The 68,987-nt window shown below is 35.9% G+C and overlaps 3 protein-coding genes and 2 pseudogenes across 5 annotated transcripts; 2 read left to right on the top strand and 3 right to left on the bottom strand.

Annotated features, from left to right (window-relative positions):
- Positions 1–9,460: 9,460 nt before the first annotated feature.
- Positions 9,461–24,888, bottom strand: LOC120010550 (sirohydrochlorin ferrochelatase, chloroplastic). The gene is made up of 7 exons (XM_038861333.1): positions 24,797–24,888; positions 12,606–12,863; positions 12,284–12,513; positions 12,104–12,165; positions 10,607–10,717; positions 10,389–10,481; positions 9,461–10,040 (listed from the first exon to the last, which is right to left on the bottom strand). Exons 1-7 carry the CDS (start codon positions 24,886–24,888, stop codon positions 9,939–9,941), a joined length of 948 nt encoding a protein of 315 aa, XP_038717261.1. The 3' UTR covers positions 9,461–9,938.
- On the top strand, positions 24,695–30,692 carry LOC120010304 (glycosyltransferase BC10). Of its 3 annotated transcripts, XM_038861069.1 has the most exons (11): positions 24,695–25,167; positions 25,699–25,812; positions 26,468–26,568; positions 26,818–26,889; positions 27,630–27,711; positions 27,851–27,931; positions 28,172–28,210; positions 28,434–28,499; positions 29,249–29,398; positions 30,106–30,234; positions 30,410–30,692. In XM_038861069.1, exons 1-11 carry the CDS (start codon positions 24,934–24,936, stop codon positions 30,449–30,451), a joined length of 1,110 nt encoding a protein of 369 aa, XP_038716997.1. In that variant the 5' UTR covers positions 24,695–24,933; the 3' UTR covers positions 30,452–30,692. The 3 variants fall into 3 exon arrangements, with proteins under 3 accessions (XP_038716997.1, XP_038716998.1, XP_038716999.1); XM_038861070.1 differs by lacking the exon at positions 25,699–25,812; XM_038861071.1 differs by lacking the exons at positions 30,106–30,234; positions 30,410–30,692 and adding an exon at positions 29,589–30,074.
- Positions 30,693–31,381: 689 nt separating this feature from the next.
- LOC120011415 lies at positions 31,382–32,268 on the bottom strand. Its single transcript, XM_038862522.1, has 2 exons — positions 31,613–32,268; positions 31,382–31,494 (listed from the first exon to the last, which is right to left on the bottom strand). Exons 1-2 carry the CDS (start codon positions 32,152–32,154, stop codon positions 31,425–31,427), a joined length of 612 nt encoding a protein of 203 aa, XP_038718450.1. The 5' UTR covers positions 32,155–32,268; the 3' UTR covers positions 31,382–31,424.
- A 21,268-nt stretch (positions 32,269–53,536) lies between these two features.
- LOC120010548 lies at positions 53,537–54,542 on the top strand (annotated as a pseudogene).
- A 1,554-nt stretch (positions 54,543–56,096) lies between these two features.
- Positions 56,097–63,307, bottom strand: LOC120010190 (annotated as a pseudogene).
- Positions 63,308–68,987: the final 5,680 nt, after the last annotated feature.

Below are 68,987 nucleotides of genomic sequence, written 5' to 3'. Positions count from 1 at the left end.
ATTTAAATATAGAAGTATTACTTAATACCTAAAAGCTCCTAGGAAAGTGCTTACACTTCTTATTCGTTAATATCAATAGGGCTCTAGTATGGTATTACTGATGTGGATTGATTATTTTTGTATGGAGGTATAATTGTATTTTTTGGTACCTAGGTAGTTGATATATAAGGGTTAAAACCCTAGCCGAATATACTATAGAAATTCCTATATTGAAAACAACCATAGCTCCCTTAGACGTAAGCAAATTGCAGAACCACGTAAATCCTGTGTTCTTCTTCTCTTCTTTTTATTTTTCAATTGCTTCATTATATTGTTCTATTATCTGTGATTGTTTGTGAAAGACCTATTTTGCAACAATAGCAAGTCCTGGCACACCTGAACACACACATTATTATCATATCAAAACACTCTTATGGAAGCATATATACCAATGCCTAGAAGACTACTTGAGGCTATATATCGATTTTAGTAATAAACATATTTTATTTTCTTGGTATTCTTTTATGAAACCAATTGGTTGTTCCATATCTAGTTCCTCTTTGAATTCTCCATTGAGCAAAATAGTTTTTTACATCCATTTGATGTAATTCAAGATCCATACTTGCTCTTATAGTCAGAATTAGGTGAATCGAAGTATATCTCACCACAGGAGAAAAAATTTACTCATAACCAATTCCTTCCTATTGAGTACACCCTTTCCCCACTAGACGAGTCTTATATCTTTTGATTGAGCCATCAACCTTTTTCTTAATTTTGAGAACCCATTTGTTCTCAATAGCTTTGTGTCCCTTTGGTAGATCAACAAACTCCCAAACTTGATTTGATCTCATGGAATCCATCTCCTTTTTCATTACTTGTATCCATTTTTCATTTGTAGGACATGAGAAAGCCTCATTTACATTTCTTGGCTCATAGTCTTCTTGTGAAGTAACCATAAAAGCTTCCATTCGATTTCAAAATGTCGACGAGGAATGACTTTGCGACAATGAAGATTGTTCATCATTATCTTCGTTACTCCCACCCAGATCAAGATGCATTCCCCATTGACTCATCAAGATGCAATTGAGGCTTATTTATGATTTTCCCATAAATATTTTTTCACTTCTCATATTGCTTCTATTCATATGCGATTATGATGGTTGATCTTGCAATGCATAACCAACCATATCATTTTGATCATGAGTTTCAAATAGAGATAAATTTTGATCTATCTCACTATTTTTAGGAAAGTTATTTTCCAAGAATGTAAAGTGTTTATTCAAATTCGTTTATAGACCCACGTAACAATTTAAACCTTTTTTTGTTCCTTTTTGGTATCTAAACTAAAGTTGACTCTCTTTTGATACCTATACTTAGCATATCAAAACCACACAAAATCTTATTCTGTAAACGGGAAACTCTAACAGCAAATGTCACCCTTGACTTGTGAGTACTAGCCAAAGAAAATAAGTTAACAATAAGTTAAATTCTTGTCCTAATTAACTAGTAATATCTGAGTTAATGTTTGTGACCACAACATGACTTTTCACTACATGTTTACCTCCAACTTCTTCCCACCTAAGAAAACCAAAAACCTGCTTGTGTTTCATCAATTTTGGGCCTTTAATGCTCAACTTATAACTCTGCTTCTCCTTCCTCCTTGAAAACCAACTTGTTTGGTGTGACACTGACCTTAAGTCCCTTCAAGGCCGGGACCTTCGCAATGTAGGTAGGCATTCCCTTACCAACATTCGTCACTGTTCTTCGAACTTCTTGCAAAATTGTCATGCCTGATTTGGATTCATTCACATTAAAAAATGCAATGAATGAAGGATAGTTAAGGTCCAATGATGAAGCAGAACAATTGGTTGTAGATGACCCTGTGATGGCTTGGATTTGCTTGGATGTGATGTTGGAAGTAAGGCTAACAAATAATGAGAAAACTTAGTCTCTGCCAGTGAGAACAGAGTATGCACAAGAGTTTGAATATGTGAAGAGAACTTGGATATTTCTTATTGGAAATAACAGAACCAAACGTGCCTATATATAGGCTTACAGACTCAAAAAACTCCTATTAACTCTCAACTAAGGTGAGAGATATCTGTCACTACTAAAAAATGAGAAATACTGGGCATTATTAACAAAGACAACAACTAACAATTTTGACCATAATCAAATAACAACGTGTAGTAGTTTAAGACTTAATCCACCACTATGACTCAATAATAAATAAATTAATAAAACCCAACTTTGGATCATATTTTACATCCAGGCTCCTTAGAACTATTGCGTGCATTCCCGCATGTGTTACTAATGGATGCTACATATAAAACTAACAGGTTCAGGATGCCTCTATTTGAGATTGTGGGCGTGACTTCAACGAATCTGACATTTTGCGTAGGATTTGTTTTCTTACAATCAAAGAAAGAGGACAATTATACTTGGGCACTGAATTATTTGCGGTCAACAATGGATGAATCCACTTTTCCAAGAGTTATTGTTACTGATAGAGATTTGGCATTGATAAGGTTTGTGCCCAAGTATTTCCCGAGGCAATGAAACTGCTTTGTAGATGGCACATCGACAAAGCTGTTATAGCCCACTGTAAAAGACAAGGAATCTTGGGATTCATTCTACTCCATATGACACACATTACTGGAATCAGAAATCAAGAATGCGTATGTGTACAATTTATCTGCTTTTGAGATAATTTTACAAAACTACTCCAAAGTCATGAATTATATAAAGATGTATGGTTGACGCCATATATGAAGATGTTCATATCCGCTTGGACAGACACCTATATGCATTTTGGAAACCTAACCACTAACAGAGTCGAGAGTCAGCATTCTAAGTTGAAACGATACTTGGGCACATCATAATCTGACTTGGAGTCAACAGTATCGTCTATTCATCAGCTCATCCAAGGTCAGTTCACAGCAATAAAAGCCACTTTGGAGAAAAGCAAAAATATTGTCCAACATCGATTCAAAATAGGTCAATTCTGAGAATTACGGGGTTTTGTCTCAGTTGATGCATTGAATCTGATTTGGTTGGAATTTGAACGGTTTAAAGTTGTTGGAGAAGACATCTACTCTTGCAGATATAAACTTCGTACGAGTAATGGACTGTCATATGCACACGAACTTGCAATATATACCAATGAAGATTGTCCTATACCACTTGCTTGCATTGATAAGTTTTGGAAAAAACTTGACTTATTGCCAAGTGTTTTCCCTGTCAATGATGATATCGATTGTATTGTCAGCTACAAATGTTCACAGAACAGTTTAAGCATCAATCAAGGCCTGGTAAAGTTAGTCTACTAAGGAAGTTGAGGGAGATAATTAATCCATCAATAACTCCACTTCTTCAACCAGTTCTTAAGACCAATATTCGTGGACGCCCCTCTTCGAAGAAGAAAGTAGACAAATCAACTAGTTATAATCCATCTGCATTCGAGGTCGCTTAGCATGATTTTCCTCATTCTCAGGAATCAGGTAGACACAATTGTTCATTAGTACGCCCCTCTTCAAAGAAAAAAGTAGACAGATCTACTCGAGGTAATCTGTCTACATTTGAGGTCGTTCAACATGATTTTCTTAATTCTGAAGAATCAGGTAGACACAATTGTTCATCTCTCTACAATACTCCACCACTCCCTATACAAAGGATTTCAAGATTGAGTTCAGCTAACTATGAGCATGTATATCTTAGTTAGTTCGCACCTACAATGCATCCTTACATTATGTTCGTAAAAGATGTAAAAGGTGATGGAAATTGTGGCTTTCATGCTATTGCTAGGTTGCTTGGTTTTGGCAAGGATTCGCGGATTAACATCTGAAAAAATTTGATTGAGGAGTTGAGGACATTCTGGGTAGAGTATGTTGATCTATTTGGTGGTTTTGATCGAACATGTTCCATTTACAACTCACTGAACTTCTGAGAATCCGATAGACCAGCACCACTTCAGAATTGGATGACAATGTCAGATATGGGTCACTTGATTGCTTCAAGGTACAATGTCATATTACATCTCCTTAGTTCTGAACAGTGGTTGACATATTTGCCACTGCGATCAATGCCTCCACCGTCGCATGACTTTGTCCATATTACCTTGACAGAGGGTTACCCAATGCCTCCCATTATGATTCAATAGTTTAGATACAGGTATGATTGCGCAGCTGCATGAGAGATTACATTGAATATCTAAGTCATCACATGAATCATCTATTTTTTAGAAATTAAGACAAAAATGTCCCTCTATCTCTTATGTTATCACATCAATAATCATTTTATTATTGAAATTAAAAAGACAAAAAAAAAGTCCTCTTTTTTTTGAATTTCAAACAAAAAAGGACAAAAAATATAGTCCCTAAAACGTCCCCCCTCTCTTATTTTGTCACATCAATAAGAGAGGGGGACGTTACAGGGACTATCATTTCTTATTTTTTTTGTCTGAAATTCAAAAAAAATTAGGACGTTTTTGTATAAACTCACGTCATAAGAGATAAAAATCTTAAACTTCATATGATAATGCTTGCCTTAAAAAATGTTTGAATAAATGATAACCAATCTTGAAAAGCACATCAAACAGTCAGGATGTGTTAGAATATTCAATGCTCATCTAAATGTCAAGAAATCGAGAAACGACATGTCTAGTACTGGATTCTTTTTGGATTTCATACAAAAAGGAAAAACAAAGATAGTCATTTCATAGAATAGGGGAGTAGGGGATGAAATAAGTAAAATTGTGGGTGACAATAGCCCCGCCGCAAAATAAATTATCGGGAGTATGGTGGGGAGTGGTTTCCAAGAATTTGTGGTAGAATGTGCTTAGGGTTAGTTATACATTACATCATTGAAAGATAGGGATTGTTACGATTTGATTACCGGATTTGTATTTGTTACAAAGTCATCATTCAAAGTGAAAAAATGAGACAAAATTGTCACTCATGTAGGTTTCACTCAAATCTGGTCAGATGAACTGCTGATGTGGCATTAAATTAACAAATATTGTTAAAAATATGCTTACGTGGAAAAAAAATATTTGCCTTGTAATTGAATTTAGCGCCAAGAATACCCCTGATTTGACAGCCATTCCACAATCCATATTAAAGTTGTTACAAAGTAGTCACTCAAAGTTGAAAAAATATACAAATTTGTCATTCATTGAAACTTATATAATTTAACATTCAGACTATTAATATAACAAAGTACCAGGAATGGTGATTATTCCTCAAAAACCTATCATCCAATCTAACACATATCAAAATAAGTTATTAAATGGAATAACACAGCCAAATTTCCTAATAGGCAGAATAAGACATGCATGGCTTCTTCCAAGTAATAAAACAAGAAAGAATAATAAAATGTGAAGTTAGACAAAAGATTATGGTAGAGTACAAAAAACCTGACTATTCTTTAATTAAAGTAGTTATATATTGTTTCTTGCTCTAACGGATCACATGAATAATACCCTATACATAATATTTTACTATGCATGCATGCATGCATCTACAAATACGTGTCTTGTCACTAAGATTAAACGGTTCCACTAGTCATACATTACACAAACATTCCTAAGAGTACATATGCCTAGGTGACATGCCACATGGGACTCGACATGGCAAATTCAAAACAAAAAAAGCCAAACAAAAAAGGAGGGCTATTAACGTGTAATTGGGACAAAATTTGCAGCAGCTGTCAGATCCCGACTCATACCAAAAAAGAATCTTCTCTCTCTTTCTTCCTAAAAACCCATTCTCTGCCTCGATCGATTCTCTCCGTCTTTCATCGACCGAAAATTATATCATTCCAATTCCGAATTACACATTCATAATTTCTAATTATATTACAAATTGATTTAGGCATTGTCATGAATCTCATGGATGAGATAGAAAAAAATTATATTATTCCAATTCCGAATTACACATTCATAATTTCTAATTATATTACAAATTGATTTAGGCATTGTCATGAATCTCATGGATGAGATAGAAAAAAGTAAATTTGAGTGGAAGATAAATATGAGTGAGAAAAAAAAATCTAAAAAGCAGGAGATAGAACAATAATGAGAGAGAAAAAACTTGGATGAATTTTGCGATGAAGAAGACAGAGGAGAGAGAACCTCCTCTATATGCTCAAAATGTGACACACTATCCTATGTTGTTGTCCAATACATACCTAAGTGAATATGATACAATTTATTAAACAACTAAATATCTATATGGTAGGTATATGTACACCTATGGACAAAAAATCTAGGGACGTTTAGTATTTTCGAAGATTAAATATCTACAAATGTTGCCCCAAATAGAGCACAGCTACATGTGAATTTAAATATTAAATAATAATTTTTTTCGTTAAAAATAAATTGTTGTGAGTATTGTGGGGAGCGGTTTTCAAGAAATTGAGGTAGAATGTGCTTACGATTATGTTGGAGGAGCAGTTTCCAAGAAATGGAGGTAGAAATGTGACTCTTCTATCATCAATATTGATGCCGTTAATTCTAAAAATTACTCAACTAACAGAGTTTGATCATTTTATTAATGTAATAAAGAACTTGCGTCTTATTTGGGGTCTGTTGGTTTCAGTTATGTCTAGAATGGTGCAATCTCTCTTTCGAATGTCTAAAAATTTTGATAGCTTACGAGTTTGGTTGGAAAATTTTGGTATTTGTATTTTTTACTTAGTTGTTCATGAGCTTGTATACCCTTTTTGTTTTTAATTTTCTGGCATAAAAAATAATTATGAAAGATCTTGTTTATTTGTACTGAAAATGGCGAGAGTTACGTGTCCACACATGACGACGAGACATGGGACTCTTACATTATGTATTTACGAAATATTTACATGTCTGGATCCTAACTCGGATTGAATTTGGGACATACTTAATTGACCAGACCTGGATATGTTTAAATTCAGATAAGTAATCGGACAATAACCTAATCCGAATTAGGGTTCGAACAAGTAAACTGAACAAGATTTCTGTATTTGGACCCAGACTTGGTTTTAAACTGGACAAATTTTTTTTGTTTGGACTTGGTTTTGAACATATAATTTATATCCAAACTTGATTTAATCCGGGTAGAGAAAATTCGATCATCCGCAACAAACATAATTATGGGATGTGAGGGGCTCCAATCCTGACTTCAATTCTCCCCCAAAAATCATGTTAAAATTTTTTTTTTTTTTGAATATGACATATTAGAGTTTAGAAGTTAGAAATTAGTGTTTAGGGTTTATGTTCAATTTTTAACCCTATTGACATATGATAGTATGAGTGGTCAGGATGACTGTGTTGAATGTGTTATATATACGTGGATGGATTACTTATTTATGTGCAAGTTTATATGATTTTTGTGCAGGAATGCATTCTGAGGTAGCCTACACTACTGAGCTGTTTAGTGTAACCTGAAGTAGGCTACTCTAGTCGGTTTTTAGGATCAAATCCAAACAAGCTCTACGTATTTCTAATTAGCTATGACATTTTAGGATCAAATCCAAACAAGCTCTACGTATTTCTACTTAGCTATGACGTGGATTAATGTGACGTATTTATTTCATAACTGAGATTTTGTATTAGGACTCTAGTTTAGAGATGTATTTAAATAGAAACTCCTTATCTAGGGCTTTATGCAAAAGGAAATACTTTTTAATTAGGTTTCCTAGTTTCATACAAAAAGTTCTTGAAAATTAGGTTTTCTAATTGTAGTCAAACTAGAAAACTCGAATCTGAGAATATTTGTAGTTTACGACTCCTAGGATTTTTGCTCCACAAGTTGAAGACTATATATAGATCGTTCAAGTTATGCTGTTGAGATATTGAAGCTTGAGCACAAATATGGAACCAATCTCCTTTGGTGCTCCGAAGTTATTATTCTTATGTTTTCTTGGTAGAGAAGAGTGTTGGCGTGATACAACTCTCAGTGGAGTGGATCACTTGTTGGTGGACGATCATACAATATCTTCTCGGTTGAAGCCTTTGAAGATGAATCCCTTGAAGTGTGCCTTTTTAGTTTCAACAGAAAATTTCTTAGGATTTATGGTTCATCAGAGAGACATTTAGGTTGATAAGAACAAAGTCAGAGCAATTCTTGAATCTCAACCTCCTAGCAACAAGAAGGAACTCAAAATATTCCTGAGGCATATCAATTTTCTCAGAAGATTCATCTCCAATCTTACTGAAAAAGTCCAGGTATTTTCTAAACTCTTGAAATTGAAGCAAAAAGAAGGATTCATCCTGGAAGAGAGACATCAACAAGCTTTCTAGAAGATCAAGAAGTATCTAGCAAGACCTCCTATACTTACCCCTCCTGCACCCATGAGAATCCTGAAGTTAAGCATCTCGGTGGCAGAAGTATCTATTGGTTGTCTCTTAGCTCAAGACAACAAGAAGGGCAAAGAACATGAGATTTACTATCTCAATAGGCTTCTATCTTCTACAAAACAGAGATATCCTCCCATCAAAAAGCTCTATTTGAGTCTTATTTATTGCTACCAAGCTCAGACATTACATGCTGCCACTCACAATTTTCCTCCTGTGCAAAATAGATCTCATCAAATAGTTGTTGTCCAAATCATCAAAAGCAAAATAGGTAAATGGTCCATCGTCTTGATGGAGTTTACTTTTCAATGCATACCTTTGAAGGTGGTTAAGGGACAAGCGCTCGCGGATTTCCTTGTTGATCACCTTTGCCAAGACATTGAAGAAGTGGAACCCCCATAGTTGAGGACATTCTCTGTATCCTTTACTCCTTGGACGTTTTTGTTTGACGGCTCCAGAATAGACTTTTTGTAAGGATGTGATATCATTATCATTTATCCTTATGGTCAAAAAACTCTTTTGTCCTTTTAATTTAATTTTAAGTGTACTAACAACCAAGTAGTGTATGAGGCTATCATCATTGGTTTGAAGATTGTCAGAGAAATAAAAGCATTATCTGTTAAAATCATTGGAGATTCTCAATTGGTGATTAATCAATTGGAAGGTACCTACAAATGTTATAGTCCAGATCTTGCATCTTACTATATGACGACCAAGCAATTGTTAGAATATTTTAACGATGCAACAATGTTTCATTTTCCAAGGTGATTCAACACAGAAGCTAATGAGCTTGGTCAAATGACTATAGATTTTATGATAGCACAAGGTACCTATGATAGAACCATCACAGTGCAATGGAGAGGTCCTTCTGTAAAAAAGGGAGCTTTTGAAGTATCCAATTTTCACTAAGCCAATTTGTACTTTCTAATTATCCAATACCTTACTAATCACAACCATTGAATGATAGCCTAGTAGTAAATCTCTTTGGGATCAGTATGAACTCAAAGAAGTACAGATCATGTCATATGAAATTGAAAAATACATAGTTCGATCCCCACTGAGAACAATATCCTTGTAGCTACTTGTTGGGTTTCGGCTCAAATTTCTATGTGCATCGAATTTAGAAAGAACAAACCTATCCCCTCAAAATAGTTCACCTAAAAGAAACACACATTCATTTGATCATTTCACAGCTCAACTTGACTTTTGGTTTGGAAGTTCTGATCTTACTTTTAAAAAAGCGAAGCTCAAGACACATTCCCACTATTCATATAGCACCCTTCCACTTCCACATGCGCTAAATTTATCTTATCCACTCCTTACTTCTTAAGCAACAGAAAACAAGCCACACTTCTGAAGATAGAGATTGATAAGAGACATTCAGCAAGACTAGCACGTCAAAGCTTCAATTTCAGCTGACCTTGGTACTGCTGGTTTTCACTTATTTCCTTCTGTTAATTCTTAAAGCAAAAAACAGAGAAAAAATAGACACTAGCATCCTCCTTTGAGGTTGACAACATCTGCATTTTGACCTTCTGTGTCGGGTGATAAAAACAGCCAAGTGCAAAACGCATCAATCCAGGCAACCTCACTGAATATCAATTTGCACTTGTGTAAATCAATAGATAAATCAATAGAGCCTACATTTTCCCGTTCCAGCACACACTGCACACTCATCTGCATCGCCTTGTGCATGGCGTAAGCAATGCTCTATCCTGTCATTCATGACATCCTGAAACATGAATTATTCAGTTAGAATGGAAGACCCGTGGCCTTGTCAAAAGAATAACATAATTTAAGCACTTGGGCAGCGGTTTGGGCTTGCAATTAATTCAAGTCTTGGGTCAAAATGAAGGCGAAATTAGAGCAAGATTTTTATCAACGGAAACAAGAATCGGTTCTCATGGAGGGTACTTTGTGAGTAAGTCACTAACCAGGTAGGCACTATAAAAACAGCTTACCTTTTTTTATACAAGGACAAAATCAGCTGACTTGACTTCTTATTAAGCACAATTTGAAGAAATAATGAAACATCTTCGGCTTATAATAATGAATAAAGAGAAAGAAAGGAATTTAATACCACAAGGAGCTCATGAAGGCCAAGAGGTGCCGTTACGATATATGCCACATCAGGATGCTCCTTTGCAGCTTCAGCCGTTAATGAAGGTATATCCTGTCAATTAAACATGAATCTCAAACATCCCCATTTTAGTCTTTACTAGATAGTCAATAGAGAACTCCTAGATGGTTAAGCTAAATTTATCTGCAAAGTTACAAGACAAAATCAAATTAAGCTACCTGGTTCCAGTGTCGTCCAGGAAAAAGAAAGAATGGGCTTACAATCACACGTTGCGCCCCTTGTTGAACACACAAACCAAAAGCATCTTTTATTGATGGTTCTGCCAACTCCTGGTTATACAAAAAACATTCAGACAGAAAATTTTTCTTCTTGGATGGCAAAACAGAGAAGTTAAATTTTGGTTTGACAGATACAGAAACATCATCAAAATAAAGAGTAATGACAATAGATTGAAAAGCCAAATATACATGCATAGTGTGGCTAAAAAACTAACTGATAAAGACCAGTAAATCCTGTGTTTATGTGCGGAAATCACTTCATACCTATATAAGGGTACAGGAACATCAAATATTATTAAGACCATAATATATAAAGATAGATAGAAATTAACATCCAAGAATGCTATTTGTGGCACGACCAGTTAAGAATGTTGAAATTCAAAACCTATATCCAGGCAAAGATCTAGGAATTCATATGCATATCTTATCTACCAAACTTAAAAAATATGAAGGAAAAGACAACAAATGAGGCGAAAAGTCTACTTGCTAGAAACTTGTGTACCAAAATTTTATGAACTTTTGCCTTCTTGCTTTACAAAATACAGTTTAGCATTCAGGAGTAAAAATGAATAAAGGTACTTTGGAGAAGAATTCAGAACAAGTCCTGTTAATCTTATATTGGAACACAGAACGAACATAACTCCACAAGGAAGCTCCCTAAGGACTGCAGACAATCATTTGATAAAAAATATGCCAATTTTAGGTTTTTCACGCATTGCTTTACTAAAACATGAGCTGCTAGACACACAAGAGCACCACCAACTACAAAAGTCACAGCCCTCCACTGCCACCACTGAGGAGAATTACTTGCAGCTACAGCATAGAAAAAACCTTATCCCATTTCACTGTACAATGCTAAACATCCTTCAAGGTAATAAGGGGAAAGATTGCATGTGTATTCAGGATCTACAACTGTCTTACATCCACAAAAATCCTCAAAGCACATTTTAACTTCTCTCATAAAACCAATTCCATTTGAGATGGAAATTATATTGGTATGAGACAAACATGTCCTTCACCACAGACTAGATGGGTTTGAAGCACTACAAAGTAACCAATAGAAAATCAACCCAAATGAAACCAAGTCTCTGTAGATTCCCATCATTTCGACGCATGCGATGACATAAATAGCCATGTATGCAGAATATACAAGTAAACTCCAAACTAACGAATAAAAGAACTCAAGTGAAGAAGATGCAGGACAGCATCCTAATACATTTCAAAAAATACTTGACATCCCATTTTCAAATACACGAACCAACAGATATACAACTATACAAGAGCTTCGCTTCAACTTGACCACTCTATATACAATTATACATATAATTAACAGAAAGAAACATTACGCATAATTCATATTTCAATTACAAAAGAGCAATATACATCCTACATCCATTACTATAGATTAAACCAGAGTAAGAAGCCGTAATAGATTACCATGTGTGCGGGCTCTACTATAGGGTACCCAGATCTCTCTCTAAACATGGCCACGAATTCATCTGAGATTCACAAAAGTCAAAAGTTCGCAAGCTAACGCAGAATCCAAACTAACAGCAAACAACTAAGTAAACTACTCAAAGCAACAGATTAGAACTACGCTTAATCTTGATGGCTTACTTAGCAAGAGATTAGATTCCCGACGGCGCGATCCATGGTCCACGATAATCACGCCGTCTCTGCTACCAACCCCGCGCAGGCTTTTTGTAACTCCGCCATTTCCGGTGATGGAAAGAGACCTCGTCGGTACATACTTGGTTCTCGAGGGAACTCTGTGTAATTTCACGGATTTGGGTAGTGTCCGGTCGGGATTTGCTCTAAATTCTCCCACAGAAGAACCATGATTGCCTCTGAAAATAAGCAACCAACAATTTTATTCAATGCCCAGAACGCAGAAAGATTTCATCTGAAGCGAAGAACAGAGAAGAGAGAGTTTGTGTACCTTTTGAGGGCATTTTGTGGCGGGAGAGATAAGGATTCTAACATCTTCTTCGAGGCTGAAGAAGAAACTCTACTGATGGCCGCTTCGAGAGTTCCGAGTTCCGGAATTGCTCTGTTGCCATTACGTGTTTTTATTGGGCCGACAATTGAGTCCAGTACTATTGGGCCGAAAATTAAGCTCAGTGCTCTGGCCCAAGAAGTATGATACAACACATATCCAGAAATGGACCAGATGGTCTTGGACCTTATCTTTTCCTTCCTTCATAATTTATCCCATTTGAGATTAACAAGAAATTTATTTCACTAAATAATCAGATGGTTGTTAATATTCTAAGTTTATAATTGTTTCTTTGACTTCCATGCTCTTTTTTGTAGAGAGAATGACACCATACATGCTTATCATCAGGGGCAGAAGTAGCATTGAATAGTAGGGGGGAAACTTAGTGTAGAGTCCGGGGGTAGCGCTAGCTCCTAAATTATTTTTCTTGTTGACATTAAGATAAAAGTAAAAAAAACCATATTAATAAATTTGATAAAACATTTACAATTGTTTTTTCTGAGTTCTCATGTTTTGATAATATTGTGTCAGTATCTCGAGCTCATGACAAATGTAACCCCGGATGATGAGTCAGTGCGACGGTGCCCCAAGTCTTTCGTATCTTCACGACTTCACCCCTTAAAGACCGTGGTATTGATCTTGGGCTATTAGTTGTTAGAGTTGTGAGCTTTCATATCATGATTATTAAAGCATGGTCTGGGTGTTGGGCTTGTTAATAGTTAGTTCACGAGTTTGTGTTTGAGTGTTTTGGTCCAATAGATATAAGATATATACAAACTTTAATCATTTTACACACAGCGGGCAAAGACTTACGAATAAAATTTTTATTTTCTTTATATATATATCATTACTATTAAAAAAATTTAAGGGGGGCAGCCGCCCCCCTTAGCTCTACATAGATCCGCCCATGTTTATCATCTTGGTAATTATGTAACTTGACGTCGCGTAGTAACTTATTATTGAAGGGTGATTTTTGGTATTATCACGTACCATATAAATTTTTTACATTGATGCCTACAAGTTGTAATTACCATCTTTTTGGCATTCGATCAACAAGTTCATGAGGCCGTGTAATTGCATATACGGACTAGGTAGAAATCGTACCAACGACCTCCAAGAGGAAAATCTATATACCTCTTAATCTTCAGCTTACGAGTTGATTCCGTAGTTAATTAAATTTATTTATGGCATTGGTAGAGCATGGACAATCAAAGCTCTTATGACTATATTTCTACAAATTGACCATTAGTTGGCTTCATGGTTGTTACATCATATAAATAATACATTTTGATATGATGATAACCTTTCATAGTGTTAGTATGATGATTAAATATGAGGAAAAAAATTCCTTGGATATCACCTCACTTAATTAGTGGGTGCATTGCTTTTGATTTAAAATACCACATATGATTTTCCTAGGATGCACACACACTAATGACTTTCAAGGGAAGAATAACAATTGCAACAAGAACTTCTAACAACTACAATATCTTCCCTTCTGGTAGATGGCATCTTTCTCTTGTCATCTATTTAGGTGAATTCAATGATTTAATTCCACAACTACAAAAAAAGCAATAGATGTCAATGAGATTCTAGTCTTAGGGCTTTTGGTAATTTAGACATTCAAATACTTTCCACTATTACATTATTTTTATCAAATTGCAAATATATATACCTAGAAAATGGTGTGCCTATTGTTGGACAGGAATTTTATTCTAGGGTATAAAGAACACTATCTATTCCATTTACAACAGATCCAAGTTGTACTGTGATCTCAGTGATTGCTTCGTGCAATTTATCTGGGTCATGACTACTTGCTTGTCTGCCCCATGACATATATCGAACACCTTGTATGACATACTTTGAAACCATAAGTTGCCTTTTGTAGTCTTGAACTTTGTCGGTTGCTTCTTTAAGTCTCCTTTTGGTTTCCCTCAAAGCTTCTTGTAGAGATTCGATGGTTTTCTGGGGATCGTCCTCGTATACGTCTTCCCTTATAGGGGAGAGGTTGAATCTGGGATCATTTCCACCTTCATCTTCTTTAGAAGTAGAACCTTCATCAGTTCTAGACCTTTTTGCAGGTGGAGAGTTAGGTGTATCCATCCTTGAAGATTTCTTGAGAAAGATATTGGTTTCTGCTGATTCTTACTTTTGAATATTTATACAAATGGAATATGAAGGAAGTGTTGGAGCAAGACTTACTGTCTAGGTCAACATTGTGTTTTTGATGATTGTGTATGATTGTATACTAAAATGTGTGTGAGCATGCTTGACTTGAACATATCCTAAAATGCTAGAAAACATGCTTAAATGGTTATTTGGTTAATTGTTTAATATCTTAATTGTGCATATACAAATGAAGGCTTATGCATATCTCTATGTGAATTTGGTATCTATATATTTTTGAGATAGTGCTGGAAATTAAGTTTTGAAAATAAATATACATGGACTAAGTTAGGGTATTAATCTTCTAATGATCATAATTTATCTTACTTAGGTCCAAATTACATGAAACTTGAACCACATGCACATGAAGGTTTAATATATGTTCTAGGACTATAATCATGAGAAATTAAGTGCATCACATATATATTTGGTCATATGCTTAAATTCCGCCAAAACTAGGTTTTACCTAATTTTGTGCATATGTGTTCTTTGTGAACGTAGTGAACCAAATGAACTCCGATTTAAATGAAATTTCGTGTGCATCTTAGTTTCATCACTATGAACATATTTGACTTAGTAAAGTTCAAGAGAAAATGTCATTTACACTGAGTTTGCAAAATAACATTGAATTTACACTTAGAATTTATCGGTTTCACTATTAGTGACTTATTTGCTTGGTTGAGTGACCAAACGATTTCCGATTGTTATGAAATTTTATGTGGACATTCTAATATATATAAAATGATTTATCATGCAGTAATACGAATTTTCTGGGTTGTTTTTCTAATGTAATTAACCTATGCGCTCTATATGAAGCTCTTTGAGCTTACATGCAATTGGGGAGTTCTACCTCCTATTTCTTTGTAGGTTAATCATCATGAGGATGTTATATCACTCAGAATTCAGTTTTCTCAAGTGAATTGAAGTCCGGTTTTCAAGTATGAGCTTGGATCTCTAGAAAACCAAGAAAAACCTATGTTCATCAACCTTCCACTAAGGCATTTTGATTGATGATTGGAACTAGCCTTAGGGCTGTATAATATGGATATATTGGTGCTGCCAAATTCAGAGTTTGAAGTCAAGATTGGAGGGACATGTTTGGTCATGTGAAGGATCTCTTATCTTCATCAAACAAGATCTTGCACATGCTTCCTTTATTGAGGTCAATGATAAGATTTTTGTGAGAAGAAAATTGATGAAGCTAAAGGACAAATGCAATGGTTGAAATTTGTAAGAGATGAGAAAGTATATTTTGCAACTAGACAAGACTTAGATTATGAAGATATTCTTGAAGACTACAAGCTCCAACGGTACACTAATCTATGGCCGAGATTGAATTGTTTTGAATTATGAATGGATCAGATTACAACAAGACTTGAAGGGTTAAGATGACCATTTAAAAGGTGAATCCAATGGTTGTGCATAAGACCATATTCTTGCTTGCAATTTTTGACTTAAAAGAAGATCTTACTTGATTTTTGGAGTCAAAGATGGTTGCAAGTTGCTACACATTTTGTAGGAAATCATTGGAGATACCAAGGCCAAGATTTGGTGTAAGTTTGATCAAATGGTCAAAGATGACAAAATTGTTGGAGATACCAAGGTCAAGATTTGGTGCAAGTTTGATCAAATTGTCAAAGATGGCTGCAAGTGCACATGACAACTCAAATCTTGGAAAGCTAGACTTGGAAAATAATGCAAGTGCAACGGCTACATATTGTAAGGTCAAGATTTAATGATCTATTCATTCAATGGCCAAGATTTGCACATGTAATTGAAGGTCGAGATTTGAAGATAGAAAAAGATCCAATGGTGGAAATCACAAGAGCTTGGTAAATTATAAAGAGGGGTTCTTCCTCATTCCAACTTGGAGAAGCCAAAATTACATTGAAGAAATTGTTGTTCTCAAAGCTTCCAAGCTAGTTTGTGCCATTGAATCCAAGCTTCTACCCAAGCCACTCTAAAGGCTTCCTCACTATTTTGCTTTTGCAAAGAGGGAGTGCTTCTCATTTGGCTTCTTATTTTCAGATTCGAAAATCCTCATTATTCTTTATTTTCTATCCAACCCGTGAGGTGATATTGTGATTCTTGAGTGTTCCTCAACCCTATTTGCTTAGTGCAAACCTTGAGTGAACCATTTATACCGAACACTTGTAAAAGTCCCTTCATTGGGCAAAAACCTTGTTGAGGTTGAGTTTAAGGGAGTGCTTGAAACCCTTGGTTGTAAAGTTTGAAGATTATCTTGAAATCTTCAGTTTTAAGGGTGACCTAAAAACCCTTGTGAGTTTTGTGGAGCTCTTGAGAAAACCACATCCTTAGTGGAGGTTGGAAAATCCTAGGTTGGTGAACCTAGGTAGTAGATGTAGGAGAAGAGTCTCCGAACTACTATAAATTGCTGTGTGGACTATCTTGATTGCATTGCTTGCTTGTTGATTGATTAAGTGTTTTGATTGCAGAATTTTCTGAACCACTAGTCTGTCCGTGCACTGTTCACATAGCTAAACTTTGAATTTTAATCTGAATTTTTGATATAGTATTCATTAGGGTGTTGTGATACTGCATACCAAATTTCATTGAATTCTGACTTGATTTGCTAGGTGAAATTTGAGTTGTAAAATCTGTGCGCAGTGTGTTGTTTGAAAAAATCTGTTTTTGCAATTTCTTGATTATTTGATAATTGATCATTCACCATATTGTATCACATCTTGCATTGAAATGAATGTTGATTAGGATAATCATTAGAGTTCAAATTTGTGTGCTAATTGTTAATTGACATTGATTTCCTTTTAAATTATAAAAAGATATTTCTATCGGAATTTGGGGACACAATTCATCCCCCCCTCTTGTGTTAAGTACGATCCATCAATTGGTATCGGAGCAGGTTTGCTAAAACATAGGATTAACACTCTTATTAGCATTTTTATGACTTACACAAATTTGCATGTTGAGGCCGAAAGCCTTTCTATGGATATTCCACCTATCTTTGATGGTGACTATCCATTTTGGAAGAATAGAATGAGAATATTTATTAAATCTAGAGGCATAGACGTATGGAGGGTAGTAAAGGATGGTCCTCATTGTCCTAGTAGGAGTAGAAGAGATGAATGGACAAATAAGGACATTGAATTAATGTGCTTAAATGTTTATGCTATTAATCTCTTTCATATCTCTCTTAGTAGGTGTGGACTTGACCATATTTCCGGATGTACAAATGCAAAGCAAGTTTGGGAAATGATGGAAAGAAAGTATGAAAGGTCAAATGGCGATGTGTGCCTAGTGACCAAAGTGGAGGAGACCTCTAGTGATAAAGAGGAAGAAATCAAGGCCAACCTTTGCTTGGTGGCAAAGGAAGAAGAGTTATCATCCATTCCGGATGATATGGTAAATGATTCTACACTACCCACTTATGATGAATTGAGTAATGTGTATGATGAATTATGTGATGCTCATAGTGACTTAATTTCTAAATACAAGCATGCTACAAAAGAAATATCTAGGCTTGTGAAAATAGAGAAATCACATGTGGATGAGATTAATGACTTGAATGATAAGTATGTTGATCTAAATGCAAAGCATGATAATATATATTTATCTCTTGATGCTTTGATGAAAGAAAATGAAAATCTTAGAAAGCAATTATCTATTCATGCTTCTAGTAGTAACATGGCAAATTGTAATACTTCAAAGATTCATGATTTGGATGCCTTGCGTGCTAGAGTGAATGAGTTAGAACAAGAGTTGAGAACATGGAATGAACATGAATGTATAATTTTGAACAACTCTACTTCTTTGCAACTTGAGCTTGATGATGTGAAAGAAAAGTATAGGATGTTAGAAATTCAATTTTCTAAATTCTCTATGAGTTCATCAAAGCTTGATGAGTTGCTTGCCTCTCAAAGACACTACCTTGATAAGAGTGGACTTGGATTTGATCCTACGAAACTCAAAGAAACCTTGAGTAGTGTTAGTACCATAGCCAAGCCTTCAAAAGGCAAGGCCAAGCTAGCTCATCCCATGGGTGAGACTAGTACCTCTAGGGAAACTCATCCTAGACTAAGGAGAGTTCACCTAAGGAGGTTGTGGGTGCCAAAGGGTTTGTGTGATATTGATGTGAAAGCATATGTGAAGAATTCTTTTAATATTAATGTATATGCAATTGTGGCCACTAACCCTGAAGGATCCAAGGTTTGGATACCTAAAACGTCTTGATCACACTTTATTTAGATGTGCTATGCATTGATACTAGGCTTTATTGATTTGTTTCTCTTTAAAAAAAAAAAAAAAAAAAATTGAATGCTAGAATCTAAATGAAGGGGCTGCCCAAATATGATTTTTAATGATTGTCATTGAAAACGATTTTATTAGGTTATATGATGCTTGGTTGTTGTATGAGAGTTATGCATTTATACTATTTTTAATCTTTATTGAAAAAGATTGCAAATTAAGCATGAAATGCATGATATGTATGACAAAGGTTGAATATGAGAAAATCATTGAACAAATTATTTTTGTAATTTTTGTATGAAGAGAAAACCTAAAGTTATCCACTTTAGGAGTTTTAATTTAAAGATGCTACTTCTTGAATACAAAAGAAAATCTGGAGAATTTTGATGATAAAAGTGATATTTGTATTCTTCTTGATTACTTATCTCTTTCTAGTGCACATAATGCTTTTGATGCTAAGCCTAGAATGGTTAAGGAAAGTGTTTGTGTTAATTTTTATGATATAACCACACTTGAGGTCAATGTGCTTGTAGAGAAATAATTTTCAGATTTGAAGGACCTTGGACATCCTAAGGAGTTAATCTAAAATGGTACCCGTGGGGTACTTATCTTGGATGAGGATGCACCATTGGTGAAGAGCTCAAAAGAAGATGAAGATCTCAAATGATGAAGCAACACCAATTGGTGAGGAAAGTGTGCAACCTTTGGGGGAGCAACTTTAAATCAAGGAAAATATATTCAAAACATGGACAAGCACAAACACTCTAAGGAAGGAACAAATATTAAAGGAATATCATCAAGATGCTCAAACAAAAAGCTAGGAGGGTTTCGACGGTCATTTCTTAAACCTTTAAACTCCTTTGCATTATTTTTGTTAGATGCTTAACTTTAACTCAATTGCATTTGGAATGTTTGATTTTGGATGATATATGCTTTAGACATGATTAAATGATGATGATACGTGCATTAAGTTTGAATGAAGCATCATGGGTGCATATTTGCTTAATTGGTATCTCTTGTTGTTTTTAATTGGATTGGAATACATTGATGATATGTGGTATGCATATTTTCTCAAATATTCATTGGTATGCATAATTGAAGGGGGAGCATGCCCTAAATCTAGAAATTCATGTTTTATCATTAATTGAAAAAGATAGAACGTATGTTAAGTTTCTTAAGTAAACTTGTTGCATCTCTATAATTTGGAAGCAATATGTGGAATACATGACTTCTAGTGTGTTTTTATTACTATTCATGAACGCATGTATTTGGTTGGTGTGAACTCCTCTCCCTATTCCCTCTTGATTGATTACATTATGGGGAAGAGAAAATGATTAGAAAAGATGCATTAAAATGACATATTCTAAATTGGCATATTTTCATGTGATATTTAGTATTTGAGCTTTTATTGACGAAACATACTTATCTTGTATCAAGCATGGTGCATCCTTAAACTAGTACTTGAACTGACATATGAAATGGTTTATAGACCAAAGTTTAAGGGGGAGTGCATTTGCCATGTTTTGGTGAGAAGTATGTATGCTACTATGCTTGAAGTAAGGGGGAGCTAATCTGAACATTACTTTGTACTCGATATATAGCTCACTTCATTTGCATGATTTGAAACAATTAAGAATTTGAGTATAAAATGAGAATTTCAATTAAACCATAAGATCTTTTTGATAATTACAAAAAGGGGGGAGAAAGAATATAGTTTTTGGATAAAGATTGTAGTTCTTAAAAAAAAAAAAAAATGGTACATCTTTAGAAAACTACATTGCACATTTTGGAATCATCAAAAAGGGGGAGATTGTTGGACAGGAATTTTATTCTAGGGTATAAAGAACACTATCTATTCCATTTACAACAGATCCAAGTTGTACTGTGATCTCAGTGATTGCTTCGTGCAATTTATCTGGGTCATGACTACTTGCTTGTCTGCCCCATGACATATATCGAACACCTTGTATGGCATACTTTGAAACCATAAGTTGCCTTTTGTAGTCTTGAACTTTGTCGGTTGCTTCTTTAAGTCTCCTTTTGGTTTCCCTCAAAGCTTCTTGTAGAGATTCGATGGTTTTCTGGGGATCGTCCTCGTATACGTCTTCCCTTATAGGGGAGAGGTTGAATCTGGGATCATTTCCACCTTCATCTTCTTTAGAAGTAGAACCTTCATCAGTTCTAGACCTTTTTGCAGGTGGAGAGTTAGGTGTATCCATCCTTGAAGATTTCTTGAGAAAGATATTGGTTTCTGCTGATTCTTACTTTTGAATATTTATACAAATGGAATATGAAGGAAGTGTTGGAGCAAGACTTACTGTCTAGGTCAACATTGTGTTTTTGATGATTGTGTATGATTGTATACTAAAATGTGTGTGAGCATGCTTGACTTGAACATATCCTAAAATGCTAGAAAACATGCTTAAATGGTTATTTGGTTAATTGTTTAATATCTTAATTGTGCATATACAAATGAAGGCTTATGCATATCTCTATGTGAATTTGGTATCTATATATTTTTGAGATAGTGCTGGAAATTAAGTTTTGAAAATAAATATACATGGACTAAGTTAGGGTATTAATCTTCTAATGATCATAATTTATCTTACTTAGGTCCAAATTACATGAAACTTGAACCACATGCACATGAAGGTTTAATATATGTTCTAGGACTATAATCATGAGAAATTAAGTGCATCACATATATATTTGGTCATATGCTTAAATTCCGCCAAAACTAGGTTTTACCTAATTTTGTGCATATGTGTTCTTTGTGAACGTAGTGAACCAAATGAACTCCGATTTAAATGAAATTTCGTGTGCATCTTAGTTTCATCACTATGAACATATTTGACTTAGTAAAGTTCAAGAGAAAATGTCATTTACACTGAGTTTGCAAAATAACATTGAATTTACACTTAGAATTTATCGGTTTCACTATTAGTGACTTATTTGCTTGGTTGAGTGACCAAACGATTTCCGATTGTTATGAAATTTTATGTGGACATTCTAATATATATAAAATGATTTATCATGCAGTAATACGAATTTTCTGGGTTGTTTTTCTAATGTAATTAACCTATGCGCTCTAAATGAAGCTCTTTGAGCTTACATGCAATTGGGGAGTTCTACCTCCTATTTCTTTGTAGGTTAATCATCATGAGGATGTTATATCACTCAGAATTCAGTTTTCTCAAGTGAATTGAAGTCCGGTTTTCAAGTATGAGCTTGGATCTCTAGAAAACCAAGAAAAACCTATGTTCATCAACCTTCCACTAAGGCATTTTGATTGATGATTGGAACTAGCCTTAGGGCTGTATAATATGGATATATTGGTGCTGCCAAATTCAGAGTTTGAAGTCAAGATTGGAGGGACATGTTTGGTCATGTGAAGGATCTCTTATCTTCATCAAACAAGATCTTGCACATGCTTCCTTTATTGAGGTCAATGATAAGATTTTTGTGAGAAGAAAATTGATGAAGCTAAAGGACAAATGCAATGGTTGAAATTTGTAAGAGATGAGAAAGTATATTTTGCAACTAGACAAGACTTAGATTATGAAGATATTCTTGAAGACTACAAGCTCCAACGGTACACTAATCTATGGCCGAGATTGAATTGTTTTGAATTATGAATGGATCAGATTACAACAAGACTTGAAGGGTTAAGATGACCATTTAAAAGGTGAATCCAATGGTTGTGCATAAGAACATATTCTTGCTTGCAATTTTTGACTTAAAAGAAGATCTTACTTGATTTTTGGAGTCAAAGATGGTTGCAAGTTGCTACACATTTTGTAGGAAATCATTGGAGATACCAAGGCCAAGATTTGGTGTAAGTTTGATCAAATGGTCAAAGATGACAAAATTGTTGGAGATACCAAGGTCAAGATTTGGTGCAAGTTTGATCAAATTGTCAAAGATGGCTGCAAGTGCACATGACAACTCAAATCTTGGAAAGCTAGACTTGGAAAATAATGCAAGTGCAACGGCTACATATTGTAAGGTCAAGATTTAATGATCTATTCATTCAATGGCCAAGATTTGCACATGTAATTGAAGGTCGAGATTTGAAGATAGAAAAAGATCCAATGGTGGAAATCACAAGAGCTTGGTAAATTATAAAGAGGGGTTCTTCCTCATTCCAACTTGGAGAAGCCAAAATTACATTGAAGAAATTGTTGTTCTCAAAGCTTCCAAGCTAGTTTGTGCCATTGAATCCAAGCTTCTACCCAAGCCACTCTAAAGGCTTCCTCACTATTTTGCTTTTGCAAAGAGGGAGTGCTTCTCATTTGGCTTCTTATTTTCAGATTCGAAAATCCTCATTATTCTTTATTTTCTATCCAACCCGTGAGGTGATATTGTGATTCTTGAGTGTTCCTCAACCCTATTTGCTTAGTGCAAACCTTGAGTGAACCATTTATACCGAACACTTGTAAAAGTCCCTTCATTGGGCAAAAACCTTGTTGAGGTTGAGTTTAAGGGAGTGCTTGAAACCCTTGGTTGTAAAGTTTGAAGATTATCTTGAAATCTTCAGTTTTAAGGGTGACCTAAAAACCCTTGTGAGTTTTGTGGAGCTCTTGAGAAAACCACATCCTTAGTGGAGGTTGGAAAATCCTAGGTTGGTGAACCTAGGTAGTAGATGTAGGAGAAGAGTCTCCGAACTACTATAAATTGCTGTGTGGACTATCTTGATTGCATTGCTTGCTTGTTGATTGATTAAGTGTTTTGATTGCAGAATTTTCTGAACCACTAGTCTGTCCGTGCACTGTTCACATAGCTAAACTTTGAATTTTAATCTGAATTTTTGATATAGTATTCATTAGGGTGTTGTGATACTGCATACCAAATTTCATTGAATTCTGACTTGATTTGCTAGGTGAAATTTGAGTTGTAAAATCTGTGCGCAGTGTGTTGTTTGAAAAAATCTGTTTTTGCAATTTCTTGATTATTTGATAATTGATCATTCACCATATTGTATCACATCTTGCATTGAAATGAATGTTGATTAGGATAATCATTAGAGTTCAAATTTGTGTGCTAATTGTTAATTGACATTGATTTCCTTTTAAATTATAAAAAGATATTTCTATCGGAATTTGGGGACACAATTCACCCCCCCCTCTTGTGTTAAGTACGATCCATCACCTATTTGAGTTGTGCATAAGAAAAGCAACTTCTTTTATAAATAAAAGAAAAATGCTTCATCCCCTAATTTTTTATTCTTATTTTAATTCTCATCATTCTGAAATATTATGTTTAGCAATCCTACGTATATGCGTTCATAATCAACGAGTATCCCACGTCAATGTCGGGTGTTGGCCTAATTGATTTCCATTTGTGTATTTCTATTTGGTGGGCATTTGTGTGCATTTATATGTTTGTGTGTGGATTGCATGTGTGAGAGTATCTCACGTGGTACATGAATTAGTGCTTAATATGAGAGACAACTTTTAAGGATTTGTAGATTTACCAAAACCAATATTAAAGGCCCAACTTTCTTCTTGTCATTGAAGTTTTAACAACCCTTTATTATACTCTATAAAGCAAAGGAATAGATGTGATATCCCAACCCACACGCAACTACTAACAATTAACAAAAGCTATTTACGAAGTGTTTTTACACGTCACAACTAAAAAGGGCAAAAACAACCCTCCATTGTTCCTTCCCAAGCCAACTCCAGCTTGACTCGAGTCTTCACTTCTTTTAGTCTCTTCGAGTTCACGGTTTCCAATTCACTAACCCAGTCCACGTGATTCTGCAATCACTCATTGGATCTGGACCTCCAGTTCCCCAGTCTTCTCGAGTTCTTCTCTCTGCAGCTTCTATATACATGCTAATTTTACATGGTTGTGGAGAGAGCGTCACTGTGTGAGCTAAATGAAGCGGAAGGTTGCGCAACAGAAATCGAGCGACAAATGGAAGAGGAAGGTGTTTGCGGCGATTCTTTTGGTGGTTTGCGTAGGAAGCTTGGTGTATATGCAGACCCGGTGCAGTCAAATCATGGCGCTCGCATCATTGCGGTCTCAATTTGTTCCGAAACCGAAGATCGCATTCTTGTTTATTGCGCGAAATCGGCTTCCGCTCGATATGGTGTGGGATGCTTTCTTTAAGGTAAGGTTCGTGACACTGAACTCATTCATTGCGTACTAATTGTTCACATTGCTGTGTTTTTTTTGGTTTCTATTTTTGGATGCGTAAAGAGTATCCAAAAATGACCGATTTGTGATTAGCGGATCCTTACTAAGCTTAGTAATTTCCAAGTGTCACCAACTGAATCCCAACAGCAGACACGATAATCGCGTCATTAATCCCAGCTCTACTGGGTTAAAGCATGTTTTGGAGTTATTGGTGAAGTTACTTTTCTTAATAATTCCAGATGGCGTGTAGGTGGCCCAGTTGGTTCGGGAGCAATTTTAGTTAAGTAGGTCAAACCAGAAGCATTGTCATTGGTGTATTTTCATGATCTTGAGGCTTGTTCGGGAGCTATTTTAGTTAAGTAGGTCAAACCAGAAGCGTTGTCATTGGTGTATTTTCATGATCTTGAGGCTTGTGGATATGATAATTGATCAAATGGTAGGTTTGAATGTCTCTTCTTGTTCTGGACTTGCATTGAAGAAATGCATTTGCCCTCTTTTTCTGCAGGGAGAGGAGAACCGCTTTTCAATTTTTGTTCACCCAAGGCCGGGGTTTATATTCAACAAGGCAACCACAAGATCTGTCCATTTTATGAATCGTCAAGTTAATGATAGCATTCAGGTTTCTCTTTATACTTTAAAGTTTACAAGAAAATGCAAGGCGGTTAGTTTAAGCTAAAAAAATATGTTTCTTAAGTGCAACTGTGTTGTATGATTTTTTTTTCTATTTTTGCTTTTTATTGGCTAGATATAGCAACATATGAGTGTGTGCAAACAGTAACTCGATGATCCTGTGGATTTGAACTCATTTAAATCCAATGCACCACTTGCCCATTAGTTGATTTATGGTTAAACCTTGAACCTTATAATTAGAGTTATCGCACATACTTCTGTATCACCTGATGGAGATGTATTTCTAATAAAGGCAATGGTTAATGCCACTCAAATTCTTCTTTTTCAGTTCTTATGGAAGTTATGTTTTATTTGGACTATAAGAGGAATTTGAGCAATTGTACTCTTAGGATGGAAATTTTCAAATCCTTTGTGATTGCTCAGAAAATTAGTGATATCACTTGGCAAAAAGGAAAAATTCTTGTGAGACGTTAAATTTCTCTGATATATGTTAAATTCTTTGCAATGTAATCATGCTAATTTCAATTTAGAGAATCCATGTTTTAATGTTGGGTCCATTAATGATTCAAAAAATGTTAAAGAAGAATAACTATTGCTCATTTTTTGATTGGTTTTATAATATTTAGTTCATTCATTCATTCCAGGTAGATTGGGGAGAGGCAAGCATGATAGAGGCGGAGCGTATTTTGCTGAGGCATGCACTCGAGGACCCTTTTAATGAACGCTTTGTGTTTCTCTCAGATAGGTGAGGATTGTCTTCAGTAGTGGCTGCTTGATTAGTTGTCATCTGTGTCTTTGTTTTTCTCTGCAAATTGCAATAATCTGTATGTAGTCAAAGAAATAGTAATTTATTAGCTTTCATTTCTGTTATGGGCTCAGAATCGGCTGTTTGGCTAACAGGGTAAGCATCATAGTTCGTGTGAGTAATTAATCCAAGTTCTTTTTCTTGTGAAATTTATTATCTAACAGTATTTTATTCATGATCTCATCTCAGCTGCATTCCTCTGTACAACTTCAGCTACACATATGACTATATCATCTCAACATCAACTAGTTTTGTAGACAGGTTAGTGGACAATGCCGTATGTCCTTGTTAACATTGTCGACTTTTGTCATTATTCAATTTATGTCGTTATATTCTGGTGTTAACTCTTCATGATAAAACTCACATTGCAAATGTTTTACTCAAGGTCTTAGCATTTTATTCTTTTATAAAATTAGTATGTTATGGGCACAAAATTTCTTAATTCTTATGTTCTCGAATCTTAAGGGTGGTCGTTTTCAACCTTAATGGGCTTTGTGCTGTGAAGTGGCACTTTGCTTTTCCATACGCTTATCTCTGCCACAAGTAGCTCCAATGTGATACCCATAGAAAATGAATTTTATGTGCATTTCTACTCTCCATTTTCTTTGTCAGAATTTTGCCATTAAACTTTATGTTGACAATTTACTTTCGTCATTATTCAATTTATGTCGTTATATTCAGGTGTTAACTCTTCATGATAAAACTCACATTGCAAATGTTCTACTTAAGGTCTTAGCATTTTTTTTCTTTTATAAAATTGGTATGTTATGGGCACCAAATTTCTTGATTCTTATGTTCTTGAATCTTAAGGGTGGTCATTTTCAACCTTAATGGGCTTTGTGCTGTGAAGTGGCACTATGCTTTTCCATACGCTTATCTCTGCCACAAGTAGCTCCAATGTGATATCCATTGAAAATGAATTTTATGTGCATTTCTACTCTCTATTCTCTGTCAGAATTTTATCATTAAACTTTATGTTGACAATTTAATGCTGGAAGCAGTTTTGCTGATACAAAAGAGGGTCGATATAATCCAAAAATGTCTCCTGTTATTCCTGTACACAATTGGAGGAAAGGCTCTCAGGTAACTCAACATATTGGAACAATTGCATTTTTTAATTTCAATAGAATAGAATATAGAAATATATGTTGCTTAACTTTGCATCTTCTGCTTTGCAATGTTTCTTCAGATTAACTAATTCCTGTGTTTTTTCTTCTTGCAGTGGGCTGTTCTTAATAGAAACCACGCTCAGGTTGTGGTGAATGACACTACCGTCTTTCCTATGTTTCAACAGCATTGCAAGGCAAGCATCCTTTAGTATATGCTTGACAACCATTCAAAATTCTGCATCATTGAAAAAAATGGTTGGTGGATTTTACTCTGAAAAATTCACGACTGCCATTTGTTTCACATAATACTACCTAATAAAATGTATAGGGACATAATTATCTTTCAGTATTATGTTTTTGGCGTACAGTTTCCGCCATGTTAAATTATGTTGTTTCTCTCTATTTTAGCTAATACATTTATGATACTTATGCAGAAGAAGTCCCTACCTGAGTTTTGGCGGGATCGCCCACTTGTAAGTAATGTTTATTTTTTTTTAATTTTAGGTTCAATACTTGGTTTCCACACCTGGGTTTCCGAGAATAAAATTTTGGGTAATCCAGTCAACAATTTGCATGTGAAAAAAATTGTTTTCATTGATTGAGGGACACTATTTGGAGTTGTCAATTAGCTTTTCCATTAGAAATTTCCAAGAGCTGAAATTCTGATACTCTCCTTTGAAAATCTTTCTTCTGCAGCCAGCTGATGGTTCCAAGGAGCACAATTGCATATCAGATGAACATTATGTACAGACGTTACTGGCTGTAAGATAAAAGTTCTTCTCTAAAACGTATAACCTTACATTTTGGAAGGGGTGTGTAGGAGGTGACATGAAAAAAAATATATATATCAATTTTTTAAGATGGAAAAGTCCTTTCATTTCATCATTTTTTAACTTTTAGGACAAGCTTGCTCCATGTTGCCCTTTTCCCAGTCTGCTTTCCCATAGGGTAGATTTCTTCGTCGTATTGGCATTATTCTGTTCGCTTCATTAAAAATCATTGAAAGCCTTCTAAAATGAGCCTGAAGGCAAAGTTTCCGTGTTTATATCTTTCACTGAAAGTTTGAATGCTTTTCCTAAACTTTCTTTTGTGTCTGAGCCGCATGCTCATCTAGCCGCATGCTCATCAAGCATTCTTACCTCTTTGTGGATGCCAATATAGTTTTGTCTTGCGAATTACACACGTTACTTAGATATACATGATTAAGAGATAAAATAGCTATAGCTATGACATCACAAAAATAAGAGAAATCCCCATCAGAAATTATTTTCGGTCTGACGAGGAAACTTTGGTCGTTGATGGCATATACCTTTGATCCCTTACTGCAAAGGTAGTACTTTGGGACTCTTGTTATTTCTTTGCGTGCTCTCCACTATTACTCTATGCATGAATATTTATCAATGTCGTAGGAAGTATTAGGAATTAACGAACCATCTATCATAAGCCTACTCTTTTTGTAGCTATATTTTTTATTCACTTTTTCTAAAGCCTATTTTTCTTCCATTATGCAGCAGGAAGGCCTTGAAGGGGAAGTCACTCGAAGATCACTTTCGCATAGTTCATGGGATCTTTCAGCCTCCAAAGACCGCGAACGTCGTGGATGGCATCCGGTGACTTATAAGCTTGCTGATGCTACTCCTATGCTTATTCAATCTATAAAGGTGCTTCCTTTATCTTCTTATCTTTCTGTGAATTAGGTGCTAATTTCTTCTGTGTTTGCCCATCATTTGAGCATATAGTTCTTCAAATTCCCTATACTTCAAATCTGAGCCTGTATTTGGTAATAAATTGAGTATCTGCATAGGACAAGGTTCTTTAAGAACACCTTTACCACTATTTTTTATGCAGCAGCTACTGGAACATAACCAATGACACTCTAATGCATAGGAAGTTTACTCTGTTCTTTCCAGTTCTGATTGTTGTGAAACAGTTTGGTTCCTAATATGTAATTTATTTCAATGTGATAACAAACCTATTGTTTGGGACATATGATACAAATGCTGTTTTTTTATTAGTTAGACTAGTCAGTGGATATTATTTAAATAAGAGTATCATCTTTAAAAAACCTCATATATATCTCTTTATCCTGTTTACCTGTATTCCACGTCCCCAATTAATCCAGCATATGAAATACAAACAGTCATATTTTCCTTGGTTTCGGTGTCCTGAAACTTTCTAATGCTAAATGTACACCACCTTTTTGTATTTATAGAACTCTTGCATTATCAAGCCCATCCAATAGTTGTTCTATACTAGAATGATTAGACAAGCTGGATATTAGATATCTTTAAAGGCTTTGGGTGTGCAATTACTCCCAAACAGGTTTTAATTTATGTTAGACAGGTAATTAAAGTTGATGATTTTGCAGGACATTGATAATATATATTTTGAAACTGAATACCGTAGAGAATGGTGCAGCAGCAAAGGGAAACCTGCTACATGCTTTCTTTTTGCCAGAAAATTCACCAGGCCTGCTGCTCTACGCCTTCTTAATATGGTAAGATGAAAATTTTCACTTAGAATTTACGCCATATAGAAACCGAAACACTAGATACTAGAATGAAAGTAATACAAGACCTGGTTATAACTTCCTGTTTTGCCTCTCTTCATCAATCACGTGCTCGTCGGTGTATTTCTCTTCTAATCAATGGTTTTTCTCTGTTGTGATACAGTCTGCCTTGGGAGTTTTCAATAAAGCTGCACGTAGATTCTAGTGTTGTACAAGTAAATATCTGCTTAGGTTTAGGTTTGGCGTTAGATATAGGAGCGTCATTAAGCTTAACCTAAATTTTATCAGTCATGTAATATTACTACTACAGAGGAAATGGAGAGCATTGTACATTACAGTGGCAATAGAGAAAAAAATAAACCGAGCATGTTTATGTATTATATGTATATTCTCATTTTTATGGATACTGGTAATAATAAGGCATCAACATTGTGTTCTTTGTAATATGTTTCGATAATCTTCATCCGTGGATGTGAATATTGACGTAATGACTGGTTGAGGAACAATGCTGGTACTGCCTTTAACCTGGTATTTGTTATTCGAATCAACAGATTTGAGTAGAACGTTCCTTTCATCGCTCTACCCTGCATCACAATCTAATGCTTAAACCAATTCCTTCGGAGTAGGTTGTAGACTTGCAGTCTGCAACTCATTGAGACGGGATGAATTGAAAAAAGAAAATCAATTAGTTTTTAGGTTATTAAGCTAATTCAATTCTCTCATGCAGCTTTCCCCGAGTCTTTGTTTTAACTTTTAACTAAGGTGTGAACCTTGTGCGTTGCGGAAGTAGTGATTCGACCATGTTAACCGTATGTCAAATGTCACATTTTTCTCATTAATCTCCCATATTGCATCCGCGACATAGCTAGAATATAAGAACCAGAGAAGAAAGCCAACAAGAAATATAGAAGGGGACAATGTTACGATTTAGAAGAGGAAAGTTTCAAAATTAGAAGGCAAAAAAATCACAAAAATCTCTACATTAGATAATAAAAAAGAATTGATAAAAAAAACAGTTGCAGAAAATACCTTTAGAAAACGTAGAATTAACTATTTGTACTAGAAAAGCAACTGCAGGGAAAAAGCAAATCAAATTAACCTGCAGAAACATGGATTGGAAATCAATTGGGTTTACAAAGCTAAATTTTTCTTTTGTTCTTATTAACGAGTTCAACCTTTCAAGAAATGGAAATCATCAAGTTGTACTGTAGAAACATCCTTGCTCTTGTAGAATAGAAAGTGATTTGTCTGCATAACCGGAGAAGAAGATAGGCAAGCAATTACAAAGCTGTTTGTGGAAAGAAATTAAGTTGAATATATATATAGGCTAGCTAGCTAGGCACTTCTCTCCAGCATCTCCCGATACCTCTTGAAGGAGAGCTGCTTCTGCATCCACATCTGATGATGGAACCTCTCAATGAACAAGTCAGCGACTCGGTCTATTTCGTCTTCCAATCTGAACTCTTGCCCTTCGTGGTCCTTTGAGTTCTTCACCATATCAATCACAGAGCCTCCATGATCCTCAAAGTTCATGATGTCCTCCGACGAATGCATTAAATCTGGATAGTTATCATCTTTTATTGCTTCATTGATTTCATCTTCCACTTCATCCGCCTCGTTGTATATGAAGTGGGTGTGAGTGGGATCGGGGAGGAAGTCATGAGCCATGGCGTTGTGATTATCTAACACCGTGGCCTTGGCTTCGTCTTCCTTCTCGTGAAGATGAAGATGATGATGATGATGATGATGGCCTGTCACAGATTGAAGTTTGTGAGAGATGGAGGTGATGAGGAACTTCCTGTTGCTAAGGAGGGAGAAGATTATGAGGCGAGCCTTGATGGCTCTGGTTTTGGTCTTCAAAGCTGATATTATCTGCTTGAGGAAGGCAGATGCTCCTCTGTTCTTCATCTTGATTTTCTGTTCTGTTCTGTTCTGTAAGGCTTTAATGGAAGGAATTGAGATCCTCAAAACAGACAAGATACTTAGATTGATGCATGGGAGGGGGCCTAGCCATGAGGTTTATATATTAAGCCTGTTTCCTACTTTCCTTAGGATGATCAGTTATGCTATGTGGCTCTCTCAGTCCTCAGATGGTCCAAGAAAGTTAAAGTTAAAGTGAAAGTGAAAGCGGGGCCCATTCCGTGGCACTCCATTCCAAAGATCTAGTTTTGTGAATTATTGGCTGTGCCAATAACGAACGGGCATTTTGGGTGAGATAGTGGGGGAAAAAGAAGGGCAAGAGCGGGGGATTTTGGCTTTTTGTTTCAATTTTTGTCTCTCTCTTTTTTTTACTTTTTTTCTTGGGGGTTGTGGTCTGATTTCTTGTATTTCACGACTACCCAAATGAGAAAGACGTTTCGGTTGGTGCAGTTTTCCTTTCCTTGGTGCCAAATTTCTCTATGTGAAAATGCTTAAGACCCTCAATTTATTACTCTCATTCTACGACCCCTAATTCATGTCATCATAATCTGACGACTGGCCCACATGGTACATATGATTTGATGTAAAAATGAGGATCATATATTCAGGTCTTTTAACATTGTCGATTTTCGTAATCAATAAGAAAAAACCTTCATTAAAAGAATACTTTCGCACTAATAATTTACTCGGGTGCATCTAGTTGTGTTAGTTTGGCGTTTGTTCTTCGGCTTTATAATTTTTATGCTAGGGTTTATAAATTCCTAAGTTGTTAACCTGACGTTAAGTGTAACGTTTATTATGACGGAATGAAGTGTTCGGCTTAAATCCTTTTTTTCAAAAAAAAAAATTTGAGTAGTATATGCAGAAATGAGAGAGATTTATAATTATGGCCAGCAGAGGGGGCCTCGGTTTTGACTATGACATTGACAGCAGGCTTCTGTATATGAATATATGCTGCTACCTACATCTTTGACTCTTTGTTAAACTTAGTCGCTAAGGTTAACCTTTTTAAAGTCGTACTCGAACACAATAGCTAGAGCCCAGACCCACCCCTTCAGGCTTCAGCATTACTCAGACTTATCATCTCCCTCCTCCTACCAACAAAAGACCCACGAATCCCCGCTCCTCTATCCAAGGCAGGCAAAACCTTTGGTCTTTATTTATCTTAATGGAGAGCTCGGTGTCAAATTGAAGTCCCACCCACCACCACCAATGTGTACCTTTGCGCCAACCCCTTTTTTCGCTTTGTGTTGAGAACATCATTCCTTCTCCAAAAAAAAAAGCAAGCCACCCCACCATAAAAGCAGTAAATAATCTCAAGCAGCAGTACTGTACTGTAATAATTAGGGTTAATACAATTTTTGATCATCGAACGATTTTGAATTTTTTGTTTTGATCACTCAAAGTTCAAATGTTTCAATATGATAATAATAAGTTTATATTTGTTTCAATATAGTTACTCAGTTAGATTTCTAGAATTTCGGTAAGTCAACGTGTCTATGTGGCGCATTGATCATCATCTCCAACTGATTTTTTTGCTTGTGTCGTCTGATAGTCGCCCACGTGGAAATTTTTTTTACTAAAAAAAAATGAATTACAAAAGGCAAAATCTCTAGAAAACACCTGCAGTAGCCCTTAAAATTTCATCCACAAAACAAAATACAATAGAATCTCTCTGCAGTGATACTCTATATATATAGGAATAACCTCCATGTAGTCATAAAAAACTTATGGTCCCAACTTGGGCCACTTATAAAAAAAATAAACTCCACATTGTAATACGTTATAAGAAAAATAAGTTATAATTTTCCTAGATTTCGTCTTAAGGAACTTGCCTCCACATAGTAATAATTATCTGTATATGCAAAAAATATTTGCTATCTTACATTAAAGGATGAAGATGAAATAAAACATTTATCTAAAGTTGTTTGGGACAATGTTTTATGCTTTAGAGTTGTTAGAGCATTCACAATAGTTTCCTTATCTCTATCCCTACTCTACAGTGTTATGGAATATTATCTGGCGGATGGTATCTACCTGCAAAAGCAATCCATATGCCACAAACTCAAAATGCAAAAAATTATGGAAGAGCTCAAGCGTCTGCACGAAAAGATGTCGAACGTGCCTTTGGAATTCTCCAATCACGTTTCCATATAATTCAACAGCCTTGCAGGTATTTTAGGTTAGCAACAATGAAAAATATCATGAAGGCATGTGTTATATTACATAACATGATTGTAGAAGACAAGCGTGACCTATACAAGTCACTGGAGAAAGGTAACTACTAATTTGTTTGAAGAAGTTTCTGCTCCAATAGTAGATTGTGGATATGACCACTTTGATTATATATAACCAATTAATTGCTGGACGTAAAAAGTTAAAAGATAAAATTATGCACCGCCGTCTTCAAGAAGACTTAATTCAACACTATTGGGAGAGGCACGGAAATGTTGAGTACTAGTTCAAACTTGCCATATAATTCTACCTATTTAATTAATGTATAAGTACTATTATTCCATTTGAATGTAATGTCTAAATATTTTTACTTGTATTTGCACTTTGTTTGAATGCAATTTCAAGTATTTATATTCTATTAGAATAAAATGTCTAAGAGCAAGGTTACAAGAAGTCCAAAACAACTTCAATTATCGTAAGTCCAAAGCAACTTCAATTACCAAAAGTTACAATAAGTTTAAAGCAACTTCAATTACTATGAGTGCAAACAAAATTCAACTACCACAAGTCCACGGAAATTGAAATTTGAACTAGTTCAATGAAACATAAATTTTACATGACCAAACAAATAACAATTGCTAGCATAAAGTCATATTGGACAAGTATATCATCTACTTGTTAAATGCTTTCTCAAAGATCTTTGCTTGTTTCATTTCAATGTACTTCCGCTACATCTCATTCAAGCTATACATGTCAATAGTCATAACCTTCTCCTCTTTATGCTCCCTATCAAGCTCAAGTTTCTCCTTCTTCAACTGTAGATACTTATCCATTTTTTTGCTATCTTGAAAGATGGCATCCATATTCTGATCATGAAACTTTTGCATCAAATCTTGCGATTTTTCAAAATGAATGCTTGTTTGAGACTCTCCACTATCTTCCACCCTCATTCTTTTGTTCTTTATTTGCTCCTTTCAGATATTCTTACCAATTGGTCTTTCCATTTCTACATAACAAGAGGCACTCACATCGTCTCTTAAATTGATCGAATCTGATACAGCTTTGCTTCGACTCAAACTAGGGTGCACCACTTCTGTAATCCACTTCGGAGAATTCTTGAGCACTTGATAACAATGTAAAAACTTGAAGACACCTTTTTTCCTTTTCCTCAATAGACCATACTTTAATGACATGATTAACTTTTAAAAATATTGAGCAAAATGTCAAAATAATAAATCTGGAATTATCTCTAATATATTAAAGGGATGATGAAAATTTTAACTTGTCTTGGTCAATCATTCCACTCGGATCCTCATATTCAATGCTCTGAACGATCCCAGAAAACTTTAAACATTAAGTTTTGATAATGTTAAATCGGTTGATTATTGATTTCTTTGGTTAATACGGATAGGTGCTTGCATTCGACAAGTACTCTCTTCACACTCTAGTCCAATATTGTTCTTTTGCTTGGTCCATTTGAATCACCACATCCTTAGTAGTATGCTCCCATGCCACGATTAGAATAAGGTCTTCCGCTACAATATAATTTTTTTGTCTTTCTTACTTTTGGCTTGTGTATGCTTTAATGATTAATTTGAGACTCCATATTGATGTACCTTCCAAGCAAATAGAAAAATGTTGAGGGCTAATCATATTTTCACCAGAAGACTAATCCTATTTTTATATTTGTGACCATGAACTCAACAAGACTACTTAGCACTAACGTTAATAAATGAGCCAATCAAAAGAATTAAGAACACATATACTCTGGGTTTCCAGGTTTAAACATATGTACAATCTGTAGCATTTTCAACACAATAATCATAAAAAATGCACCCAATTCAGATTACACAATCACAATCACAATATGCAGGTTTAATCATCAATAAAATCACAATCTTAAACATTTGTTATCAATAATCATGAACACTACACTCAATTCAATCCAAAATACCCATCGATAGATAAGATGTTGAGGTGTCAAAATCAAACAAAAAATGAAACAAACAAAGGTCAAAATCATCAAACAACCAGACCTCGAAATCCCGAAACAAACCATGGTCAAAATCAAACAAATAATGAAGATCGAAATTTGAACCCTAAATTTTGTTTTTCTATAAATTACCTTCAAATTAAATTATTCGAGATGTCGCAAATGAGACTTTGGAGAAGAAGAAAGTCGGTGAAGAGGACAATCGACAATTGATTAAGAATACCGTCGAAATAGTTTTGGAGAGGAAAATCATGGGTTAAAGAAGCTCTGGAGAATACGAGATTCACAATGTTGCAAATGACGCTGAATTTCTTTACCCCTTTCTAAAGCTGACGTGTCCACTTAAATGAGGGTGTGAAATGTCATTTTACATATGTAGAGACTGGTCTTTTGACTCCCTCACCCTAAGGAGTAAAATCCTATATAGAGATTGAAATAGAGAGTTAAATAAGGATAAGGAAATTACTGGATAAAGATTTGTTGATGCATTCTTCAAAGCTGAGGATAGAGAATTTATTGGGGAAACTATTGTGAACGCTCGTACTACATTTTTAAACTTGCGTGTACATAATAAGAGATTAGTTAGACTTTCAAGATGACTTTGCATATTCTCAACGCTAGTTTTTTTATATTTTTAAAATGACTTTACATATTCTCAACACTAGTTTTTTTTGAAGTTGTCTACCTCTTTTATCGGTGTCTATACCTTTTTTTTTTAGTACAAGTATAGATACAATATACGACACACTATCAAATCAAACCTAAGAAAGTACAGGTGTTAACAGACCCCACATAGGAGGCACAAACCAAGCCCACGCAGGGGCACAAACTAAGCCCACGCAGGGGCAAACTAAGCCCACACACCTCCTTATAAATATTCCTTATAAATATTCAGGAGGAGATGAGACTAGAACCCATAACTTGAAGTCAGGGACATTCAAAGTCATTGTCACTCAACCAATGGCTCATTTGCTTGGTGTCTATACTTTGAATTTGACATGCTCCATTAATTTATTATTAATGTAGTGCATATTTTACCTCTATATCACTTGCACTAAGGATAACTAAGTCAATAAAAAAATTTGTAACCATACCTCTATTAAGTTATAACCGCTTCATAGCAATAAAATTTATTTGTTGCCATCATTATGACCATAGAGTGGTTTTATTGTATGTCCCAAAACAGTGATTGTTTCTATACCAGTGTACCAAAGCAGACATAAGAAACAACTTTTATATAATACTTCATAGTCTCATTGTCCAAAATAGGCAGTTGTTAGCTACCAAGACATTGTCCAAAACATCCATCCTAACACATCAAATGACAAAACAGTGTATCCCAACACATTTGGATGCCACAAGATAAAAGGTAATTAAACATCCCTAGTCCATTTAGCATAAATAGCTTCATAACCTTATGCGCACTTACTTGCATTGTTGACATATTCTTGTGTTGCATTTAGCATTGTAGTATACCTAGAGCTAGATGTCGCACCTTGAATGATCTAACGTATGTTTGGCAACCTCTTTCTTGGACTTATACTTGTCTGCGCTAAGCCACTTTCACTTCTCCCAAAACCCAATTCTTATGTCACAAGCTATCTTCACAGGCAGCTTAGTTGCAGAAACCTTAGTTGAATCACTTGTACCTGCATCCCCCTCCTACCACCACAACTCCTACCACCTCCACTAGCATATATGGAAGAGGCTAGGAGGCATGATCATGACCAGTACCTCCCATATTTTCAGTTGGAAGAGTTCCACAATTATAGATATATTAATGAACAATTACTTGTTAAAAGTGTAAACTGATCTTTATCTTAGTCTTTGGTGGATTTTGACATCCTCTTATGTTGTAGTGCTCTCCAACACATTTTGTACATTTAATTTAGGAATACCTTCTTCTTAGCCTACTCCTAGATGTTGGCTCATCATGCTCTTTTGTTTATCTTTTTCTGTTGGTATTCCATCAACTACCTTCATTGAGGGAGCAATAATGGTATCAACCCCCAACAGCAACCTACAATGGCATATATGTTAATGTTGGAACCCACACAAAAGTCCCACATTGGAAAAATAGAAAGAATTTGTGTGGTTTATAAGGCATGGGGGAGGCCCAACTCATTGGCGTAAGCTTTTGAGTTAAGATGGGCTTAAACTCCATTCCAAGTAAACCCACATGTGTTAGGCCCATGTAATGTGGACTCACCCCAATCCAATTTCTAACAGTTAACAACAAACACAATATCAAAAGAATGTTATATATGTTTAGACCAACATAGAATGTAAAGATGCATCTTCTATCTATTAGAGATGATCAGATGAAGTACCATCTGTTACTCCTTCAATATCTAGTAGCAGCTTTCTGAGAAACCAATTCCAAGGCCTTGTTTGGAAGAGTTTTTTTTACTAGCATTTATACTACTTGCTAGTATAAATGCTAGTTGCCATCCAAACACCATTTTTTGTCCACATATGTTGAGACATTTTCATCAAAATTTTATACTACGTTTACAATGCTATTAATATGAAGCATTTCCCTAGCATTTACGTGAGAATTGTCTATTTTGTCCCCATCAAATCTACTTATTCTCATTATACCCCTGCGATTGTCAATTAATATTTAATTAATTAATTGTATTCATTGAAATTATTATTTAATTATGTTAGATAAATTAATTATTTTTATCTTATTTTAATTAATTATCTTTATTTTATCAATTAATTTTTATTTTTAAGTACATTTATATGTCTCTATTACAAATAAAATACATAATACCCCTGCACGTAATTTGCCACAATATGCTACACAACATAATTGTTACCATCAAAAGTTCAATCAAACTCCACCAAGCATTCATGCAGCATATCTGCTACTAAAATTGTCCAGCATTTCTGCTATCACCATTTTTGCGAGCATATCTGCTACTTTCAAAAAGCTTTACCAAACTAGGCCCAAGAATCTCCATTTTCTCTTTCAACTATTGCTCACGCTATTTGGAAAATACTTTCGCGCATTGGTCAATCGTATCAAAATCATAACTGAAAATTCAATTTCACTCATGATATGATATATTGATCATGTAAGAATGTTCATATGCAATTTCATACCAACCGAAGTACATATGATCACTTAAATAAGAAATTTCACTATTATCAGAAGAGTGAATTTTCATTGTTGTTTTTCCACAACTTTATGTCAATATTAGTATCTCTGATTTTCGCCAATAATAAATTAATTTCATAGGATTTTCAATTATCTCCACGACTCTCACCTCACCATGAGAGCATATGTATTTTTCACCCAAAAATGACTTATTTCTTTTCAAATTGTAGTACCCGGTTTTCGTCCGGCCAAAAAAATACAAAATACAAAAATAATAATAATAAAAACAAATATATTAAAAATATATATATATCATATAAAAAATATAAAAAAATATATATAAAAAAAATATAAAAAAGAAGGAAAAGATAAAGTGGCCGAAAGTAGGGTAAAAAAAAAAAGAGGAAGTGAAAAAAGAAGGAAAAGATAAAGTGGCCGAAAGTAGGGTAAAAAAAAAAGGAAGTGAAAAAAAGAAGGAAAAGATAAAGTGGCCGAAAGTAGGGTAAAAAAAAAGGGAAGTGAAAAGGGGAAGGAAAAGAGAAAGAAAAAGAATAAGAAGAGGGGAGAGAGAGGAAACAAAACAAAAAAAAAAAAGAGGAAGAGAGGAGGCGTGAGAGAGAGGAAGAAAAAAGGAGAGGCTTTGGCTTTTGGTGAAGAAAAACAAAAAAAGAAGAGAGGAAGAGAGGAAGAGAGGGGAGAGGAAGAAGAGAAGAAGAGAAGGAGAGAAGGAGAGAAGGGGAAAACCGATTCTTTGGATTTTTTTTGGTAGAAGCTTCATACCCCTCATATCTTTCACTCAAGTATTGCTCTATTTACACTTGATTTCAATGTTTGATTCATTTTTAGCATCCTCGGATGTTGACTAAGAATAGACATGGTGTTTCTTGCATTCACCTTGGACATATGTGATGCTTGGGAGTGTTTTCGATACTAATATGTTGAGCCCTTTCTCTTTGCATTTTTTTTCTTCTATTTCTTGTTGGAAAAAGCGGGAGAGACCATATTTGGATTTGATTTTCTTGGTTTGGATACGTGTGAATCTCATAATGTGGTCTTGATTCGATTTAAATCTTGATTTATATTTGAGTATTCTATTTTTCCCTCTCTTTATGTTTGTTTTGTTGGACGAGGCTCGGGCTTGGATATTATTTGGACGAGTTGATGGAGGCTTGAGCAATTTCAAGATTTTGTTTGGTTTATTACAATTTGTGTATATTTGGCCCCCCATATTGTGTAATTTATCTTATTCATGTCGATTTGTATAATTTCGACATTTATTATTTGGATTATTTGTACAAGTGTGGATTATGAATATATAGGCTTAAAATTGAATATAAGTCATTTCAATTAAAGAAATCATAAGTTGATTTCCTTTATTTGAATTATGAACCTTATTTGATTTCATTTATGAATTTGCCATAAGTTGGCAATAATAGGTTAAATTGATAGATGACACTTTTCCAAATAATCATTTATACCATAAGTTGGTATTTAAAATTAAACCTACCAAAAGTTGGTATGTCATTTTATCATTTATGCCATAAGTTGGTATTTAAAATTAAACCTACCAAAAGTTGGTAGGTCATTTTATCATTTATGCCATAAGTTGGTATTTAAAATTAAACCTACTAAAAGTTGGTAGGGCATTTTATTAAATAAACCATAAGTTGGTATCTAAAATTAAACCTACCAAAAGTTGGTAGGACATTTTATCATTAACACCATAAGTTGGTGTTCAAAATTAAACCTACCAAAAGTTGGTAGGACATTTTATCGTTAACACCATAAGTTGGTGTTTTAAAATTAAATCTATCAAAAGTTGGTAGTGTGTCTCCAAATAAAAAAACTATCATAAGTTGATAGTAATATTACAATTTTTTTTAATGCTATCATAAGTTGATAGTATTCTTACAAATCTTTTCCCAAGACTATCATAAGTGGATAGTGTTATTTTAAACCTATTTTCAAATAAAAACTATCATAAATTGATAGTAATATTCCAAGCTTTCTTTTTCAAACACTATCATAAGTTGATAAGTGTGTTGAAAGTAATAATTCAAACTTTAACAATTACACCTTGCAAAGAGCAAGTTTCCATAAGATAGCCATTAGATTAATCCGGGTAACCGTTTTCAAACGGGAGTTGTGGGGTGCCTAACACCTTCCCCACACTCAATCGATCCCCGTACCCTTTTCTCTGGTTCGCAGGTCTTTTCGGTGTCCAATTGCACCTTAAATCAATTGGTGGCGACTCTAAACATTTTTCATCCTCCCACGCCGGTCCGCGTCGTGACCCCGGTTGCGACAACTGGCGACTCTGCTGGGGACACCAGGTTTTTTAAACCTAAGAGGGTCAAGCCCATATGATTAAATTGATTGGCTACGGTTACTTCTTCTTGTATGATTAATTGTTTGTTTCCTTTATATGTCAGAGATGTTGATTTATTTTGTTGTGGTAAAGTATTTGTCATCTCATACATTTACACTCACTATAGCCTACCAGCTGGGCTCTACCTTTAGTATTAGAGAGGGTTGACCACTATTCTCGTGAGATTCCGTCTCCGCATGGGTAGTGGAAGATATCCTCACCGGATCGACTTCTCTTAAAAGTTAAGGGAGGAGCTTTTATCCCAATAGTTGGGATTTTAAAAGCAACATGATCTGGGACCTCGCAGAATAGTTAGATAAACTTACCCAAGCACTTTATAAAGCCCTAGATCCATGCCCAAAACCTCCAGAAATTTAGGTTACCCAGTGTAATGACATATTCTATTTTTGTGTGATTTACTCATTTGTCGTCGATGTTTTGTCTTACACATTTTTAATTGTAATTTTCATTATTGGTTTCTTCTCTCATGCATTCACGTAGGCACAGTCATTGCATTTTGTCAAACTAAATAAGTTCACAGTCATGCATGAAAAAAAAAAAACAAAAAAAAAACACCAATTCACTCATGTCTTTGCCATCCTTATAGTATAAGATTACAGTTGTGAATTGCTAAAACAATGAAAATGAACAACAAAAAAAATATAATGGGGCAGTTTGTGAGGAAATTGACTCTTAATTTTCTTGTTGATCAAGTGGGAATGGATCATTTTATGTCTGATTCTGAGGAGGTTTACGTTTTGGCTGTCGATGACAACCTTGTTAATAGACCAGTCATTGAAAGGTTGCTCAAGATTACTTCCTGTAAAGTAACTGCAGTGGACAGTGGAATAAGATTACTTCAGTTTCTGGGATTAGACGAGGAGAATAATTGTCCTGTTGGGTTTGATAGTTTGAAAGTGGATCTAATTATCACCAATTACTTTATGCCTGGAATGACAGGAGATGAGTTGCTAAAGAAAATCAAGGAATCGTCTGCCTTGAGAGAGATTCCGGTGGAAATCAGGTCATCTGAGAACGTAGTGACTCGAATCGACAGATGCTTGGAAGAAGGAGTAGAGGATTTATTGTAAAGTCAGTGAAGTTGTTCGATGTGAAGCGCTTGAAAGGTTACATGACCAGAGACGGAAACCAAGAGAGATGCATCAACAACAAGAGAAAGCTTCCGAAGACTTGTGATCTATGTTTATTACCACCATCACCATCAGAGCCATGTTCTCCACCACCGTTGGAATCTCTTATCAGACAGCTTAAAAGGTCCTGCTTGGATTAAATCCTGATCGTCTGTTATGCACCCTGCCTCACTGTGCAAATATTCGTAATTTCTCGGGGAGTGTGAAAGTTTTTTTTATTATTATTCTATTTTATTTTTATCTAGTAGAAAAAAAAAAGGAAAAAAAAGAGAAAAGAGTCGTCCTCAAGCGGGGAAATGAACAGTTGAGTGTGACAGTTTTGTTTTTTATTATTATCTGGTTGAAAAGAGAAGCAGGAAGAAAAAAAATTCGTCCTCAAGCGGGAAAATAACAGTGGAAGGTGACAGTAAAGTAAATACTGATGTGACAGGCACTGCGAATGTCTTCGCATATGCAGAGCCATCTTCGTCTTCATCTCCATCTCAATCATTTCTGGCAAAAGCGTGTTTTCTCTCTGAGCCATCTTCATCTCCGTCTCCATCTTCACAATCATACACAATCATCAAAAACACAATGTTGACCTAGACGCTAAGTCTTGGTCCAACACTTTGTTCATCTTCCTCAAGAAATCTTCAAGGATGGATACTCCTAACTCTCCACTTGCAAAAAGGTCTAGAACTGATGAAGGTTCTACTTCTAAAGAAGAGGAAGGTGAAAATGATCCCAGATTCAACCTCTCCCCTATAAGGGAAGACGTATACGAGGACAATCCCCAGAAAACCATCGAATCTCTACAAGAAGCTTTGAGGGAAACCAAAATGAGACTTAAAAAAGCAACCGACAAAGTTCAAGACTACAAAAGGCAACTTATGGTTTCAAAGCATGCCATACAAGGTGTTCGATATATGTCATGGGGCAGACAAGCAAAGTACTCATGACCCAGATAAATTGCACGAAGCAATCACTGAGATCACAGTACAACTTGGATCTGTTGCAGATGGAATAGACAATGTTCTTTATACCCTAGAATAAAATTCCTGTCCAACAGTATGATTATTACTATGTATAAAGGGCAGTGGTTTGATATTGGGAAGATCTATCTGGCCACGATCTTCAAAGCCAAGGATTTTGTCGAGAAGAAGCCAACAAAGGCGGGGAAGTTATTTTTCCCACGGCTTATCACAAGGTTGCTTTTGTTCAAAAGCATTCGACCTCCTCGGCCTCAAGCATCTTTGGGATATCAGGTCACCATGATGGAAAGAAGGACATGGCGTCAGAGCATCAGTCATTTGAAAACAACTTCTGCTGGAAAGAAGCAGACCTAAGAAGGTCACTCAGCATCACCACCTGGTGATTCCTCATCAGCAATTGCAGCATCTCCACAATCAGATCGCATGCATGCAGCGATAGCCCGACTAGAGATGGGGCTACAAACACTAGAAGAGGGACAGCAAAGGCTGGAGCACATGTTGGCCGCAGTCATGGATATGGTACGGAAGTCCAAACACTAGAAATTTTGGGGAGTTATGTTTTAAACTCAGTAACTGGACCAATTTGGAATTGCCAGATTCTGTCAGCAGCCTTCAAGAGTAAAATCCATCTGCACTACCATCTGTGGTCCGGTTCACGGCCATTGATTGGGTTTTAATAATGAGCATGTCTTTACTTTACTTTGATAAATTTCTCTAGTACAGCTTTTGCATGTTCAATGCTTCCAGTTCTCATGTTTTTGATGCTCTGTTACACTCATCATTCCCACATTTATTTGCCCAATTCCCGTGTTTTTGATGCCTTTGTTACATTCATCATCCCACATTTATTTGCCTTTATTTGTCCATCACTTGCAAATTCCAAATCTTGCAAATTCCATTTTGACAGGATTGAAATTGATGATAATGGAAAGATGAACCGAATGAACCAGATTTTGGGGCACCCATTAACAATTTCGAGTTTGACTTGTACATTGAGGATGAATCTGAGATATAGTCAGAAATGTTGAAACAAGTTTAATCAAAAAGAAAAGATAATTTAAATGGATGAGGTTGTTAATTTGGGGTTGGAAATTTGAATTGGTGCAAACTTGGAAGATTAGAGATGAAATAAAGAAGCAATTTGATGTCGGATGTCTTGCTGTAGTAAAATACCTCGAATGATATAGAAATATTGCACCGGTACTGAAAAAGGATGATTGTAATCAGATCACGATGGCACTAGAAGATAAAGAGGAAATTACTGTCATTACTTTATGTGGTACCTTTTGCTATGAAGTCATGCCATTTGGTCTAAAAATGCGGGAGATACTTATCAGCAAACCAAGGTCATTCTGTTTCATGATTTGATGCATAAAGAGATTGAAGTGCATGGGGATAACATAATTGCCAAGCCAAGTGAGGATGAAGATCACATGATTAACTTGGAAAAGTTTGTTCAAAAGGTTGAGAAGACACTAGTTGAAGTTGAACCCCTCAAAATGCACATTCGGGACAATTTCAAGGAAGTTGTTAAGTTTTATTGGTAGGAAGAAAAAAAAAAACCCGTTAGAGTGAAAACCCGCAAGGGCGCTCTAGGCAAAAATAGGGGCAAAAAAAAAAATCTGCTAAAGTGAAAAAAACCTCACAGGCGTTTCAATTTGGGCTGCAAGTTCAAATTTCAGATTGTTTGAAGAAGGATGGTTGGATTACGAGTTTGTTGAATTGATGAGTGGTGCCTGAGTTGGCTGTTAACTTGTCTCACATTGACATAGGTGGGAGTGCAAAATTAATTTCGTAATTGAAGGGTTGGAGATCAGTTAATTGGACATGTACCCAAAACTGGGGCAGATTTTGGGGTGCTTTTGATACCATCAGATATTTTACCTTGCTAAGGTGTTAGTCTGTTACATAGAAGAAGAAGTTTGTTGGCAGAAATGGAAGGTTCAGAGATAGCCTTATACAAGCAGATTTGATTATTGTTAATTGGGTGCACACCAAAATTGGGGCAATTTTGGTACAATCTTTGAATTATCACATATTTCATCTTGAAGAAGCTCGGTTTGTCCTTTCTGCCTTTGATTTCTCTACTTTCTTGTACATATTTCATTCTAAAATATTTTATTACCACCCATCCTTTTCAATAAAAATTGTGAGGAAATTCATTTCTTCAATTTTGTTGCTTGTAGTCTCCTTTTACATATCCCAATTCAAATCTCATTTGATACTCCAAAAATCAAATTGTGAGGAAATTCATTTCTTCAATTTTGTTGCTTGTTGTCTCCTTTCCCACATCCCAATTCAATTCTCATTTCATACTCCAAAAAAAAATTATTATCATTTGCTTTCAATAATTGACAAGCATGGCTGTACTTTTGAATTTATCACTGACAAAGTTTTGACAGGAAATATAATGAGTGCATCAGGACAATACTTTTGATAGGAAGTTGATGGATTTTGGCATCCTAAGCTGGAAAGGATCTGAGTGAAAAGCCTGAAGCTGAAGCAGGTGTTAGCAGGAAAGAGAAGCTCACATTCCTAAGCCGTGCAAAAAAAAAAAAAAAAGATTTGAATAAGGAAATTCAGATAAATGGGTAGCTTTGAATTCAGATGCGTACGAACATGCAAATTTCAGGGAAAATGAATTGATTATGGGAATGCACATTGGAAAAGGAAAAGAGATAACTCAAGAGCTGGGGTCCAGAACGGAAAAAGGCCTTCACTAATCAGATTAGAGAAGATACATTGAAAGCTCAGTGAGTCAGAAAGTCAACCCTGACAGAGAAACAAATTTGGTTTAACAATTCGTAATTGTGCGCTTGTTGGAGGATGGCAAAACCATGAGAAAACATGCATCCATTCATTCATGAGACATTCATAATTGAGCAAAATAGGTCAGTGCATGCATCATCACTGCATAAATAAAAAATTTTCAGCCAAGCCGGGAATGGCGACAATGATCCCGAGCACCTTTTTCACAATAATAAAAAAAATCAAAAATTAAAAATTTTCAGCCAAGCCGGGAATGGCTACAGTGATCCGGAGCACCTTTTCACCAAAAAAAAATAAAAAAATCAAAGATTAAAAAAAAAACAGTTGGCCAAGCCGGGAATGGCCTTGTGATCCCGTGCCCCTTTATTTTCTTGCACAAACAGTTGGTCAAGCCGGGAATGGCCTTGTGATCCCGTGCCCCTTTATTTTCTTGCACAAACTGTTGGCCAAGCCGGGAATGGCCTTGTGATCCCGTGCCCCTTTATTTTTCTGCACAAACAGTTGGCCAAGCCGGGAATGGCCTTGTGATCCCGTGCCCTTTATTTTCTTGCACGAACATTGGCCAAGCCGGGAATGGCCACAGTGATCCCGTGCCCCTTTATTTTCTTGCGCAAACAGTTGGCCAAGCCGGGAATGGCCTTGTGATCCCGTGCCCCTTTATTTTCTTGCACAAACAGTTGGCCAAGCCGGGAATGGCCTTGTGATCCCGTGCCCCTTTATTTTCTTGCACAAACAGTTGGCCAAGCCGGGAATGGCCTTGTGATCCCGTGCCCCTTTATTTTTCTGCACAAACAGTTGGCCAAGCCGGGAATGGCCTTGTGATCCCGTGCCCTTTATTTTCTTGCACGAACATTGGCCAAGCCGGGAATGGCCACAGTGATCCCGTGCCCCTTTATTTTCTTGCACGAACATTGGCCAAGCCGGGAATGGCCTTGTGATCCCGTGCCCCTTATTTTCTTGCACCAACATTGGCCAAGCCGGGAATGGCCTTGTGATCCCGTGCCCCTTTATTTTCTTGCACAAACAGTTGGCCAAGCCGGGAATGGCCTTGTGATCCCGTGCCCCTTTATTTTTCTGCACAAACAGTTGGCCAAGCCGGGAATGGCCTTGTGATCCCGTGCCCTTTATTTTCTTGCACGAACATTGGCCAAGCCGGGAATGGCCACAGTGATCCCGTGCCCCTTTATTTTCTTGCACGAACATTGGCCAAGCCGGGAATGGCCTTGTGATCCCGTGCCCCTTATTTTCTTGCACCAACATTGGCCAAGCCGGGAATGGCCTTGTGATCCCGTGCCCCTTTATTTTCTTGCACAAACTTTTTGGCCAAGCCGGGAATGGCCACAATGATCCCGCGCATTTCAGGCCCGTACGAAACGCGGTTGACTACGCCTTTGTTTGCCTTTTATTTCATAAAAGACATACAAAGGGGGGCAGCTGTAGTACCCGGTTTTCGTCCGGCCAAAAAAATACAAAATACAAAAATAATAATAATAAAAACAAATATATTAAAAATATATATATATCATATAAAAAATATAAAAAAATATATATAAAAAAAATATAAAAAAGAAGGAAAAGATAAAGTGGCCGAAAGTAGGGTAAAAAAAAAAAGAGGAAGTGAAAAAAGAAGGAAAAGATAAAGTGGCCGAAAGTAGGGTAAAAAAAAAAGGAAGTGAAAAAAAGAAGGAAAAGATAAAGTGGCCGAAAGTAGGGTAAAAAAAAAGGGAAGTGAAAAGGGGAAGGAAAAGAGAAAGAAAAAGAATAAGAAGAGGGGAGAGAGAGGAAACAAAACAAAAAAAAAAAAGAGGAAGAGAGGAGGCGTGAGAGAGAGGAAGAAAAAAGGAGAGGCTTTGGCTTTTGGTGAAGAAAAACAAAAAAAGAAGAGAGGAAGAGAGGAAGAGAGGGGAGAGGAAGAAGAGAAGAAGAGAAGGAGAGAAGGAGAGAAGGGGAAAACCGATTCTTTGGATTTTTTTTGGTAGAAGCTTCATACCCCTCATATCTTTCACTCAAGTATTGCTCTATTTACACTTGATTTCAATGTTTGATTCATTTTTAGCATCCTCGGATGTTGACTAAGAATAGACATGGTGTTTCTTGCATTCACCTTGGACATATGTGATGCTTGGGAGTGTTTTCGATACTAATATGTTGAGCCCTTTCTCTTTGCATTTTTTTTCTTCTATTTCTTGTTGGAAAAAGCGGGAGAGACCATATTTGGATTTGATTTTCTTGGTTTGGATACGTGTGAATCTCATAATGTGGTCTTGATTCGATTTAAATCTTGATTTATATTTGAGTATTCTATTTTTCCCTCTCTTTATGTTTGTTTTGTTGGACGAGGCTCGGGCTTGGATATTATTTGGACGAGTTGATGGAGGCTTGAGCAATTTCAAGATTTTGTTTGGTTTATTACAATTTGTGTATATTTGGCCCCCCATATTGTGTAATTTATCTTATTCATGTCGATTTGTATAATTTCGACATTTATTATTTGGATTATTTGTACAAGTGTGGATTATGAATATATAGGCTTAAAATTGAATATAAGTCATTTCAATTAAAGAAATCATAAGTTGATTTCCTTTATTTGAATTATGAACCTTATTTGATTTCATTTATGAATTTGCCATAAGTTGGCAATAATAGGTTAAATTGATAGATGACACTTTTCCAAATAATCATTTATACCATAAGTTGGTATTTAAAATTAAACCTACCAAAAGTTGGTATGTCATTTTATCATTTATGCCATAAGTTGGTATTTAAAATTAAACCTACCAAAAGTTGGTAGGTCATTTTATCATTTATGCCATAAGTTGGTATTTAAAATTAAACCTACTAAAAGTTGGTAGGGCATTTTATTAAATAAACCATAAGTTGGTATCTAAAATTAAACCTACCAAAAGTTGGTAGGACATTTTATCATTAACACCATAAGTTGGTGTTCAAAATTAAACCTACCAAAAGTTGGTAGGACATTTTATCGTTAACACCATAAGTTGGTGTTTTAAAATTAAATCTATCAAAAGTTGGTAGTGTGTCTCCAAATAAAAAAACTATCATAAGTTGATAGTAATATTACAATTTTTTTTAATGCTATCATAAGTTGATAGTATTCTTACAAATCTTTTCCCAAGACTATCATAAGTGGATAGTGTTATTTTAAACCTATTTTCAAATAAAAACTATCATAAATTGATAGTAATATTCCAAGCTTTCTTTTTCAAACACTATCATAAGTTGATAAGTGTGTTGAAAGTAATAATTCAAACTTTAACAATTACACCTTGCAAAGAGCAAGTTTCCATAAGATAGCCATTAGATTAATCCGGGTAACCGTTTTCAAACGGGAGTTGTGGGGTGCCTAACACCTTCCCCACACTCAATCGATCCCCGTACCCTTTTCTCTGGTTCGCAGGTCTTTTCGGTGTCCAATTGCACCTTAAATCAATTGGTGGCGACTCTAAACATTTTTCATCCTCCCACGCCGGTCCGCGTCGTGACCCCGGTTGCGACACAAATCTTACATAAATCGATATTTTAAATTTTTTCTTGCGCAACATCTGCACCAACAAATCAAATAATACATCCAAACTTTCTACAATATATCAAAAGGAAATATGGATCCAGTGAGTGGCAACTGGTTCAGCGGTGCTATCAAAAACAGCCTTATATGTGCTATCAGAGCCACTCGTCCCTTCTCCTTTCCTTTCAGTCAAGGTCTAACCTCGCGTAGCTAATGAAAGGGAATACCTTAGAGCAGAACCGACTATAAGCCCTGAGAGCCAGCAAGCAAACCCCCCTTACTCAACCTCTTAATCTAAAAAAAAGCCCTTTCCCCTTTTCATAATAATAAGGTAAGCATCAAAGCCCAGCCCCTACTCCTAACAAGTGAAAGTTGCTGGCATCCACCATACCTTGCTTCGGGGCCGATCTCTTGTATCGAAGCAAATATCCATTTCTTTTTTTTGTTCCACCACAAATAGATTTCGCCGCATAGATTGGATAGAGTCCCCTGATCTCGACATCCAAGCACGAATCCCTGGAGCGCTTCGGCGGCGGATAGCAGCATGGGCAAAGCACTCCGCTGCGGCAAATTCATATCTAAAAAAAAAAATTAAAGAAAATAAAAAATAATGATATTACTTGTTTTGAAAATAATGAAATTTCATAATTGAGAAATTCAATTTCACTCACGATAAATTAATGAGATTTTCAATCATAACAATATAATTTTTTTAAGTTTCAATCATAATAAATCTATTAAGCATGTAAGAATATTAGTATGAAATTTCATAGCAAACGGAATCCAAATGATCACATAAACAAATAATATCACAGTTCTCAGAACAATAAATTTTTTTAAATACGTAGATTTCAATCATAACAGTGAAATTTCTTTAAGTTTCAATTATGATAAATCATATTAAGTATATTAAGATATTCATATGAAATTTCATAACCAACGGAGTACGTATGATCATTTAAACACGTAATATACAATGAAATTTCTTTAAATAAGTGGATTTTCAATCATAACCGTGAAATTTTATAGCAAACGAAGCACATATGATCACTCAAATATGAAAATTATGGCAAAGTCTACAAACAATTGTAAGACTAATAGCTTATATTACTTCGCATTGTGGCTCCATATCGAACTGTCATGTATTGCTTTAAGGATACAAAAAGAGTTAGATGTAGTCCATTTCATATATTATCCAGCATGATTGAAAGTTACCTAGACATTGGCCATCATCATCATCGATTTATCACATATATGCCATATGCCCCTGCCAATTCCTAATTTTTCTGCATTTTGCTATATGTATATATGCTTAATTTTTCGACATTGAGCCTCCATCATAATCTTGTTCTTGTTATCCATGAATATATGACAAAAAAGTCGGCTTCGATATTTTTAGAGTCGAAAAAATCTTACTGATAAACCTGATGGATGGGAAGAACATTTGGCTATTTTTGATTTATTTGTCGGATCGCAAGATAAATTGAGCCTCGTGATGCTTTGGATAGATAAAGCAAGGACGAACATTTACCGTCTCTGACCTATTTGTCGGATCGACCAATAAACTAAGCCTCCTGATGGTTTGGAATGATTTTAAGTCAAGGACCAACATTTTTGTGTCTTTGATTTAGTTGTCGGATCTCTCCCCCCAGAACCCATCGATCATTTGTCTCGTTTTGAAGAGCTCTTCGTTCCAAATACATACATCTATTTTTTTCGAGATCGAAGCTGAATTATTTGAGATAAAATGTTTCAAAGGTTCAAAAAAAGTCCCAAGAGCACCGCTCTCTCTACTCAAAAATTAAAACTGGATTGTATTTACCTGGATTCATTCTCAAGTTTTCTTATATGGTGGTGTGAGAGCATCTCCAACCATATATCCAAAATCTATTTTTGGTGTTCATTTTGTGACACATCTCCATTTTAACATCACATCTAATATATATAATAATTTTATGAGAGGGGGAGAGAGAATAAAAGATAACAAACTAAATTTTTTAATTTTTGGGATATGGTGGGTGTAGTGGTCAAAATTTTACTGGGCCCACTAGTCTCCTAACTATGGGCCTAAACTCAATATATGGTTAACATAACACGTCCATAAGGGTTTAAAGCCCTCAGCCAATTGACATGGGCTTAAACCCAATATCCTTCTCTATCGGGTCTATCAAAGATCAAGGCTTATGGCCCACCAACCTTCCATATCACATGTCATACACTCTGAATCCATCAGACGTCACTACAGCTTACATCATGCCTGCCGCCCACAACAGACGTCACACCAACCAGCAATACTGACATCTACCTGCAGTAAGGTGTTACAGTCTGACAACCATCTGACAACCGCCCAACATGACGTCAATCAGGAACCCGCTAGCCGCTAGATGCCATTCCAGTTTTTGGCATGTCCTCACTTACAGACCAGTTACAAACTAGTTCCTTTGGTGTGAATGGTATGACAGCTCCATCATAACCCCACTTTGCAGATTTGATGACCTCAGGTTTGATTATTTTTTTCTTATATCGTCAGTTAAAGCATGCATATACATTTCTCATGAAGACATTTTCCTCCCATCTCTTTATAAAACTTAGTAGGTCTATAATCTCTTCAAGCGCCTAACCTATCTAAATCATTCCTTTTTCTCTACTTTATAAATCTTACTTTTCCACTTTCCAAAGACCACCTTTACCTGTCAGATAATCAATTTGTATGGATCTAAGTTTCAAGACATTACTTTTATCAAATAGTAACATACCATTTGTTATAGGAATATCTATAAATGGTCCTTCTAGGGAAGGACATGCACAAATAAGTCTAAACACTCTACCACAATTTTATACCAAAATACTCAGCTCAAACAACATCCTTTGTCGGTTTCCATACATGATCATTCTTTTCTCATCCCCATTACCGACTTGATCATTAGAGTCTCCTCGACGGGCACCCCCAGTCTGATCTAGGAGCTTCTAACGGTTTGGTTTCTTTGAAGTGTTGTAGGATTCATTGATTACAGACGACCATACATCAACAAAGTTGACTATTCAATGATCGTAGGTTCAGGGCCTACAATGAGTATACTCCAAATTTGGGTATGCAACCCATTTTGTTGGAGGAAAAAATTGGAGATGCTATTAGTCTCCGGTATTGGTTAGTGAAATATTGTAGACATAAATGAATCCATGTGGGACGAGGCTTGTCAATTCCCTCTTTTGTGCGAATATGAGTCACTTACTGAAGTAGGCACATTGCTGGGGCATTCTATTATTACTCGATACTTAAAAATTGAAGGTTTGCTTTGCTGTGTAGTTAGATGAATCATGTGGCTGATACAGTATGTGGTCTTTAGAACCACCATGCGAGCGATATATATATATTTATGATTGAGTAGTCCGGTAATGCACCATGATCATAACCTTTTCTAGTGTCATGGAATCCTCGAAATCTTCCTCTCCTTTTTCACAAACTGATGAGTACAAAGATATATTCGCAACCCTTCCAATAATCAAAGGTCTCGGCGTCCGGACACCTAATCTGCGTATGTATCAAGATTTTTGGTACGATCCAGCAACACTTCAAGCCTCAGTCGTCTAATGATATAATCCTTAGCAGCTTCCCAAAATCCGGCACAACATGGCTTAAGGCAATTGCGTTTTCTAATGCAACGCGAGCCTCGTGCTTCCATGAGGACTCCAAGACTACTAGTCATAGTCCTTTATTTACTAAGCTACCACATGTCTGCGTTCCTTATATGGAGTTTGAGACCGATGGAGGAGAAATATTTGACGTCCCCATTGTGTCAACTCATCTTTCCTTCAATTCTTTGCCAAAATCCATCATTGATTCCGGCAACAAAATTGTCTACATATACAGAAATCACAAGGACGTGTTTGTGATAAGGATCTCCTAACAACCAAGGCCCAACCGGACTCCCACCTAGTGGGCCGGCTGTAACCAAGGCCCAATCAGGCCCGGGCCCGTGGCCCTACCTTCATGAAAACCTTGGCTACTAGGGAAAGGGACAAGTGCGTAACAGTTTGTTTCCACTTGGCATTTCATTCCCAAATTATTACGGAGAGGATTCAAATCATTAATTTCCCCTTTGGAGGAGGCTTTCGATCTGTTTTACTATGGGCCTTAGTTACTATGATCCGTGGTGGGAGCACAATTTAGGGAATTGGAAGGCTAGCCTTCAACTTCCTAAGAAGTTCTTGTTCTTGAAATATGACGAAATGAAAAAAGAACCCCAACTCCACCTCAAGAGATTGGCAGAGTTTATGGGTCATCCCTTCTCCATAGAAGAAGAGCAAAATGGCTGAGGAATTTAGAAGTGAACAGAAATGGCAAGTATCGTGAAGGCACACCATCGGAGGTTCCGAATAGCGCGTTTGTTAGAAAAGGAAGTGTTGGACATTGGGAAAATCATTTGACACCTGAAATGGCAGCGCGCTTGTGCGCTTGTACTCCATAATGGAGCACAAGTTTAGTGGTTCAGGCCTAAAATGGACATGATCTTGCATGCAAGCTGAGTTTGTAGCAGCTGTGGTTATATTTTTGTTATGTGTACGCATTTGTATATATGTTCTATCTGGAGAAAGCAGCACACCTCGTGCTGCTAATTACCACTAGGTAATGATCGCTAGTATTCAATGTTACTGTATTGCATAGTTGAAAGGTCTTTTAAAAATAATTTCCCTCTGATAAGTTTTTAATAAATAAAAAAAAGAGCTTGTGCAAGATTGGATTGCTCCTTCCTATTAATAAAAATAAACAATAATTGATCAGAAATCTGGGAGTATAATTGGTGGTGGTCCATGGCTTGATGTAGAACATCTTGAGGACATTTTTTATGAAGCAATTGGATCGCAAACTCCTAATTTCTTGAATCATATTGCCGTTCTCATTTAGACAGAGATTGCAGACTGAATCTTCTCCACTGCACCCGTCAAATCACTAATGATCATTGCATTTACTAGATTGAAAGAGGTAGCTAAATTGATCCCTTTGATGATGTAAATTTCTATGCTCTCAACTGAATGCAGGAGACTCACTGGGATCGCCGCAGCAACCACTAGTTTGCCATGGCAACCCGTACCACACACCGAACTGCAAACTGAGCACTGTCTTTACACCGACCCGCATCAACATTGATAAAAAAAAAAATCACCAAGCCAAGGAGGAAGCCAACGTGAAGAAGGCCTAGGCGCACCATGCTACCCACAAATCCACCGGCGGCTGATGAAATCCTCAAGGAAATGAGGAATCCAATCGAAGAGCTCGGCTACCATCTTCTCCTTGACATCGTGCATCGTCCTGTTGCGAAAATTCCACACCTCCCATATTGCCAACAAGAAGAAAGTCATAGTGTCAGCCGGAAGGGCTTCTGTCAATATCACCTAATAGTCCAAGAAGCTTCCATGTGCGGCATTGCTCAGCAGCCCCCAGAAAGAGCATGACCTCCAAGCAGGTTTGACAGTGAGACACCTTTGGAGGAATTTGTTGAGACCACCATCATTTTATTTAACAGATGCAATCAATTTGTCACACTTGCACTGTCATTATAAAAACATTCACAGAAGAGTTAATAGCATAGACCAAGAAATCCATCAAAACATATTCAGCCATAACTCATATATATGTATGTATAAATGATTGGATCAACTTATATGTTCTGTCTCAAAGTCGAGGGAAATCAGATATCCCTATTTTTGAAAACATTTAAGTAATTTCGACAAAAATGCCCAACTTTGTTCCTTCAGTCCCTAGAATCTATGTTGAAAGACAACAGAATTTTCCACTTGAGCATCATCCAACCATTTTCCTCAGGTGCGAGTCAAAATTCAGATACCTTCTGCTTTACATATCCATGTGTGAAATGAAAAACTATTGAGAAAACAAATTTCAAACAATTGCTAACACAAAATGTGAGAAAATTACTGTTCAATAGGTCTAACATTTTACCTCACTGTACAAATCAACAAAATGAGCCATCAACAGCCATCGCCTTTAGGGGACTCCTCACCACTGGTAAGTGCCTTTGGACTAGGCTGGGATATTTCCTGCATCGCTATGCGGCGGATGCCATCTCTGCGTCCTGAATTATCAGTTTCTCCATTTTCGGATGCAATGGCTTCCTGGGAAACTCTAGACGCTAGCTTTTCGGCTAGATGAAAATTAGGAGATTTTTCTCTGCCAGTAGGGTCATTAATAGAATTACAAGATGTTAGCCACATAAATTGCATTGTGTGTCCTTGCCAGCATTTACCATTTAGATATGCCAACTCAGCTGAATGGCGTGTTTTGAAGTTTATACAAGCTACGCACTTCTTATTTGTTCCTGAACTGTCACTGCTGTCTGAGCCTTCCACATCTTCAAGTTCCACAGTAGATAGATCACCGTATCATGAGAAGTGTTCCTTCAAGATAGAAACCTGAATGACATTGAACACCCATCTATCCTTCATTAATGTCATTTATATAAAGAATTACTAAATGAACCTAAACCATTTCATCATGCACATCAGACAAGAGAAAAACGCATAGAAAGACCATGTAAATGAACTTGTTTTTTCAACCACCGGAACTTCAAATTATTAGAAGGCTACAAAGAGAGAGAAAAGACAAAAATGAACAAGGGAAATCTATTCATATTGACAATTACAAGCAATAAGGGTATTTCATCTCCCCGAACACCCTAGTTCAACATGATTTGCTGAGAGGGCTGGAAATTAAAGTGTAGTGACACAAGCACATAAATTTCATCATAGTTCTTCCTCGCCCGAACCATTGAAATTCGAAGTACAAAATGATGGATTACGGAAATCAACTTACATTAGCAAATTCAGGAGGCAATGGTGGAATAACTCTAAACGCCAAGTGGAAATCAATACCCTCCCCTTCAAGACCAACGCCCACGTCGGTCGAGCACCATGGCCGGCCCCTCCCCAGGTGCGGCCCCAAGTTGAACCTCAAGTTGAAAGACCAACGCCCACGTCGGTCGAGCACCATGGCCGGCCCCTCCCCAGGTGCGGCCCCAAGTTGAACCTCAAGTTGAAGGCACAACAAGATCGTACGCTCTGATACCATTGATAAAGTCGCCCATACAAGCTCAACACCCAAAGCCCAACCGACACCCACCCATATGGGCCGGTTGTACCCAAGGCCTCCCAGCCCATACTAGAAAACCTTGGGTACTAAGGGAGGCCCATACCTCCACCTATAAACAACACCTTAGCTCCCACATTTTCCGATGTGGGACAATCCCATCAGATTACTTTACAGAAAGTTTGCTTAGCACATAAAAACTTTGGGGGTTAACAATTCTGATAGGAGCCTTTTTAAAGCCTAAGTCAGCAAAAACACTTGTGTACACTAGCACAGAATTTCTATATGTGTCCTCTATCACCTTGCAATGAGACACATGATGCCTAGTAGTAGTACCACTAACACATACATTTTGGCCTCCAAAAGTTCACACCAGATATATAAAGAGGCACGATTCATATATCGTCAAAAAGAATCACATAAAAATATAGTGCTCCAGAAAGTATGGAGTCTTGGCATTACCTGTTTTGCAAGTCTGTCCAACTCGCGCCGGAAGTCATTACGCTTCTGGTCCAGCAGCTCTTGCTTCTTGCGGAGTTCCTCCTTCAAGTGCTCCAAACTCTCTAGCTTCTTCCGTAAAGGAGGTCTGGAGGTGTAACCTTGGGACTGTTTGTTACCGAAGGCTTAGGTTGATCAGAAGCAGGCAGAGAAATGTCTGAAGCATGAACTATATTACCCTTTGGCGCAGATTGAAAACCATCTTTTCCCCTGTTAGCGATGAATGGATGGGGTGGAACAGGAGCAGTTGCGTCTCCAATGGATAATACATTACTTCCACCACTCATGCCATCTTCAGGAATGCTGTCACGATTAGCCCACCATAGCTTAATAAAGCGATTACCATTACAGCATCAGGTGCCTTAAGTGCAGCTTCTGCCTCTTCCCTTTTTGAAAACTGAACAAAAGCTCGTTCACCGTTTGATGGAATATATTTGTCAATAACTTGTCCAAATATTTGAAAATGAGAAAGCAGAGCCTCCTTCTTGTTGGTTTTCTGAGGAATGCCATTGACAAATAGAGTACGCACAGCCTTCTGAGATGGTCTACGAATATTACAAACTGCATCAATCTGTGTCCTTGGAGATGAATCCATGAATTTTGGACCAACATCCTCTGGATTAAATGACTTTCTGTGACGAGAAGTGCCTTTGACATTGGCTACTACATCTTGATCTTTCTTACAATCATTCTCAATATAATTTGAGGAAATTATAGTTAAATTACAATTTTCTTTTATATCTAATCTACCTTTCGAACTACCAGTTCTATCCCAAACTGACGAACTTGTACCCTGTGAACCAACGGCAGTAGCGCTTCGTGCTCGGTTTTCACCATCAGCAACATCTAGTAACCTAACACGAGGACGAACTGAAGTATCAGCATTCAGTAACAATTCATTTTCATCATTCTTGGGTGAATGTGGCGCCAAGAGAGAAGTCGATGTTTTGGGGCAATTACTATTCCACAATGGTTGGTCTGGATCGTACAAATCTGCTACACCAGCACTAAAAGAACCAGAATATGCACCATTCAAGCCCAAGACATCATCAGCCATTCCAAGTTTGGTACCCTTGCCATGGCCTTTGCTATTCATAAAAGTACTTGAAGGATTACAAATGGAAGATAGAGTTCCTGGTCCAGCCGTTGTTCCTGCTAGTTGAGCACTTGAAAGTGAAACTGGGAGGTTAAACTGCAAAAGGCTCTGCGAATTACACAACCAAAATCAGCTTATGGCAATTTGAATATATTTTCTACCCAATAAGGACCATTAGCTTGTTAACTTAAAAACAAGAAATTAAATATACTCCCAAAAAGGTAAAGCTACTGTAGCGCAAATTCTAACACCAATTTCGTTGCAAAATCATTGGAATTATGGCGGTATAGTGGATTATGCGACAGTCAGGTATTTGAAAAAATAACTTAATAGCAACAACAATATATTATAGGTGAACACGTGGCACAATGGTGTGGTTAAGTTGCAAAGGGGCAACTTAGAGGTCATAGGCTCAAACCCCGGAAACAGCCTCTCCGCATATTATGCAGGAGAAGGTTGTGTACACCTAACATGTCCTCGACCCCGACCACTGCGGAAGCCTTGTGCATTGGTGTTGTTTACCTTATAGAAACAACAATAGATTAAGCAATTGTCCTGCCTCTAAAGCATTTGCTGTAACATGCAGGTTTCTGCAATTAGGCATTTGGCAGGAAAAGCAACAATTTATTTGAGATCGAAAACAGAACTAGCACATACAAAATCAGTAGCTTTCGATATAGTTAACCTGAATCTTCAAACTACTGGTCCTGGATCCACAATTACAAGCATTGCCACAACCCACAAAACACCTTTTGCTTATAATTTCAAATATCTGAACCCTAGAAACAGGATTTGTGTTTGCTATTCACATACCTGAACATCTTCAATGACAATATGGTTGACACCATGCTCCATTGGGCACATGTCTCCACTCAGACAAAATCCACGCTCCTCGAAATCCCTACATCGTTGGTGAGGTATACCAATATTTAGTGAAGAATTTAATGGTGGTTTGAGAGTTCCTTGCAAGCCAATGGAGTGAAATGTATCCAGGCCACCATTTGGCAGTCCTGGCATTAATCCAATTGCATTTGGCAACCTCTCCCTGCAAAAAAGCTAGGAGTAATGGCCCCCTGCTGAACCATATGAGAAGCAATATCCACCGAGCTGAACCTTGAATCATGTTGATTCCAAGAGGAAGGGTCCCTTCCCCTTCCCCTTCCTGGACTAGCATCACCAGGAAATATTTGGTTCACTCTGATCCTTTGATTCAGATCCGAAGGTCCTCGTGGCAGTGACACTAAGCCAGGACGCTTTTTTTCAAAGTCCATAGTAAAATATTTCTCCAACGGAGCATTGTCATAGTTTCTCCATCTTTGACTTGCTTGAGATTCGTTTTCCCGGAAAGGATGCCCATTTTCAAAAGGTTTAGGGCCACGCTTCCTAAACGGCCTTCCATAAACTGGTTCGACAGCATCTCTCTCCAAAGGCTGCAACTGGGCATCTTGTCTACGATGCTTATGATTACGATCATCATCATCCTCATCACTGACTTCCTTTTCCTCGGGATTGCTGACACATTCAGATGGAGTGAGACCCCTGGACATTGCAAATGAAACTTTGAGCTCCATTTGATGATCCTCTCAATATATACTCCCGGGTTACTTATGGCATCCGAAGTTCCAAGCTCTCACCACATGTGGCAATTGAGCCACTTTGGTTGTCGAAAATAGTTCAGCAATCAGCAAAGCTAAAACATTTACATCAAGAGAACAGCATATGGCCGCTTTCAGTTATTCATTTCCTATGATATGAATTGTGAAAGATAATATACTCGGATGGGAATTAAAATTGTAATTGCAAAGCAAATTTGTTAAAAATATGCAACCATATTTAAAAAAATATTGCAATATCACGTATATCAATAGCACATAACAATGGAAACACCAAGTTAAGGAGGTAAAGCTACAAAATATTTGTGATGCCAATTCAACTTTGACAATTCACAAATGCCAAATATAGGCAGAAAACGTCAAGTATTTGAAACCCACCCACCCAACTATAAATTTAATTGGTGCAAACCACATGAATTGCATGGCTAAGCTTTGTCAAAGAAAGAAAATCGCATTTTAAATGAGATAAATACGTTCGACAACACATTCTCTCCTACATTCAAGGACCTCTAAAGATATCTTACGAGGACAAGTCATCAGCAAAAAGGAATACCTTTTATTTGATTGGCAACTGCTCAAATGCCTCTACATGAATTCCAGTGAAGGATGGCCTGTCATTGTGTAAGGACGGGCCGTTGCAATAGTATTTGGGTTTACAAATGTCGCATCCAATAGTCAGTGCAAGTCGCAAAAGACCACTTCCAATACAAATTTGGCATCTCCAAAACTCAATTTCCTTGTTATTTCATCTATACTTCATTTCTGTCTCTTCTTATGTGAAGGTGGGTGTGGGTGTGGAAGTGTGGAGATTGGGTTGTATTTGTATATATAAGCATGATTCATTGAGTGTTCCACAAGTTTGGCAGCTTGAGGATGCCACAAATCTCTCAAACTTGACAGGAACTGTCAAACCCACTAGACGTAATAACTTGAATACAGCAGTCAAACAATTAGGCTGGAATCAATTTCAATTATCTGAATGGTCAAGCTGTAGAGCCCAAAAACTCAAATTTAATGTATTCAATCTCTTAACATTTGAATATGAAGAATAATTGGCATTACGAAATACGAACACACACACAAAAAAAAAATAATGTTATCGCATAATGCAGGAAAGAGGTGCAGATGCAATTTCAGGAAAACTCCATCTATTCCTCCCTCTGAGAAGAATATTATCTTTATTTTGTTTTGTTCGGTCAATTCAAATCATCCAGGAAAGGTACTATTAAATATTAAAACATGTGAAGGGAATTCAATTACTTAATTCCGAGAAAATACATGAAAAGTAACACAGTACTTTTACTATTATTACATTAGATATATTTCAGGATTACACAAAATTCCTATTCCAGTATGTGAAGAGATCGTCCACAATGTTGCAGTTAAAAATGCACCATCAAAATGAAACTATACTCAAGTCTTTCTTATTTTAACGTGGCAAAAAAAGGTACAAGGCCTTTTACGGTTTAATTTTGTTTATAATGACAAACAAACGGTGCAAGAAATTTTGTGAAGAGAAGCCACATAAATTTGTAAGGGGGTATAACCAATAATCCACGTGCAGAAACACTACAGTTCTACGAGTACTACAAACATAGAAAAAGCAAGACTGTACAATAATCTACTCCTCCAATATATACAGCTCCACCTTTACATTATTGTTATGTGATTTGTTTAGATATTAAGAATCTTCTATGATTCACAATCCTGTATGGCTTTTACACTCAGCTAACTCCTTTTGGCATAACTGGCTTTTATAACAAAGAATGTGATATTAATTCAATGATAATTATGGTAACAAAACTGGACATAACTAAAAGGGAAACCTTCTTCATAAAGTATCCCTTGACTCTTAAAAAATGTAATTTAAAGGAAATCCTCTTCTAAAAAGGATTCCTGCATCACAAACCCATGGCAAGACAGGTAACATAAAGTAATGGCAGAGACCGTGTGGCACATAGACATAGTAGCCACTGATCAACCTCCACCAGGTACAAACTAAAATTTGGCAATACATCAGAATTATAAAATTCACTAACTTACTTCAAAACTGAACCAACAATTTTTTAACAGAAACAATAACTTAAAAACGGCCACCAAACTGCTCATAACACACCTAATATCAATCACATTCAATGTTCCATAAAACGAGCAACATTCAACAGTCAAAACAACACAAAACTAGAAAACTGTACCCCTAATCGAGGACACTAGTCAAGAAATTGGTTCAATACATGCATACTATCAAAATAAACCTGCAAAAGAAGCTTCAATAGCCGTAAATTTGAACAAATTACAAAACCCAGACTCTCCAGATAATCTCGATAAATTTAAACCGAAATTGAACGAACTGAGCCAGGAACATTCGTCTAAGTTGTATGAGAGATTCAATTAAAAAGACAAAAACAAAAAAGAAAGAGCGACAGAGAGAGAATCATAACAGAAATACCTACCGAACCTTCAAGAAGAAATGAGCGACCCATAGCTTTCGCGGTCTTGTTTCATTACAGCTTAATTCCAGTCCGATGTGAGACAGGTAGGGAGGTAAAAACGAGGCCACGAAAGGGCAATTCGGGAAGAAAACGAATAGCTTCGATGGTAGGAGAGGATGGTAATACGAAACAAAATCGAATAGGGATTTGCGAGAGCTAGCAGAGGACAAGAGATTTTGGAGGGAGCGTGATATTCCGAGTGTTTTTGGCGATGCCAAACGGGGATTAGAAAGCTGGAGATGATCGTTGAGGGGGAAGAGAGAGAAACGATGTTCACAAAAAAGAATAAAATAAGAATGACAATTGTTTACGTTTTTTGCCCCCAGAATTTACTAATTTTATTTTGACCTCATCTATTTATTTTTTTTAAGAGTGAGTTACTTAATTATATGATCACCAAAATGAATCTTGTTTCAGAGTCTTATCCAATATTTTAAAATGAGACAAAATACTCATCTAGCTTCAAACAATACCTATGTGGAATCTCATTGATTCGTTATCGATTTTGGTCATTTTGAAACTTCAAACAGATAACATTTCATTAAAGATAGATAACATTTTAACAAAACAGATAATATTATGACAGATATCAAATTAATCGAAACAGATAACATATCATCTGTAGTCTGTAGATCTCACATCAGAACAAAAAACCATGAAAATCACCACAGAAACTGTCGAAAATAATGATGTGATAACAGATCGAAGGAAAACAACAAGATCTACAAGTCTCGTGGTGAGTATGAGTAGATCTAATTCGAACGCAACAAAAATTTGGTTGAAAAATCACTAAAAAATGTCATAGAACTCTCAAATAAGCCACGAGGGGTAGAAACAAAGCTTCTGGCAGCGTAGACAAAGCTTCCGGTGGAGATCCAAGATGAATCATGTGTAGGAGGCATGTGCCATGTTTGAGGATGAAAATAAGGGTATTTTAGACAATAAAACCATATATTTTGACTTTTTGTCTTTGTTGGAATATTAGTTCAAACTATATGGACTTTATGAAATAAGACTTTTAAGAGTGTCCTTATTGGAACAAAATTTTCCAATGAGGGACTTATCCTTAATTTTCCCTTAAATATTACCATAAATACAAACCGTTTAAAGGTAATTAAAGAATTATTATTAAATTTCATATTATAAAATACTTTAATAAGTATAATAGTAAAAAATACACTCCATACAATACATACATAAGATTAAAATCAATTATATATATAAGGAAAGATATATTCAATTTTTTATGTTTTATTTATCCGGTTTTTTTTACCTACACATGGGAACAATGGCTCACCCCCGACCCCAACCACACATGAATTTTATGGTTGAGGTGAGACTCGAATTAGAAACCTCCACTTTAAGAGGCCCAAAACTAAGTTATGTCATGTAGCTAGGATACATGACGCAACCACAAAAACTCAAGGAAAACACTATTCAAAGAAACTCATGTTTATTCAAATAAGGAATAATATTCGATAGCTACAACTCCAACAGGAGCTATTTTGACGCAATGTGGAAGATCAAACAACTGAAATCGTTCACGACGAGTCCACCAAGAACAATATGATCAGAGAAATCCCAAACTTTATAATGTTTTGTTGGGCTTCAAAATAGCATCTTTCGGGCTTCATAATGTCTCTCAATCGGGATTTAACCTTTAGGCCTTCTAAATTAGTCATCAGAAACATATTATAAGAGACAAACACACAAGCGGTTCCAAAGTTATGGGCGGTCAAAGTTGCTGAACGACAACGTTTCCTCGAAACCATTGTACGACCGTTGTCAATTCCTCCCACAATAGCAACATTTCCTCGAAAATCGTTGCATGTATATATCACAACGGAAAGATTTTTTCAACACTGTTTCACACCGTTACAAGTTGAAGTAACGACAACAACATTTTCTTGAAGCCGTTGCAAGATGGATCCACAACGGCAACGTTTCCAAGAACCTTTGCAAGTTGAACTCACAATGGCAACGTTTTCTTTAAACTGTTGCATAACCGTTGCTAAATGCATAAACCTTTGACAACAGTTTTATAAACCATTGTAATTGAGAAATTATGCAACGATTATACTTTAATTGTTGCTAATAAACCAAGTTTTGCAACATATTTTTCGACTGTAGCTTAACCGTCGCGGAAATCTAAATTTCCAATATTTATAAAACCGTTGCCTGAAAACCGTAGTAAAATGGGGCAGTTTCTTGTAGTGAATTAATAAAAAAAGAGGTTGAGGTCTGATGGTGAATAAATCTATATTCAGGCCCTGTTTGGTATAATTTATATGCTGTCAAAATAAATTAGGTTATAAGCGGTGAGATAAGTTGTCAAGTGTTTGGTGAAATTTACAACTATTGTTAACTTTTACGTTGAAAAAGAAAATTATTTTTAGTATAAAAGATGGAATTAAAAGTATACAAAAATAAGTGGGGTGTATAAATCAATTGTAGTTTGTTATTTTATTATTTTTTATTTATAAATTTCATTTATTTTTATTATAAATAATTTTTGAATTTAAAAAATTTATAATATAATATTAGTTTAATAAAAGAAAAGAGAAGAAAAAAAAGAAAAAAACTAAAGCTATAAAATAAGTTTCAACTTGAAGTTATTTTTTTGGAGCGCTTTGGAGCTTATAAGTTATAAACCCTCATTTCTGTGGTGTTTGGTACAGTTTTTTTTGGAGCTTATAAATCATACCAAATATACACATATGGTGTCAGATTGGATTCCTCTTTCATAATAATAAAATAAAGAGTAATTGATGCTTTGCAATGTCAATGTCACAATCCATGGTATGCGTAGGATTTTTAATCCTATTGATGATGACAATTGCGTGGTCAATCATATTTTTATCTAACTTTGTTGTGTTAGAGAAATAACCTTGAAGTAGGTTACTTTGATCATATCTTATCTGTTTCATTAGTGATTATTTAGACGTATGAATTGGATTATGTTTATCATTTATATGTTGCCTAAATTATCATGTATGGATAAAAACATATAAATTTTATCTTAGCCATTTAGATAAATCGTGAAACTTTCTTTTGCTAAGATAAAATGCCATCCACCTATTTGTTATCTCTCCTAGTTATAATATATTCATCCTATATAAGTTTTGTCACGTGATAACTGAAAATTGATAATAATCAAGAGATTTAACAAGCTCATTGATACCAATTGAGTTTTTCTTATTAATTTTTATTTTTATATGAGTTTTTCTTATTTATTTTTATTTCACATCAGCAACAAAAATTGATTTTATTAATTTTAAATATCACGTAAGCAGTTTTACTGCCCAAAAATTAGAAAATCTGTCCTAGTTACTAAGTTGGAATAAATTTGAACTTTAGATTACTAAATTGAAACATTTGAACATTTGATTACCAAATTGAAATTTGATCAATTTTTCGGTGATTAAAAATTGTAGGGAAATTTTATCTACACACCACTAATGTAATATCTTCACACCACTTTTTAAATATTATAAGTTTACACCAAAAAATTCTAAGTTTCCACATAAAATTTTGATGAATTTACGAAAATACCCTTGTTTTGTACAATATTAGGAAGGAGTTTGTTAAGTTTACACACAAATTGACCACAACTCGATATTCTCCTCCCTCACCGATTTCATTAATTGCAAGAAACCTTCAAATGGGAGCCATAGACGGATAATAATGTTGAAATTTTAATGGGTAAAATTTCTTTTTAATGTCCTATTTCTTTTATTAATGCTTTTTTAATGAATCCTTTTTTAATGTCCTATTTCTTTTATTAATGCTTAATGGACTTTGATTCTATATTCATCCCAAATTCTGGTATAGGCCTGTGATGCAATATAATGCACGTATTATCAGATTACTAATGATGATACGCTATTGTCACTACCTTTGGGGCCTCAGTTGGAAGTTTATAGTTTTTTCTGCTTTGTTTTTTTTTTGTTCTTTACTTTTGATTCTATATTTCATTTTCTGTGTAGGATTTTGACACTAAAAAAAGGATTTTAGGGATTTTTTTAATGTTTAAACTGAACTAGAGGTGTGAATACCAATTTACTTCCAGTTAAGAAGTGAGGCCAATACAAAGAATAGGATGAAGGCAAAGTATACTCATACTATGGGATCAAAAAAATTTGCTAGAGTGCAAGAAGAGTAGGTTGGTTTGAGGCATTCATATTAATTAGTTATATTATACATCTTTGCCTGCTTATGTGAAATTTTGAATTTGTTAGAAAAGGAAAAGACAAAGTGAAGATGAACCATCCGAAGTAGTTATGTTTACGTTGACTCAAAAGAGAAAGGATGGGACATTATAACTTGATGAAGATACAAGAGTGAGCAATATAGCATTAATTTTTTTATAATTTAGAAATAAAGAGATTTAAAAATAAGTTCACTTATTTTTTGTATTTTCTGCAGATTGAGCTTGAAAATTTATCCTCCCAATCAATTGACACCCCCAAGAGTAGCACTTCGAGGGAGAATTTCTTGAAGAAAGTGCTAAAAGATCAACCCGTTCATGCGCCTCTTTATGGAAAAGGAGTTGCACCTTCAGATTTGAAGAAAAATATGACAAGTGCGCAATCCTCTAAAAGCTTGACTGCTAGACAGAGAAGGATAATGGAGCTTGAGGAAAGGTATCAGGCAATGATCACTAGTTTGAGTACTTTCATTGTAAACATCGCAGCAGCTTATCCCAATGTGGAACTACCTCTTGGATTGGTTCATTCTCCTATGACTAATAGAGGCTCCGCTCACCTCAAGATGCTTCAAGTGCTCCTCGTGTCAACGTCCAACGATCTTCCACAGCTACAAATATCATGGATCAGGTAATTAAACACTTGTTATCTCAATTAATCATAACTTTGAAATGAAGACTATTCAAATGCTCTTATAATGAGATTATTGTTTATCCAATATGGTATATCTTGCAATTCTGGTTAAGGGTGCATACACACACATATGTATGTAGAATCGGATATATTTCTTGTCGTTCTTAGTAATCAATTTGTATATGGTGACACCATTAAACATATTAGTGGCAACGATATTCTTCACAAATAATATGTATAACATTTTGCGGGAATAGTAAAAACAGCGATAATGGGTCTGTTTGGTAGAGTGATTGGATTGATTTTCAACGTTAATGTGGCGGGTAGGGTGTGAAGTTGGCCCTACATATGTGTTTTTAATCAATGGTTATTTTAATGCCATATAGATTTAGGGGACTTTTAGGTGTCAAATTTTGGGGGTCTCTAATATTGTCCAAATGCATTACCGTTGCAAAAGAAACTCATATTTATTGTTGTCATAAATCTATTTAACAATCAGAGGCAAAATGTCCAGTTCAAGCCTGAACCACTAAACTTCAGCTGGTTGGTCGGCCTTAAAAAAAACGTTGTGTATTTATGAGTTAATACAATTTTGGGAAATTTTATTTACACCACAAATTTTTTTTAAGTCTACACCACTTTTGAATTTTTTTTATTTACATTCATATCCCAATGTGAAATACCTAATACATCCTTGAATCCATATCTCTACAGATCAATTGCTTTCACTTTGGAGTTTCGTTTTTAACTCCTGGAACTACTTTCCGTCCTTTTACTCAAAACTATAATAGAGAAGACTGATATTAATAAAACTTTTATTTTGATAATTATCATCAATTAGGATATTTTAGTTTATAAGAAGCTTTCTCTGTTTTTTTTTATAAGCAAGAAGCTTTCTCTTTAATGTCGTCAGTGAAGCAATTTATTTAGTGATTGATAGCCACCGTTGAAAAGTCTAATTTTGTTATTGATAATTTTACCCATTAAAATTTCAACATTATTATCCGTCTATGGCTCCCATTTGAAGGTTTCTTGCAATTAATGACATCGGTGCGGGAGGAGAATATTGAGTTGTGATCAATTTGTGTGTAAATTTAACAAACTCCTTCCTAATATTGTACAA

Source organism: Tripterygium wilfordii, chromosome 12 (genome assembly GCF_013401445.1).
Source record: "Tripterygium wilfordii isolate XIE 37 chromosome 12, ASM1340144v1, whole genome shotgun sequence".
Lineage (NCBI taxonomy): Eukaryota > Viridiplantae > Streptophyta > Magnoliopsida > Celastrales > Celastraceae > Tripterygium > Tripterygium wilfordii.
This window is presented reverse-complemented; position numbering and strand designations above follow the sequence as displayed.

Coding starts and splice junctions, on each gene's coding strand:
- LOC120010304 (XM_038861069.1), top strand. CDS start 24,934: ATGAAGCGGAAGGTTGCGCAACAGAAATCGAGCGACAAATGGAAGAGG. Junction 26,569..26,817: donor TTTGTGTTTCTCTCAGATAG/GTGAGGATTGTC, acceptor ATCTCATCTCAG/CTGCATTCCTCTGTACAACT. Junction 29,399..30,105: donor TGCTTATTCAATCTATAAAG/GTGCTTCCTTTA, acceptor ATGATTTTGCAG/GACATTGATAATATATATTT.
- LOC120011415 (XM_038862522.1), bottom strand. CDS start 32,154: ATGAAGAACAGAGGAGCATCTGCCTTCCTCAAGCAGATAATATCAGCT. Junction 31,495..31,612: donor AAGCAGCTCTCCTTCAAGAG/GTATCGGGAGAT, acceptor CCGGTTATGCAG/ACAAATCACTTTCTATTCTA.
- LOC120010550 (XM_038861333.1), bottom strand. CDS start 24,888: ATGTATATAGAAGCTGCAGAGAGAAGAACTCGAGAAGACTGGGGAACT. Junction 12,864..24,796: donor TGCAGAATCACGTGGACTGG/GTTAGTGAATTG, acceptor TAAATTATGAAG/GAAGGAAAAGATAAGGTCCA. Junction 10,041..10,388: donor GCCTTCATGAGCTCCTTGTG/GTATTAAATTCC, acceptor TTCATGTTTCAG/GATGTCATGAATGACAGGAT.